The sequence below is a fragment of the Helianthus annuus genome, chromosome 6 (assembly GCF_002127325.2).
Source record: "Helianthus annuus cultivar XRQ/B chromosome 6, HanXRQr2.0-SUNRISE, whole genome shotgun sequence".
Lineage (NCBI taxonomy): Eukaryota > Viridiplantae > Streptophyta > Magnoliopsida > Asterales > Asteraceae > Helianthus > Helianthus annuus.
The window spans coordinates 17,688,339-17,760,427 of record NC_035438.2 but is presented as its reverse complement, the minus strand read 5'-3'; the positions used below and the strand labels follow the sequence as shown (position 1 = coordinate 17,760,427).

At 35.5% G+C, this 72,089-nt stretch overlaps 1 protein-coding gene and 1 long non-coding RNA gene across 10 annotated transcripts; both read left to right on the top strand.

Moving 5' to 3' along the window:
- The first annotated feature begins 38,968 nt into the window (after positions 1–38,968).
- LOC110864869 (transcription factor MYB58) lies at positions 38,969–40,067 on the top strand. Its single transcript, XM_022114026.2, has 3 exons — positions 38,969–39,135; positions 39,292–39,421; positions 39,504–40,067. The coding sequence occupies exons 1-3, from the start codon at positions 39,003–39,005 to the stop codon at positions 39,844–39,846; spliced, it is 606 nt and encodes a 201-aa protein (XP_021969718.1). The 5' UTR covers positions 38,969–39,002; the 3' UTR covers positions 39,847–40,067.
- Positions 40,068–60,760: 20,693 nt separating this feature from the next.
- LOC110864868 lies at positions 60,761–65,185 on the top strand. 9 transcript variants are annotated; one of them, XR_004860201.1, is made up of 10 exons: positions 60,761–61,243; positions 61,725–61,829; positions 62,076–62,198; positions 62,585–62,684; positions 62,913–63,010; positions 63,091–63,310; positions 63,885–64,030; positions 64,128–64,309; positions 64,722–64,814; positions 64,895–65,185. It is a non-coding gene; the product is annotated as an uncharacterized LOC110864868 (long non-coding RNA). The 9 variants fall into 9 exon arrangements; XR_004860198.1 differs by having other exon boundaries at positions 64,113–64,309; XR_004860200.1 differs by having other exon boundaries at positions 64,110–64,309.
- Positions 65,186–72,089: the final 6,904 nt, after the last annotated feature.

Here is a 72,089-nt window from a genome sequence, read left to right as displayed (position 1 = left end):
AGCGAAAACGTGAGGATGATACCTCACGAAAGTCTGGGAAAAAGCACCGTGGTAACGGTGAAGGCAAGAGAGGGTCGGAGGCAAAGAAGGAGGGGCAAGCTGATGGAAGACCTCACTGCAAGGTCTGCAAGAAACCACACTCCGGGAAGTGTAGGTTTGCGTCTGGTTCACAGTCGCAACAAAGGACTCCACCCTGTGGGCTATGCAAGTCCAAGGATCATAAGACAGTGGAGTGCAAAAAGATAAAGGACGCAACTTGCTATAATTGTAATGAAAAGGGGCACATAAAGAGTAATTGCCCGAAGTATGCCAAGAAGGCGGAGGAGACTAAGAAATCAAATGCGAGAATTTTTCGCTTGGATGCAAAGGAAGCGGTTAAGGACGACACTGTGCTTACAGGTACTTTTCTCGTAAATAATATATTTGCAAGAGTACTGTTCGATTCTGGCGCTGATAAATCCTTTGTAGACCAGAAATTTTGCCAACTACTAAATATGCCAATCAAAACCCTTGACGTGAAATACGAAGTAGAGTTAGCAGACGGCACGATAGAAACCGTCTCTACTGTTCTAGAAGGATGTGAAATATCCATTAGGAACCATTCTTTTCCTTTATCTCTACTCCCTTTCAAACTTGCGGGTTTTGACATCGTGCTAGGCATGGACTGGTTATCCCATAACCAGGCCCAAATCATTTGTGGCAAAAGGCAGATAGTTTTAAAGACTCCGAGTGGTGAATCTCTTACCATTCGAGGGGATACGCATTACGGATTGCCCGAAGACGTATCTATGCTGAAAGCTTCAAGGTGTTTGAACAGAGGCTGTGTAATTTACATGGCTCAGGTGATAATAGAAGAACCAAAGCCGAAGATCGAGGATCTTCCCGTCATTTCTGAATACCCCGAGGTTTTTCCTGAAGAACTACCTGGGTTGCCACCAGACAGACAAGTGGAGTTCAGAATTGACATCATTCCGGGAGCAGCTCCGATAGCAAGAGCACCTTACAGACTAGCGCCAACGGAAATGAAAGAACTGAGGACCCAGTTGGATGAACTGCTGGCGAAAGGTTTTATCAGACCTAGTTCATCTCCCTGGGGAGCTCCTGTCCTATTTGTAAAGAAGAAGGACGGATCGATGCGGTTGTGCATCGATTATAGAGAGCTGAATAAAGTTACCATAAAGAATAGATATCCTTTACCAAGGATCGATGATCTATTCGATCAGCTGCAAGGAGCAAGCTACTTCTCCAAGATCGACTTAAGGTCGGGTTATCATCAACTAAGAGTCAGAGATGAAGATGTACACAAGACTGCATTTAGGACTCGCTATGGTCATTACGAGTTCCTAGTGATGCCTTTTGGGCTCACAAATGCACCGGCTGCGTTCATGGATCTCATGAATCGCGTTTGCAAGCCATACTTGGACAAGTTCGTCATAGTCTTCATCGACGATATCCTTATCTATTCCAAGAATCAAGCTGACCACGAGAAGCACCTCCGTTGCATTCTCGAATTACTACAACGTGAGAAACTCTACGCCAAATTCTCGAAATGTGAATTTTGGCTACGAGAAGTTCAGTTTTTAGGACACGTTGTGAGTGAGCGTGGTATCCAAGTGGATCCCGCTAAGGTAGAGGCAGTTATGAACTGGCAAGAGCCAAAGACACCTACCGAGATTCGTAGTTTCCTGGGGTTAGCAGGATACTACCGAAGATTTATTGAAAATTTTTCAAGGATTGCTGCGCCCTTGACTTCTTTGACCAAGAAGAAAGAAAAGTACATTTGGGGCCCGAAGCAGCAAGAGTCCTTTGAAATACTGAAGCAGAAGCTAAGTAACGCACCTGTGTTGACCTTACCTGAGGGTACAGATGAATTCGTAGTTTACTGCGATGCATCGCACACGGGCATGGGGTGTGTGCTTATGCAGAAGGGCAAGGTGATTGCCTATGCTTCAAGGCAATTAAAGGTGCATGAAAAGAATTACACCACCCATGATTTGGAGTTGGGTGCCGTTGTATTTGCACTTAAGTTATGGAGGCACTACCTTTATGGCATTAAATTTGTGATTTATTCTGATCACAAAAGCCTCCAGCACCTGTTCAACCAGAAAGAGTTGAACATGAGACAACGCCGTTGGATGGAAACCCTGAATGATTATGACTGCGAAATCAGGTACCATCCCGGCAAGGCGAATGTAGTCGCCGATGCCTTGAGCAGAAAGGAAAGGGTAAAACCCATTCGAATCAATGCCAAGAGCATTGAAGTTAAAAATAATTTGATGGAAAGGATATTAGCTGCGCAGCGTGAGGCTGTGTTGGAAGCTAATTATCCTAATGAAAAGCTGGGAGTAACTGAGGAGCAGTTGACTCTTAGCAAGGATGGAATCCTAAGACTGAATGGACGTATATGGGTTCCAGTTTACGGAGGACTACGTGATGTTGTTCTCCAGGAAGCCCATAGTTCCAAATACTCAGTCCATCCTGGTGCTGATAAGATGTACCAAGACTTAAAGGCAAATTATTGGTGGATAGGCTTGAAAAAGTCTGTAGCCACCCATGTAGCAAAGTGCTTGACTTGTGCTCAAGTCAAAGCCGAGCACCAAAAGCCGCCTGGCTTGCTACAACAGCCTGAACTTCCCGAGTGGAAGTGGGAATGCGTAACTATGGACTTCATAACCAAGTTACCCAAAACCAAGAAAGGAAACGATACAATATGGGTCATAGTCGATAGGCTGACTAAATCAGCTCACTTTCTACCCATCAAGGAGACGTATAGCTCCGATATGTTAGCCCAACTTTATGTTGATAAGATTGTAGCCTTACACGGCATACCTGTGTCTATTATCTCCGACAGGGATACTAGATACACATCTCACTTCTGGAAAAGTTTCCAGCAATCTTTGGGCACGCGTTTAAACTTTAGTACGGCTTACCATCCACAGACGGACGGTCAAAGTGAGCGTACTATCCAAACGCTAGAAGACATGCTTCGTGCATGTGCGATCGATCTAGGTGGTAACTGGGATAAGAACCTACCCCTGATCGAATTCTCCTACAATAATAGCTACCACACCAGCATAAAGGCTGCGCCTTTTGAGGCATTATATGGTAGGAAATGTAGATCGCCTGTTTGTTGGGCGGAAGTAGGAGAGGTCCAATTATCGGGACCAGAGATTGTTTTCCAGACAACGGACAAGATTGTCCAAATACGGGAACGTCTCAAGGCTGCCCGCGATAGGCAGAAGAGCTACGCTGATCCAAAGCGTAAGGATTTTCACTTCGAAGTGGGTGAAAAGGTATTACTTAAGGTATCGCCCTGGAAGGGGGTGATGCGTTTCGGCAAGAAGGGCAAGCTGAGTCCGAGATACATAGGGCCTTTTGAGGTCATTGAACGAGTCGGATCAGTTGCCTATAAACTGAACTTGCCTGAAGAGCTCAATGGAATTCACAATGTGTTCCACATCTGCAATCTCAAAAAGTGCTTCGCCGACGAGTCGTTGGTAATTCCACACACAGATGTGCATATAGATGAGAGCTTAAAGTTCATAGAAAAACCTTTGTCGATTGAAGATCGACAGGTGAAGAAGCTTCGCAGAAAGCACGTACCGATTGTAAAAGTCAAATGGGATGCTCGTAGAGGTCCTGAATATACGTGGGAAGTCGAAGCTACAATGAAAGAAAAATACCCCTATTTATTTGAGTAAATCTCGGGTCGAGATTTATTTTAAGGGGGTGAGGATGTAACACCTCGAATTTTTGTGTCCAATGATGTGTTAACACGTGTCATTTGTTTACACATGGCATCTATAATAAATAAAGGACTAATTTTGACAAACCTTGAAAGTATATAAATTCGAGGGTTATAAATGTCAACAAGGGTAAATATACTGTATAGTATCCCTAAATAATGCTTAAACCTTCAAACGAATGAATTATAGATCGTACAAAAATGAAACGCGGAAGAAAGTGAGAGATTACAAACTCCAGGGGTTAACTGTGTCAACATGTTTAATAATACCTCTGAGTGACCCTTTAACGTTCCAAAGACTTTGTAACGGTATTATACCCTCACTAAAATAATATATATGAACTTCGCGAAGTTTCGATATGAAACGAGAAAGTTACGATCGAATTCGTAGAAGAAGGGTTAAAAGCGTCAACAATGAAAGTTAAGGCTTTCCAATATAATTAATAAATAAACCGGGGACTTAATAATGCGGGTAAATAACACGAGGCCCCTATCGGTAAATAACCGAGGGCCAAACCGCAAAGTTACCCCTTCGAAACCGAAAGGTCAGGTAAATCATTACGAAAGATTTCGTTATTAATGGCCCGATTCTGTAATCATTATAAAAGATTTGAAAAATTCAGAAAATATAACCTCACGCGACCCGCGTAAGGTTTAGACATAAGTCGAGGCGGGCCGCGAGCCTCCTCACTAATTCGCCTGATTTCTTCACCTTTAGGCGACCCGCATTAAAAAGCATGGGAACTCCCATGCGGGCCGCGTAAAGTGCCCAGATGCAGAATTGTAGTAACTACTTGGCTTTTGGACCATTTGAACGATCAAACCTTAATCAAAGAGGCATGGGCACCCTACAATTGACCCATATCACTCAGGGGACATCTACCCATCATCATGATCAGTAGTAGCATGTTGTGTAATGATTTTAGGCCTTGTTCTTGGCTATAAATAGCACCATTGTGCTCATAACATTCACAACATCAAAACTCACTCATCTGATCATTCCAAGAGCTCTAAAGCTTTCCCCTGTGTTCTTAAGTCTTCTCTTAAGCTTCTGTAAGTAATTCAACCTTTGTGGTTCCACATTTGCTTAGTTTTTAGCTAAAAACCAAACCGTCGTAACTACGGTTTGACTTTACGATAAATCAGTAATGGTTCAGTCTTATGACGAATCAAAAGTGGTTATGAGTTGGTATTTATGTGGGTATTAAACCTCTAAAATGGTTCCCCCTGATCACCACTCTAACTATGTCAAATGTCGAGTCAAACGTGCGGTTAAAAAGTCAACAGAAAGCTATTTTGGCGATTTATGCATAATCTGTAATATATATGTTATGGAACCTGTTTTGATAATCATAAAACATGATAATAAGTATATAAACATGTTTGCGCTCGTTTGAATCGATCATTTACTATATAGAACCGGTTCGGAGCCGAATGTCGCAAAAGTTTGACTTTTGCTTTGACTTCAGTTCTGACCCGTTTTAGTGAGGTATAAATATACCTTAGGACTCTCTTAGGACCAGGTCACATGTTGGTATAAACCTCTGTGGTCGGTTCATGAGTTATTCGAGTCTTTTGCGCAATTCTGTCATTCGCCTAAAAGTTGACTGTAACGGCCTTTTAAAATTAAAACGAGTATTTCGGACACGTGAACGGACCAAAACCTTGCTTATTAAATTATAAGCATGTCCTTAAAGTTTCACGTCAATCCGAGGTCTAGAATGAGAGTTATGCTAAAAGGCGCACTTTTAAGAAAGTTTTGTAATTAACGGCGCAATTAGCATAACGCCCATCTAACCCAAGTTTTCGTCACCAAAACCTTTACCCACTGTGGTAAAATAATATTTTAGGAATTTTAAAGATTTTTAATAATTTTTACCTTGCTCATAACCTGCGGTTATGGCTACGGTTCGGTAAATACCGAATATGCCCTTTTTGGCCAAAACGGGAGTTCTACAAGGTCTTTTGACCCGATTCCAGTTGCCACTGGTTTTAAATAATAAATAAAGTATTTTTAGCTTTATAAGCTGCTCGGGAAACTCAGATTTCCTGTAGAACTCGAAAAACCTTTTTAAAGTCTTTAAAATGACCGAAAAGCCCCTACGGGGCATAATATAAACTTAAACTCGTTACGGGCATTACGGAAGGTATCCTACTGATACCAAAATACTTTTAAGGCATATTGACTTAGGAAATAAGCGTACGACTCTTATGGTTAACCGTTTCGCCTATTTGCGCACACGGTACGGCTCATGGAACTAGTTTTCGTGCAATAGCCGATACGGGTCAAATTATATTATTTGAGCCCCAAAATCCAGAGTATGAACTATAAACCCATATAAAACAAGTCACTGAACTTGTTGGGTCCAAATCATACTCCATTCTCGGTTTTCGCCTTTTCGTGCGAATTAACCAAATCTATATATCGGAATCAACCGGTTTAAGCTACGGCTAATACAAGGACCGTTAGGATTCTAAGAGGTTAATTAAAACCTTCGTTCCAGATTAGGAGCCCCAGTAAAAGCTATCGGTGACTTGATCTAAATTAAGGATAAATACTTGCAAAGGTAAATACTTTAACTTATTTCCCCTATATGGGCTTGGGTTACGGTATATTAATACCGCTTGATTGAGCATTATATAATTCCATCGCTTAGGTGGTTAATTGATTAAATATGATCGGCTCATTTAAACAGTTTTGTTGCTTATAAGCCTTTGGGGGGTTTAATGACCGTTGTCCCGGATATCCTCGGCATCATTTTACGAAATGGCCACGACCATCGACATCCCGGTGTAGGCGTACACCCGGTATAAAGTGTCGACATTAAAACTAAAAGACGTAGCCGTTGGTTTCTGTACTACGGTTTTACGCAAACGTGGTGTGTCTATAAATCTTTAACCCGGCACGACCCGGGCTACTGAACGCATAAAAGAACATGTAAAACGTTCACAAGATCATTATGAATTTTCCCAAGTTATAAAAGAGTTTGTGCCCTGTGCATTCAAATCAATTTTAATAAACATTTTCAAATGTGTCAGTTGAATGTATTTACCAGTGTAAACTGACGTATTTTCCCCAAAAAGATTAAGTGCAGGTACCTAAACGTAATTGGCTGGTATTAGCTCCCTAGCGTCGGGATAAGCCTCGCAAGCTTGATTGCAGTATCTAATGGAACAATACTTTACTTTTATTTACGATCCACTGTGGATATATCCAACCCCTGTAATACATTTTGATATTACAAGCAGAGGTTGAAATTTATATATTTATCTTATGCTTCCGCTGTGCATTATATAATTGTGTGGTTTGACTATATTGTTGCCAACATCGTCACGGTAATCCCCCACCGGGCCCACCGGTGAGACACGTGGAAATCGGGGTGTGACAGAAAGGCACTATAACCATGGCTATCCCTGAATTGGATGGAAACAAATATGTTACGGAGACTATCCGGGTGGAGTATGAATGGGAACCTCCGAGATGTGCTCACTGCTGTGTGTTTGGGCATGACTCTGAGGAATGCCCTAAATGTATTGGCTCAACATCCAAACCTCCTACTAACAGGCCAAAAGTAGACGAGGATGGTTTCACTGAAGTTCAGGTTAAGAAGAGTGCAAAGAAGAATGGCTTTCAAGTTAATAACCAAAAGCCTAAATTTGAGTACAGACCGGTGGATAGGAAGAAAAAGGCCGTTGCTACTCAGCAGGTTTCTACTTCCCATAAAATTCAGACTCATAATCCGTTTTCTGCTCTCGATTATGTTGGGGGACGTGGTGGTTCAACTCAAGGGAGAAATAAAGGGGGTAGACAGATTCATGTAGATTTAGATGAGGAAGGGGTTGAAGTTGTCTATGATGAAACCAATGAGTCTATGAATTCGGGTACATATCCTTCGTCTTCTAGAACAGGGGCAAGCACCTCTTCCACAAAGTTCTCCAATGGTTAGTTTGTCTTTGGTTTGTCTAAAGGGGCTGCCGTTTCGTGGCAACTTCATTTTTGATGATGGAGGTTGAAGATTTTGGTTATGTATTGTTTTTGTCTGCTAGATATCTTTGCATGATGTATAGTAGGCTAGGTTGATGTGATGTCATAGGTACTTTTATGTTTGTTGGCTTACATATATGGGGCATGTCCTGTATATGAACTAGTGTGGAATTCATCCTCACTACTTGTACTTATTTGCGGTTGTTATAATAGATTCACCGGGGTAACCCTTTACCCAAAAAATAACGTGTTGCCACTCGATAGCAACTTTGAACCTCGGTAGCTATTCTAAACTTCGGTACCAACAAAGCGGTTACTGATATAACTGCATGCGGTTATGCCCATAACTATATAACCACCACCAAGTAAAACGTTGTGATGGTTCAACTTCATATAAACAAATATCATTTGGTCTGGTTTGACTATCGAATTCATAGCTCAAATTCACACAGAGAACACTCGTTCTTGTGAACTTTTGTCTTATCTAATTAAAGATTTTGGAGTATCACCAAAATTACTTTAATTATGATTCAAAAGTCGTTCTTGTGAACTTTTGGCTTATCTGATTAAAGATTTTGGAGTGCCACCAAAATTACCTTAATCTGAAGTAATTCACGCAATTCAAAAGACTATCTAGGGAACCCGAAAGCCTCCATTATGATTGAGATGAAGTTACAAATAGGGAAAAAAACAAAATTGTACAGAAATCGAATTTTTCTGTTGGTAAAGAAATTGGAAGCATAACTAAAACTTAGGGGTGGGTTAGGCTGAACTAGGGTTATTCACGAGTGAGCGTGCTTTTGCTCGTGCTTAGCTTGTTTACTTTAATATTCTTCGTTGTTGTTTGGTAGAATCATTGTATTTGTTGTCGTTCGATAAATCATCATCCTGGTTAAGTTATTCACCGTTGTTGTTTTATGTTTATTCATCGATGGTGAGTTCTTCATCACTAAGTGGGATCGAAATTTCTTCCGCCACCTCATCCTAGTGTATTTTCGCTTCCACACTAATTTCACCTTCAAGCCATGAAACATCTTGTATCCGTTCCACCATGTCTAAGTTGACTTTCAACCAAATGCACATTTCTGACGATTTAAGAGGGAGCATTGTTCGTCTTAAAGAAATAATACTGCCAGTAACAGAAAAAGCGAAATTCAAAAGTTTAGACAGTAAGTAAATCACGGCCATAGCGGCTACAATCGGAAATTAGGATACCTTTCCTTTACTGCATAATAAGATATGAATACAACTTACCCTAAACCTAAGTGTCTAAAATTACCATTTCGTATTAAAAAGTTTAAAGTATAGAATACCGGGGAAAAATCTTTTCGGACCCCATGTTATGTGTAGAACTGTATAAAACACTTGTACATAATGCTTTGATTATTTAATAAGATAGTGAGGTAGACACTTTTACAACCACATCCAATATCACACTCAAAGCAAATGATATTATGCGGTTTTTACATTTCTCAACGTATTCTTGGTTCTACAATCAACCCCTCATACAGTACTCCATCTAACAACTTTATAAGGATGGATTAAGCCAATTTTGATTTGGGAGGTAATGGGAATAACGTTACAAGTTGTCATTGTTAAATTCATATGATCAAACTAATAGCTATTTTTTATAAGTAGCTTTTAATAAGGTAGTAATCTTATTTTAATCTTATTTTAATATTGTAATATATTTTACTTCTAATAATTATTATAGTATTTTTTTCATTCTAGCTAGTCACATGTGCATCTTTTATCTGTTACTTCAGTTTCTTTATAATAATTATAAACAATAATTACCAATATCAAAATACAACATTCTAGCTGTTTCAATTATAAAAAAACCTAAGAAGATTAATTAGGACTCTAGTTCAGTACTAAGTTGACTGTTTATGATAATTGTCTCATAACTTACAAAACGTAGTCAAAATATGATAGAAATGTAAAATATACATCCAATAAACAAATTATTTAAAAATTTTGTGCTTCTAAAGTGACAAAAAGGTAACGAGAGCTTGTTTGTAGTTGTTGTCAAGACGAAGCATTACTATACACATTTATTAGGTTATAACCCCGTGTATTATACGTGTTGAAAAAATGTAATTTTACATACTAAATAATAAAATAATATGTCTTTAAAAAACCTCATTTATTACATGGGTTGAATAAATATAATTTTATATATTAAATAATAAAAAATATTATATCTTTAAAAATCTCGTGTATTGTATAGATTGAATAAATGTAATTAAAAAAATTATGTCTTTAAAAATTATCTGTATTACACGAGTTGAATAAATGTAATTTTAGATTAATAGTATATTAAATAAATGTAGTTTTGGATTAAAAGTATATTAAATAAATATAATTTTGGATAAAGTCTTATATATATAAATTTTAAGTAATCGATATATTACTATATATGAGTAGGGATCCTGCGGAAAGTGTGTTTTTCCTAGAAAGTGTAGGAAGCGATCTGGGCCATTAGATGAGTGTGTTTAATGGCTTAGATCAAATGGATGGCATTTTCGTAATATCTGAGTTATATAATTAGAGACTTTTAATATAGTGAGGGTATTTTGGTAATTGGAAGTGTTTTAAATCAGTTAAGAAACTGCCATATCAATAACCAATCCCTAAATTCACGCGATTTCCCCTCTTTCTCTCTCTCTCTCTCTCTCTCTCTCTCCCTCTCTAAACCCACCTCGAAAAACCTCAAAACGGTGATGGCCGCAACACACAGTGGAGGAGGGATTTTGTGGGGTTAGGTGGCAGCGCAGGATGGCGCTGTGGTGGTGGTGCTCAGCGACCAGAAGGGGGTAGGCAGAGAGGAGCGGCTGGGGTGACGCCGCCGCCGACGATCAATTAAGGTTTCCGGCGAGCCCTTTTCGAATCCAGGTCAGTCTCATTTAACTATAGGTTACCCGATTCACTTTCGTATCTTCGTTGTATGATTTAAGGTTGATGTGTTTTACCACTTTAAGGTTGATGTGTTTTACCATTTTAAGGTTGATGATGACAGTGTGTTTTAAAATGACATCTGAATATGTTGATGATGATAGTGTGGTTTAAGGTTTATGTGTTTTACCATTTTAATGTTGATGATGACAGTGTGTTGAAGACGAAGACACTGGGTTGTGTTGAAGACGAAGACACTGACAGTGTGTCCAGCAATCTGCTTGCTGTTAAAACACAATGTCAAGAAATCTGCTTGCTGTTAAAACACAGCGTGAAGAAATCTGCTTGCTGTTAAAACACAATGTCCAACAATCTGCTTGTTGTTAAAACACAGCGTCAAGGAAATCTGCTTGCTGTTAAAACACAATGTCAAGAAATCTTTTGCTGTTAAAACACAATGTCAAGAATCCTCCAGCATTCTGCTTGCTGTTAAAACACAGCGTCAAGAAATCTGCTTGTTGTTAAAACACAATGTCCAACAATCTGCTTGTTGTTAAAACACAGCGTCAAGGAAATCTGCTTGCTGTTAAAACACAATGTCAAGAAATCTTTTGCTGTTAAAACACAATGTCAAGAATCCTCCAGCAATCTGCTTGCTGTTAAAACACAGCGTCAAGAAATCTGCTTGCTGTTAAAACACAGCATCAAGAAATCTGCTTGCTATTAAAACACAATGGCCAGCAATCTACTTGCTGTTAAAACACATCGTCAAGAAATCTGCTTGCTGTTAAAACACAATGTCAAGAAATCTGCTTGCTGTTAAAACATAATATCAAGAATCCTCCAGCAAATCTGCTTGTTGTTAAAACACAGCGTCAAGAAATATGCTTGCTGTTAAAACACAATGTCAAGAATCCTCCAGTAATGTTGTAAAATCTTTTTTTACGAATTCCTATGAATATGTTGTATGGATTGTATGATTTAAACTGAAACTGTCAATTTGAATTAAATGGGATATTTAGTTTCCATAATTTTCTGGTTAGTTAGTTATCCTAATAAAATAATCCATAATTAAAATAACATTCAAATTACACAATTGCCCTTTTAGTTAAAATCCTTCAATGCCACATGTCGCGTTCTTATTGCATCCTAGACTTTCTAGGAAAAACACACTTTTTACCCAACTCCTACTCTACTATATATTACTATATATTACTATATATTACTATATATTAATAAATAAATTGAAATGAATAGTGATTTTAATATTATAATAATATATATTTTTTAATGCTTTTATTATTTTAATATTTTAATAATATATATTTTTTTAACTTTTTATCATTTTTTTAATATCAGAGGTTGGGATAAGCTTGGTATCAACCGGTATCAAACCAGTACTGGTATCGAAAATACCGGGACGGTCCTGTTCGGAATCAGTACATGAAGGTAAAAACCGGCACTAATACAGAAAACGCCAAAAGTTGGTGCCGAATTGATATTGGAAATCTTTTGGTTCGGGAAACTCAGTGGTGCTACCCGATACCATTTGCTCATCCCTGATCATGGTTACCGTATGAACAACGGTATCGTACAACTTTTTTTGTTGATTTTCTTCAACTTTTAATTTTTTCTTTTTTTAGTTTTAGGGGTAGGGATGGGCTCGGTGCCAACCGATACAGAATCGGTACTGATACTGAAAATACCGATTACGGTACCGGTATATAAAGGTAAAAAACGGTAGTGAACCGGTACCAGGAACGCCAAAAGTCGGTACCGAATCGGTACTAAAGATCTTTCGGTTCGGCAAATTTGTTACCGGTACCCAGAACAATTTGCTCATCTCTGACCACGGGTTTCATACAAACAACATCGTTACCATACAACTTTTTTGGTTGATTTTCTTTCGGTTATCTTTTAGTGTTTTTTTCTACATTTTCTTTTTATGTTTGTCAGCAGTTCCGTTTGCAACACGCTCGTAGTTATTTCAAAAAATATGTAAACACATACTAAATAACAAAATAAATTCGCCGCAACGTGGCGAACTTTTTTAAACCTAGTTTAATAAATAATAAAAATACTAATAATATTAAAAAATCTAATTTATATACTAAATAATAAAACAATATATCTTTAAAAACCCATTCATTATACAGGTTGAATAAATGTAATTTTATATATTAAATAATAAAAAATATTATATCTTTCAGAACCCCGTATATTGTATGGGTTGAATAAATGTAATTTATATACCAAATAATAAAAAATTAAAAAACTCCATTTATTACACGAGTTGAATAAATGTAAGTTTGGATTAATAGTATATTAAATAAATATAATTTTAGATAAAGTCTTATATATAATAATTGTAATTTTGGATTAATAGTATATTAAATAAATATAATTTTGGATAAAGCCTTATATATAAAATTTTTAAGTAATCGATAATAAATAATAAAATAATAATAATAGTAAAAAAAATCTCGTAGATGTATATTAAGTAATCGATATAAATGTGATCCTATAATTTTATTTATTCAATTTAATATTATCTACTATTATTAGAAGATAAATGTGAAAGAAATGCGAGAAACCCCAAAAATAGGTGTCAATGTATGACACGTGTTATAAATTGGTTTACTTTATTATATAGTATAGAAGATATAGATATAGATAAGTACCCTATGAATTGTGGTTTACAATTCCAAATATAGTATTTATAAGTTATTATTATTATTATTACATATATAAAAAGACAACATGTTAACTACAGTAAAAACGTAACATTTTTTTATTTTTTTTGTTTGTAACTTGATATTTTTTTTTTGTTTTTTGATATTTTTGGTTTTTTTATGTTTGTAACTTGTTTTTGTGTTTTTTAAATCTTATCCCTCAACTTTCAGCATTGACACATATACCCTTTCAACTTTCTAAAAACATTGTAAAATGTTATTTTAACACCCTCGAGAATTTACGTCCTTATTTTTATGTACATGTTGGTATATACTCAAGTTGGTTTACGTTTCAACGTAATTTTTTTTCGGAAACGAGTGTCAAATATATTACGTTTTCGTGCTTTTTATGGACGTTTTCACTTGGTATACATTTGGACATAATTTTTTTTTCCCGAAAACGAGTCATGTCAAATATAATACGTTTTCGTGTTTTGTTTTATGAACGTTTTCAGTTGGTATACGTTTCGACGTAAACTTTGTTCGAAAAAGAATCAGGCCCAATATAATATGTTTTCATTTGAGGGTATAAATTCAGGTTACTTTATGTTTCATGAATAATGTCAAATATATTACATTTTCAGTTGGTCTACGTTTTGATCGATATGCGATTAAAAAAAACCATCACGCTCAATTCTAGTTCTATTCTATTCTATTCTAGTTATATACATTTCTGATTATCCTATGACTAGTGGTTTACAATTCTAAATGTAGTATGTAGGGGTGTGCAAAAAACCGACTTAACCGACCCATAACCGAAATAACCGAAAAAACTGAACCGAAAAAACCGAACCGAATGGAAAACCGATGGGTCGGTTTTTAAATTTTTGATAACCGACATTCATGGGTCGGTTATGGTTTTGTAAGTTTCAATAACCGCCATAACCGAACCGACCCGCTACTTAATAAGTCATTTATAACCGACCCGTTTAACCGACCCATATGATTACTACAGGAATAGTGGAATACCAACGGATCATTTTGATTTTTGAATTATTAAACCTAATATAATAAAATCCAATTCCAAATTCCAATGTTTCCAAAATCCAACGTGGGTGGTGCTGGTTACTTATGCGTATTATTATTAGGGTTGAAACCTAATCGTCCCTTCTAGTTCTCAATCGTCTCCACTGTCCAGTCTCTCCAGCAGTTCATAATCTATTCAGCGGCTCTCCAGCAGTTCAGAATCTATTCAGCGGCGCTCAACGTTGCCTACTCGATCAGTCGATCATAGTGAGTTCCTTTACATTCAGGATTTATCTGAAGTCTTAGTGAGTTATCTGATCGATCGAACCTTTATAACTACGCTACCCTAATCCACCCCCCGATCTATATATATTAAAAATATCATATTATTCTTGACGACATATTGACATAGGTCCTGAAGTCTTAGTATATATTAAAAAAATGTCATTTTTGGTTAAAACATTCGGTGATTAAAAGTATTAATATTTATGGATAATATTGTTTTGACCTAAATTTAGCTAGACCCAAGTTCATGGTTAACCGACCCATAACCAACCACCATAACCATCAAAACCGCCATAACCGAAACCGCCATAACCGAGCGGTTATGGTTATGACTTTTCCATAACCGACATCTCGGTTATGGTTATGGTTATGACCCAAAACCGACCCAAACCGACCCATACACACCCCTAGTAGTATGTATAAGTAAGCAGATCTCAGGGCTTGTTTTTTTATTATTAACTTTGAGCATTTTTTTTTGTTTTTCTTGTATAACTTGTAAAATACAATTTTTAATAAAATTTTGAATATGTAATTATGACATACATATTTTTATCTCAGGACGTGTTCGGTCAAATCCGTACCAAAATCTTTTTTAGTGTTACGCAAACATGTATTTCGACATCGCACCCGTAGAAATTCTGATATCAAACCCGTAGAAATATTTACACCGAACTCTTATAAACCTTTACACCGAACCTTAAAAAATTGACAACAAACCTAACCCATATTTCAATTAAAAATTAATTTCTTGCTAAGCCCACTTTCTATTAAAAAAGAGTTAAATGCCATATTAGTCACTGTGGTTTGGGCCATTTTGACGGTTTAGTCCAAATATTTCATTTTTAGCCTGTGGGTCCAAAAATGTTTCATCATTGCCATTTTAGTCCACTGGGTTAACTTCATCCATTTTTTCTGTTAACGAGAAGGACAACTCGGTCATTTTAGATATAATTTTGTTAGCTAGAAGAGCAATTCAGCCATATAAAATGAGCGAATTGCCCTTCTCGTTAACAGAAATAATGGATGAAGTTAACCCAGTGGACTAAAATGGCAACAGTAAAACCTTTTTGAACCCACATGCAAAAAATGAAACTTTTGGACTAAACTGACAAAATAAACCAAACCATACGGACTAAAATGTGATTTAACTCATTAAAAAAATAACCCATTAATTATTTAGCCCACATTCAATAATAAAAATAACTCATTAAGGCTTAAGCCCACAAACCATTTACTCAAAACCATGTTATGAATAATAATGTACAAGTGATCAATCACATACATACATGTAGAGATGGGCATATCGGGTTTTTTTTTTTTTTTTTATACCCGATACCAGTTCCTAACCGGACCCGGTTCTTGTATGAGTGTGGGTGGAACCGGGTTCAGGAACCGGTTCCAGTTCCTACCCGGTTTTAGATCATTAATACTGGAACCGATACTAACCGATTTCGGATAGGGTTGTAACCGGTTCCTCTGAAGAACCGGTTCCATCGGTAAGTCAATAAAACGCTGCAAAGTTACTGTAGGAATCGGTTCTTAAAAAATACCTTAAATTGATAAAAACTTAATATCGTAAAAATGACAATCCCACTAATACTTTGAATAAAAAATTACATAATAAAAAAATACAAACATATTGCATTGTAACGGTTTATTTATTTGTTGTGGATGCGGCCATTTGACTTGCGGCTCGCTTTGGTTGGGCCACTTCGGTAACAATGCATTAAATGGGTGGTTTGCAATGGCTAGGAATTGATTCCAACAGCTAGAAATCGATTCCAACGGTAACATAACCATTAAATGGTAGAATTTAATGCACCAGGTTGGATTTGGTTACGGAGGAACCGGTTCCGGGTATGAACCGGGTACGAACCAATTTTTTTATAAAATGTGGAACCGGGTAGGAACTGGAACCGGTTTCAGGTCGGGTCTACCGGGTCGGGTTTGGAACCGGTTATTATGTCCATCTCTACATACATGTCATCAAAGCTGTTGCATGGTTTAGTATTATCACTTAAGTCTCGTCATTAACCATTTTTATTATTTTAGTAATATAATATGTTGTTTTATAAAATTCCGAATATATCATTGCGATATGCTTATTTTTTTCTACGATTCAATAAAAGTTTTATTCAGGGTTTAAATAAATTATTTTTATGTTTTATATCGTGATGAACCGAAGTAAAACTGTCCGAACAACATCGGTGCCGGTACCAGTATTCGTTTTTATATAGGTTTCATGACAAACCAGACCGATTTTGACCGAATAACATTGATACTGGTATCGGTATTATCCGAACGGTACCGATTTTCGTTTTTATGGTTTTCGATTGATGCAAACGATATCGTCTTGGCATGTCTTTTTCGATTTCTATACCGAGTACAATATCATACCGGTATTATGACAAAAAACCGAACCTATACCAACCAAATACCCGCCGCAACATGCTAAGAATCTCAATTATAAGGTTACTTTATACATTACTAGCAAAAGAGAAAGATGGTTGTGGGGTATCTATTAAAGTAACTTGTAGAAGAATGAATACATGGTATAATTTCTAAGATTTCACAAGTATTATTAAAATAAATTGTAGAAGAATGAATACATGGTATAATTTCTAAGATTTCACAAGTATAATTTCACATTTATTGTTTTTTCTTTGTTTATTTAAGAGTAAACTTTATGGGTTTTATAGGGTAAATTAAAATTTCATATTAAATCTAACTTGTGAGAAAACCTATATGTTTCTAAGTGTTTACTCACTCGTCAACCTTTTGATCATTTTCACCAACATATATTAAAAAGTGCGTTAATTTCTTGTAAAATTGCCAATATATACATTCTATTGAAAATGTAATAAACCAAATCTGTAAATCCCTCTTCACGAAAGAAATAGACACGCCCATCATCTTTACCTCTCATGTTCGTGTTGGACATCAAGAACAATCATCTACGATTAAATCGTCCATCTAGACGAATAAAAATAATCAACAACCAGAAGTACCATCGAATATGTATATGAGTGTATATATAAGAATCTTGAACCATATATCCATGAATTACACTTTTGATAAATAGTTGAATAAAACAAAATGTGTAATACCATATTAATTATTCGGATTAGGTTGTAGCCTGTAGGTACAACAAAAAAAAAGAGTATATATCCGAGGCTGCGTTATGTGTTGGAAATGAATAACTAGAGTATTATATATACCAGGATTATAAAACTCATATGCTGTCATTAAAAAATAAAACATGTGGGATTAGAACCTTTTAATTATTGAGTACAATGATTTTTTGTATGTATTCGTATACATATGTTGAATAAGATACATTTTGGACATATAATATTGGTTCAATAGATTCTTTTTGATTTGATTTGTTAGATTGATATTTCATCCATTTAACCAAAATTAATATTTTTTTAACTTGTTAGTGGAGTAGGTAGTTGTATATTTCCCAAACTTCTTTCATTCTGGTGTTGCTTTTTGGTTAAATGGTTTATCAACCATCAATAACAAAAACAATTTATTTAATATTTAATAATATATATAATTGGAAATTAGAAAGCGAGTATAAATAGTATTTTGATTTCGATAATAATATATATCTTTTCTTTTTAATAAATAGTAATTTTATTTTATAATAATATATAATATAGATTTTTTTTATACTTTTATCATTTCAATATTACAATAGATTATTATTATATTTACTTTTAACCTTAAACATATTTCTTTAATTTTAACTTTTAATGATTTTCTTTTTTTATTATTGTTGAAATTGTCTGAGCAACATCGGTATTGGTACCATATAACATCGGTATAGTTTTTTATTATTAACGTCATCATCTTCTTATTATTATGTAAAATTCGATAAAAGTTCTACTCGAACGGGTCATATATAGTTGTTTTTTTTCTCATCACAACTGAACATATAACGACCAAACAACATTGGTATTCAAACTGGTCACATATAGTTGATTTTATTTATCATCACAAACCGAACATATAACGACCAAACAACATCGATATTCGAACGAGTCATATATTGTTGGTTTGTTTATCGTCACAAACTGAACATATACCGACCAAACAATAACGGTACCATATTTGTTATGGTTTTAGCATTGAAATAATAATACTCAATTTGGAAAGCAACATAAAACATGTACAATAAATAAAGTTCCATTTATTTAACGTGGGGAGGGAGTGATTTAAAAAAAAGGAAATCACGAATTTAGCCAATACATGGTCAAAATTTCAAAAATAGTCTGTTGACACCCCATAAAATGCCGTTTCACGAATTCCAACCTGGCTCAAGACATAAGCTAAGAACTTTTCTCAAACACCAGTCACCTTTTGCCACGTGTTAACTGCACTTGTCACCTTTTTCTGCAAGACTTCTATTGCACCCTACTACTCCCTGTCTTCACCACTCCCACAGTCCTCTTTCTCTCTCCCTCATCTCCCTATTTCTTCACCACTCCCACAGTCCCACCCTACTACTCCATATCTTCATCTTCTTCACCGAGCACCACCACCACCCTCACCTCCCACCACCACCCTACAACCTCCCACCACCCTTACCGAGCACCACCACCTTGCAACCAACCACCACCCTCACCGAGCACCACCACCCTCCACCCACCACAACCCTCACCTCCTTGAAGCATATGTGCAGATCGAAGTTCAAGTCTTTATCTTCGTTCAACAACTCAATCAACTCAACAAACTCATCATCAACCATCGGTTTCACAGAAACAACTTAACAAACTCCACCGCATCTATACTAATCCGGGTGTGGTTGTGGTGGGTGGAGGGTGGTGGTGCTCGGTGAGGGTGGTGGTTGGTTGCAGGGTGGTGGTGCTCGGTGAGGGTGGTGGTGGTTTACGGTGGTGCTCAAACCGAGCCGTTTCCGACAAGTGCTCAAGCCGTCACAGGCACTGTTCGAGACGTCTGAGGTGACCCAAGCCGGTTCATCTGATTGGAGCCGTTTCAATATATGTTTCGAGCCGGTTCATCTGATCGGAGCCGTTTCAGCAAGCCATTTCAGAAGTTTGTCGGACACGTGTCGTGTTCCAATTGGTTTGCATTGAAAGAACTCCTTAAGCCGTGTCAGTGAATGGTACCGGCTCGTGGAGAGGTGTCAGTTGGCAAGTAATGAAATAACGTCGTGGTCGTGGCTATTTTGGTGATTTTCCCTTTAAAAAAGATGTTAACTTGTCATGTCATCTTTAACACCAATGAAGTTGTAGTACATTCCAAAGCCTAATCACTCATATTTATTATAAAAACTGTTATTAAAATATTTTATTTTGAAGCATCTAAAAAGTAATGATAATAATTTAATAGTTTTAATATAATTCTTTCTTTCCTTAATTTTTCTCTAATTAAGTGATAACCAAAATTCAAATTTTTTTTATATAATTTAGTTGAAAAAAAAAACATTAACATAATTAGATTCAAAGTTCAAACTTATTTAAAATATGAAAAATGTGATGCTGACATTTGGCATTCTTTTTATTTATTATTATTATTATTATTATTATTATTATTATTATTATTATTATTATTATTATTATTATTATTATTATTATTATTATTATTATTATTATTATTATTATTATTATTATTATTAATATTATTATTATTAGCGGTAAGATCCGTGTGTAAACACGGGTGGTTTCTTAGAAAACTATGCATAACATATATTAATAGAACATATAGATACATGTATAGATATTGTATCAAAACGTGTTATTTATTATAGCTAAAAGACAACTATAAATATAGATCATCGGTTAGTATATTAGTTACATATGATTATTTCCCTTCTCTTATTTAAAAAAGAGAGTATCCACCCAATGACAATGTAAACTGTTATAAACATAAGTACATATAAAAGATGTCTAACAAGCTTATTAAAATTCGAATACAACTTAAGTTTTAACAAACATTAACTAAGAACATACGATCACCTGCCTAAACAACACACATTAAACCTCAGTCAAGAATTTGTTACGCAGTAACATGTCCTTTGCTACATGTTGTGATCTGGTTAAATATGCTACTGGAGACAATGTAACAGCTGCTGATCCAACAATCTCCCTATACAACAGATGATACGAAAACCCTTCTTTATTACTAATTTTTATTTCTCATCAACATCTCCCTGATTTGTCCTTTGAATTGTAGTTCAAAGTCTAGGGAGAACATGTCGTCTTCATCAACCCTTTCAAGTTGAAGGTCCAACAAATCTTAGAGATCGTATGCATTCAGAATATATGTGTAACGCCCTTAATATTTGAACGGAATATAATTAATAATTATATTAATTAAGGTACAAATCAAAGTTTACAAAAAAACTTTTTTTTCTTCTTTAAGGACCATACATACTTGTTGTAATACCAAAACATTGTACAATAGTGCATAACAAGTTAAAAGTTAACCCTTGCTAGTAAACTAACCACTAGTTTAAGGGATTTAAAACATGTTTAACAAAAGCATTTACAACATAATAAAGTTCTAGACATAGTTATATTTAGTGCGGAAGCTTCAAAACACGTGTTCGGTTCTTGACAACATGCTTGATCACCATCCGAGGGAACTCATCCATACCTAAGGTCAAACACTAAAATATTAGTTTTGACAATAATACATTACGTATAAACGAAATTTAACAACACAAGCATCAAACAAAACATAATTTTTTTTTTCCTGGGTTCCACCGTAACTTACGGTGTCACCGTAAGTTACGGTGAACCTGGAATGGCCCTTGTTCTACCGTAAATCAGGAGGTTCACACCGTAAGCTTTTGATGTCCATCGTAACTTACGATGTTAACTTACGGTGTCACCGTAAGTTACGGTGGGTTCTGCATTCTTGCCTCTTAACCATTTTTCAGCTTTAAAAGTTTATAACTTTTTACTCGTTAGTCCGATTTCGTCGATTCTTTCACCTACGAGTCTGTAATGAGATTACGGACCCAACCATATAAGTTATACATCACGAAAACCGAGATACCGACGTTCGGCTCATAATTTTTTTGTTTCAATATCTACAACCCATTAACAAGGTACATGATTCCATAATTCCATCCCTAGGACACATTAGACATAGTTACCCAACTTCCCGGGCTTGTGACCTTGGAGTATACGCGCCATACCATGGCTTCGCGTCTTCTCCGAACTAAACACTTGTTTTCTTGGAATTCAAGCATCCCGTTTCAAACGACACCTTCTATCAACTTCTATTGTTTTGACCCGTTATACCGGGTTCGTAGACTTAAAATGTCATGACCAATTTATTGATGCATTACCATCTATCACCTTGCAAAATATGAGACTTTTAAGTCTCTACTCATGTGATTCGTTTTCAAGCAACATTTTGACCCGTTTGGCTATCTAGTGAAAACCATCACTTTATTATCATACCAAACCAAATTTCTAATGTTTATTTTGACCCGTTTGATGATCTAGTGAACTTCGCCACTTTAACGATACATCAACGCATCAATTATAATCCGACATCATTTATACATTAAAACTAAACGTTATTACATAATGCAACGAGACTAAAGTCACGTACCTTTAAAGCACACCTTTTCCGCGGGTATCACTTCCGGCGTGTCCACTTGACGTCCCGGATTCCTTGCCTAAAGAGTTCAATTTATAACAAAAATTAGAACTCTTTCATAAGCTTTAACGCATTATTTCTTAACATATTCAAATCTGCGTTTTGCCCAACTTTTAACATTTTAACCCTCTTTTAGGCATTTTATCAAACACCTAACGGGTCAGATTTTTACATGATCTAAACCAAGTTCATGACTCGAGTTTATCACCCAAATTAACTTCAATTTGACTACATGTCTATATGTTAACATCAACAACTTAGAGTTTCCCTCACAATTCAGTTTACACTAGAACAAGAGTTTTAATCCTAGTGTTCATCAAGTTCTACTAACATACTAATCACCCACTATGGTGATTTTGATCTATACAATTATCATGCAAAAATTTGACAAGAAATCGTCTAGGGTTTGTCCCTAAACCTTACATTACTTCCAATTTCATGTTTACTACACATAATCAAGCTCTACATTCGATTTTTGATCACATACATGAACTTTGAATCGAATGAAAATGACCTAATTCAACATACCTTATGATCCCCTTGACGAGGTGATCACGATTCCATGTTCAGATTTCGATTATTGCTTGATTTAGGCCTTCAATTTACAGTTTTTCTTGTGAACTAGGGTTTGAAAAGTGTGGGTGTCGCCCTGGGGTGTTCTTGGTCGATCAGGCCTCTCTCAAATGAGGGGTTTGATTTGTTTTTACTGATTTAGTAAATAAAATTCAAGTTTTGACATTATTAGTCCCTCTACTTATCCAACATAACTTTTGTTGTTTTAACCACAATGTAAGTTAAATTTTAGACTTGTTAGTTAACTAAGTTACAAATTTCTAATTGATAAATTCTCATTTATTTAAACTTTATAATTCTAATATAAAGTTTTATATTTTCGGGGTGTTACAATATGCACTATCCATTTTAATCTCTTCAACACTACCATCTGATCTGATCAAAGTCAATTACTTGGGTTTTTGAGCATGACTTCCACTTTACTATTTTTGGATCAGTTGGTTTTCTTGGGAAAAGAATTATTGAAGATGAGTTTGGTGATTGTGGTCTGCTAACTAAATTTGCAATTGGTTCAGACGAATCAGATGATGAGAGAAGGTTTTTTGGAGTATCGATTTTTAGAGACAGAGCAGCAGTTGTAGGATAGACTGGGTTTTGAAGAACATTTGAATCTTCAGCTCTAAGTTCTGCCAGCTTTTTGTAGGTCTCAACTATCTTCAGTTTAGACCATCTGGCAATGGATCTAGCTGGACCACAACCAACAGCCACAAGCTCTGCTCTCATTCTTTTAAACTTCAATGCCTTATCTGAATCCACTGTTTTGACTTTCTTCCAATTAGGTGGAGTTGGCTTTACCAGAGGATCATTGCGCATTTTTGTGATTCTATCGATCTCTTCTCTAAGAGCATCTGCTGACCAGTTTTTGAATTGATCTTCAGTTGCCTTATATGGTTTGTACTTCATAATGTGTGCAACATAATCATCCCTTAGTTTCATCTGAAGTTCAGGAATTACTGGCCTTTCAGACATGGATTTACTCAGGTCCCTAGCATAGTCTTCAAGTTTTATGACTTTGCTAAGCTGAAATGATAAAAACCTCTGGTATTCCCTGTCATCCATCCCTATGCTATTCTCTCTTGCTATAACTTCAGCATGTGATACTTTTAATTTCAGATACTCATCTAAGTTTTGAGGCTTCTTATAGCCATAAAGAGATGGGAAGGATCTTTTAGATGGACCCTCTATTGTGAAGAATGATTCAATTTCACCTTCAGCAATGACTAACTCCAGCGGATATTGAGCTTCCAAAGGAATGACTGGTGGTAGTGTAGCAATTGGAAGAGATGAAGTAGGTTCCCTGGGTGGAAATGATGAGCATGGACTGTTTTGAATGGAGGCAGATGATACAGGGATTGCTGATTTAATCTCCTCATCATCTTCTAACACAATATGAGTTTTTCTCTTACGTGTGGAGATGATTTCTGGTGAAGGAGAATGTTTGGGTAGTGAAGATGAATGTATGGGAAATCTTTGTGACGTTGGAGGTGGTTGGATTGTGGTTGGTGTAGTGAAAATGATCATGGCAGATGTTTGACAAATTTCTGCTGAAACAACTGGTGTCTTAGTAGCTGTTTGGCTAACATCTGCTGATACTTTTGTTATATCAGCATCTAATGACAGAATGGGTGATGATGGTGTTGAAGCTATTTTCTCCTTCTTTTGTGGTGGTTTTTTGGAGAAGGTTTGGATTTAGGTTGAGCAGGGGATACAATTTCTGTAGGATTAGCTTTTGAATCTGGTGGCAACTTTCTCAGTGAATCTTTCTCCCCCTTTTTGGCATCATTATCATCATCATCATCTTTCTCAAAGATTGATGTAGGGGTGGAGCGAGTAAGTTTCAACAGATGCTCCTTAATGTTCATAATGTCTGCTTGTGTGTCTTTATACCTGGCATCAACCAAATTTCTGATAAATTCCAAACTGAAATTGCGGTTACTTTCAGCCAAATTCCTCTGAGTTTGAAGGATGGGTTGCACAGAATTCCAAAGCTCATTGGCAATTTCCTGTGTGGTAGGTTGACTTTTAAAAGCTCTATCATCTGCTTAATCAGTTCTTTCATTTCAGCAACATCTGTTTTAATGGTAGACACTTTAACCGTCAAATCCTTATAACTTAATTCATCACCTACTTTAATAGGATCATTTGAATTCCCACCTGTAGTGGTTGTATTTGTTTTGATAATAGGAGAAATCTCCATATCATCAGAAACAGATGCCCCTTTTCTTGGTTCTGGGGACTTCCCACTTAAGCAGAGATTACAGTTGTAACCTCATCAGTGGTTGCCTTCAAGGGAGTCTTAATGATGTAACCATTGTCCAACTGATCACCAATGGTTTCAACAATTGTAGTGGCTGCTCCACTTGAACTACCACCAAGAGTTTCGTAATACTCAACAGGGATAACCTCCTCAACTGTTTGTAGGATAGCAGATTGAATTGGTTCAGACAAAGTCATTTGTTGCGCTCTACTCTCAGTAATGTGTGCATTAGAGGAACTATTTTGTTTCTGAAATTCAATTGCTTTAAACAGAGGTAATATTGTTGATGGAACTTCAGAATAGGGTTGTGGTGTAGAAAGCGAGATTACCCTGGGAGAGGGACTTTTAAACATACTTTCATATGAAAGGTCTACTTCATGTTGTGGTGTCCCTGTGCTTACAACATGATCCTTTTGTGAGGATACGTGAGGAGTTTGGATGGGTTGAGATCTTTCCAACAACTGTGAGGAAGTAGCAGCAGTGGTTTCAAGTGACATTTGTGTTGTCACTAGATTAACCTCTGGGATCTCATCTTCCAGAGGAACCTTTTTATTTTGTTTGGTTTTGGTGGGCTTTTTGGATGTCACAGGTTTCTTTTTGCCTTTTCCTGGTGTGTGTTTCATAACACCGGTTGTGGTGTCATGATCACTAGGAGCAGTTGGCTCAACAACAGAGTTTTGAGCAACAGATGTGGACGCATCTAAAACAGGCTCATCCCCCTTTGTTTCTATTTTTGAAACTTTTGACTCTTTATCCATAATTCTAGTAAAAGTTTTACTTGTAAGACTATTTATTTGAAAAGCTACACCTTGTTCAAAATATGTTTGTGACACTTGTTTTCGTAGATAGTAGCTTAGAAGTCTTCGATACAACAGAAAAGCATTACTACAAACACCTTTTTTCAATTTTTTCACATTTTCACATTATTCAACAAATCAAAAAACAGTGCTTGTGATAAATTGTAATCAGATTTTGTTAAAATAGCATGACCCAAATAATGAATGTTTAAAGGGATCTCATTAAACGCGATGGTCTTGGCTGAGGGACAAGTTAAAAGAGTATGAAACAAAAATTTCATTGGCGCATAACCCAAATAAGTTCGATGCTTTTGGCATTAATCCTTATAGGTTTGATTCTTTCCTTTCGGCTTAGAGCATCAGCGACTACATTCGCCTTGCCAGGATGGTAGCGAATTTCACAATCATAGTCATTTAGAGTCTCCATCCAACGACGTTGTCTCATATTAAGATCCTTTTGATTGAATAAGTGTTGGAGACTTTTGTGATCCGAATATATCACACATTTTGTTCCATATAAGTAATGTCTCCATAACTTTAGTGCAAATACAACTACACCCAACTCCAAATCGTGGGTGGTGTTATTCTTTTCATGCACCTTTACTTGTCGTGATGCATAGGCAATCACCTTGCCTCTTTGCATAAGTACACAACCCATACCGGTGTGTGAAGCATCACAATACACGACAAACACTTCTATTCCTTCGGGCAATGTCATCACCAGATCATTGCTCAATTTCTGTTTAAGAATCTCAAAAGACTCTTGTTGTTTTGTACCCCAATCAAACTTCACATTCTTGCGGGTCAGAGTAGTCAATGGTGCAGCTATCCTCAAGAAGTTCTCAATGAATCTTCTATAATAACCAGCTAATCCCAGAAAGCTGCGAATTTCTGTTGGTGTCTTTGGTGCCTCCCAGTTCATGATGGCTTCTATTTTAGCGGGATCGACTTGGATACCACGCTCGCTCACAACATGTCCAAGGAATTGGACTTCGCGAAGCCAGAACTCACACTTAGATAATTTAGCATACAGCTTCTCCTGCCGTAGCAACCCTAAGATACATCGAAGATGTTTCTCGTGGTCGACTTGACTACAAGAATAGATAAGTATGTCGTCTATAAAGACAATGACAAACTTGTCTAAGTATGGCTTGCAGACTCTATTCAGGAGATCTATAAATGCTGCAGGTGCATTAGTGAGCCCGAAAGGCATCACTAAAAACTCATAGTGGCCATACCTCGTTCTGAACGCTGTCTTAGGTACATCTTCAGTTCGGAACTTGAGTTGATGATACCCAGATCTTAAATCGATCTTCGAGAAGAAGCTTGCCCCTTGGAGTTGGTTGAATAAGTCTTCGATCCTGGGTAATGGATAACGATTCTTGATCGTTACCTTGTTTAGCTCACGGTAATTAATGCAAAAGCGCATTGATCCATTATTCTTCTTCACAAACAATATAGGAGCTCCCCAAGGCGAAGAGCTGGGTTGTATGAAACCCTTTTCTAGTAACTCATCCAATTGAGTCCTGAGCTCTTTCATTTCAGTAGGTGCTAGACGGTAAGGAGCTCGTGCAATTGGTGCAGATCCTCGCAGAATGTCTATCCTGAATTCAACTTGCCTCTCAGGAGGTAATCCAGGTAATTCATCAAGAAAGACATCAGGGTATTCCGAAATAATTGGAATATCTTCAATCTTCGGTTTTGGTTCATCAATTGTCACTTGTGCCATGTAGATGACACATCCGTTGGGCAAACCATATTGTGTATCTCCCTAAATAGTGACGGATTCACCAGAAGGGGTTTTGATGTTAACTAGCTTCTTATCGCAGGCAATTTGGGCTTGGTTATGCGATAACCAATCCATGCCTAAAACTACATCAAACCCAGCCAATTTCATTGGCAAGAGGGATAGCGGGATAGAATGATTCTTAATGGATATAAAGCATCCATCAAGAAGAGTCGAAGCTGTTTCTAAGGTACCATCTGCGAGTTCTACCTCATATTTTATGTCTAGAGTTTTAATAGGCAAATTCAGTAACTTACTAAACTTATGGTCTACAAACGACTTATCAGCACCTGAATCAAATAAAACTCTAGCATAACTATCATTAATGAGGAAAGTACCTGTTATAATGTTCTCGTCATTCACCGCTTCCCTGGAGTTCATTTGAAAGACCCTTGCATTGGTTTTCTTTGCCTCATCAGCCTTCTTAGCATTTTTAGGGCAGTTAGTATTGATGTGCCCCTTTTCGTTGCAACCGTAGCAGGTCGCATCCTTGGTGTTTCGGCACTCCACAGTCTTGTGCCCTTTCTTCTTGCAGATCCCACAAGGTTTAGCTTGTGGGTCCTGATTGCACTTTCCAAAGTGCCTCTTGTTACATGTTTTACATCTGGGCTTGTCATCCGACTGCCCCTTTTTGAAACCAGAGTTTCCTTTCTTCTTTTTGTTTGAGTGATGGGACTGGTCATCCCCCCTCTTTCTTTTCCCCTCCTCGGTGGCTTTCTTTGCCTTACTCCTTACAACATCGAGAGTAAGTAACAAAGATAGATCTACATCAGATCTATAAGTAGCAGGTTTAGAAGCCTTGACATTTCCTTTAACCTCTGGGGCTAATCCACCTATAAAACGCGCAATGAGTTTAGGTTCAAGGGTGACCAGATATGGGACGAGTCTACACATCGAGTTAAAACTGGTCACATAAGACCTGTAATATAAATCTTTCATCACCAGAGTGAGGAAGTCAGTCTCCACCCTTTCGACTTCATGCTGCGGACAATAAGTGTCCTTCACAAGTTCAACAAATTTATCCCATGAAGGTTGTACAAAGGAACCTTTCCAATGGATTGCACCAAGGCTTTCCACCAAGTTATGGCGTCGCCCTTGAAGGACTGAGATACAAACTTAACTATGTCCTCCTTAGCACACCCACTGATATCAATCACCGTTTCCATTTCATCTAACCACTTCATACAGTCAATTGCTCCTTTTTCTCCCGTGAAATCTCTTGGTTTACAAGAGACGAAATATTTATAGGTACAACCCTTGTTGTACCTGGGAGTCTGATCGAGGACAATCTGCCTCTTTGGTTCACTTTTCTGATTAGATGAGTGTTGAGACTCATCCTTCTTCAGTGTATGGTGAAAGGGACTTCGTATGACTTTTGGACCGAACATTACTCGGCTCCTTGAACATATTATCCACAGCTTGAGCAACTGCAGTGTTTATCATTGCTTGTAATTCAACACTAGTAACATTTATTCTGGTATTATTGTTTCCTTCCACAGGATGATTGTTTGCTTCATCAGAGCCAACCATGATTTGAGTACTAAATCAAACAATAATGATGTATTTAGATTATATAATGAATCATCGCATTGATGATTAGATGGTCATGGTATTAATAAACCATATAGACCATTTTAGATAACAAGTAAGAATCTATTTGATCATGATTTGCCTAGGCTACAAATGAACCATTATTGGCAATCAATAGGATATAATCCTTTATATTTATCAGACAGGGAACATAAGTCACAACTGTCAATGTCTTAAAGAGATTTTCATATGGATGTTTTGATGTATCCATTTGGGATGTATGCCTCTAGGCGAAGGTGTATTCTTGTTTTGATGGATGTTTTGATGTATGTTTTGATGTATACACCATATTTGATGTTTAATAGCCATGATTCATATTGATCATATTGGCCATAAGGGTGAACTCCAAGTACTTTTGGAAGCTAGTGTGGTCTCTCAAATCACACAGCCAGGAATGTTAACATGTTTCAGATGTTAACAAGGAATCACTTTCTTAAAAAGGTTGTACCATCATAGGCATTAATATTAGCTAGGTTATACCTTTAAGAATATCTTTTGGAATTTCCTGGGAAGATCAGTTTAAAATTGAAATGATATTGGCAAGATGATGAAAGAAAATACATATACAAAAATTTCCAAAAGAAATTTCATTAAATACTAAGTGATTACAAGATATGCCATAAACGGGTCTTTAAATAACAAACTGTCCACGCAGGGACTACAGAAAAGAAAATAAGTCCACGCAGGGACTAAGTACAGAAAATGAAATGTCCACGTAGGGACTTGATTGATATTACAATACAAAAGAAAATAAAACAAACTTCTACTTCTTTTTTCCGTTTACGAGGTTCGCAAGGCCTTTTAGAAATTTTGTTATGCTTTTTATTTGTTTCGTCCGCTTTTTGCTCAACCTGGTCCAACCTCTGCAGGATTTGTTGAGTTTGAATTTTTTGAGGAGGAGGAGGTTGTTGTTGATAAGGTGGATATTGATACCCATGCACAGGATTCCCAGTTGGGTATACTGGAGGAAATGGTGAAGGATAAAGTGCATGAAATTGAGCTGCCTCAAGATATGGATCTTGGGCAGGGGCTTGATATCCATAATCCATAGGAGTTGGATATTCAAATGGGTTATACCCAGATGAAGCTGGGTATGTTGGTATTGGGTTTTCAAAACCCATTGGCGGTGGCGGTGGTGCAAAAGTAACTGGCGGGGGATCATCTTCCGGCACCGTGTGTGAAGGTCCACCCATTTGTGGATTTTCAGGGATAGGAGGGTATGTGCTTGAAGCTTGAGGGGAACTAAATCTCGGTCCCCCTCTCATGGACATCCGTGCATTCCTCCTTCGCCTAGGTGGCTCAGGAGGTGGTTGTGGTGGTTGTTGAGGTGGTTCCTCAACGGGTAAAGGCGGTGGAGTAACCGCTTGAAGATACGATTCCTCCAATGGAGGTTGAGGAGGGGAGTTATGAAAAGAAGGGGTATATTCCCATTCGTACTTGTTCCACCTTTCGGCCCATGAGTCGGGGCCTTGATATGGCGATCCTTGGCAAGGAGAACCGCTGGAGATACGGATGGGGTGAGTTGGTGTCCCAGTTGGCGGCTCTGGATCAGGATCGTCATTCATCTCCATATCTTGGGAGAAATGGTCCTCGGGTCCTAAAGGATTATAACCCAGTGGTTCGTTAATATAATCGTTTGGGTTAAATTGGGCTGGGGAATAAGTTGAGTCAGAATGGTGAAAAGAATGAGAATGTAAAGAGTGGTATAAATGATGTTAATGATGTGAATGTTGGGAATGGTGAGAATGTTGGGGCTCGTCTTGAATAGGCAGCCCAAAAGAAGGGTGAAACGATGATGAAGAACTTAACGAGACTGAGTGTCTCGCGGGCTCAAACGAATGTCCCCAATTGTCTCGCGAATCGGAGCTAGTAAAAGACGCCGATGGAGTGCGCCTGTGTGAGGGTCCAGCATTGCTAGATGGTCCTCCCCTCATAGGACCTTCTCCTTTTCCTGGAATGCACGGCGGCATTTTTAATTAGCAAACCTGTCAAAACTAGTAAAGCAAAACATAAACGACAAAAGGAAAATTAAGAATAATCCTAGGTCATTTGCCTAGACTCGGAAGTCTAAGGAATGTGCTTTTTGTGTAATTGAGATTAAACACAAAAGGCTAGTGTTTAATTCACTCAATGTTGGCTCTGATACCAACCTGTCACACCCCGATATTTCCACATATTACCGGTGCGCCCGATGGGGAGTATCGTGACGTAGTTGATATCATCATAGTCAATATACACAATATAATAGCACAGCGGAAGGCTTGGTAATTAAATACTGTTACAAACCATAGTGTCCGAGTGTCCAAATAAAAGAATATACTGACTTGGTTGTAATAGAGATCCACAAGCGGATCATAAAACAAAATACAAGAAACTGAAATAACAGACTCCAGGCATCTAAGGATTTGCAATATCCTCTTATTAGACACCAAGTAGCTCCAGCCTAATTTCGTGAGGTACCTGTCACTTAGTCTTTGGAAAATACGTCAGTTTACACTGGTAAATACAATTAACCGACTCATTTGAAAAGAGTTTATGAAAATTGATTTAAGTGCACAATGCACAAACCCATTTATAACTTGGGACAATTATTTAAGATAATATTGTATATAGTTTTATATGTTTGTCATACATATGGGGCCGGTTTGGAAGCCGGTCATCATTAACCGACTCACCACTTTAAAACCCACAAAAGGAGTTATCCCCAACATGTGGGTTATTTAGCATTTGCATCTGTCAGGTGTTTGCCTACACCCCGTGCATAGGTCGTGGCCATTTTCAAATGAAATGAGCCGAGGATATCTAGGACACGGTTGTATTAACCCCCAATGTTTATGTTATCAAACAAAATAAATTAAAACGGGTTATGTAAATTTATAAATCACAATCCGATTAAATGATTTCATACCCGACCAAGCGGTATTATTATAATACCGTATCCCAAGCCCGTATAAGGGAAAATAAGTTAAAAGTATTTACGTGAGCTAGATGCATAAAGATGTAACTCAGCCGTATATTCCTAAAGCCTTATGAAAATACCTTCTACCAAAGCTACTCAAAAAAGGGTCCTCGCAATCTTTTCTACAAGAAAAAGCTCCCTTTTTTATTAGGAACCACCAGATGAGAGAGAAGAGATGATTCAAGTGAAGTGTGCAAATGACAAGTTCAACTTGAAGGTCCTTTTATAGGTGAATGCCATGCATCAAGATCATAGCAGGTGTTTTGGAGGTGTTTAGGATCACCCGAAGTGTACTAGTGGTATTACAAAACGACAACAAGCTCCTGGTATCAATTTGGAAGTGTTTAAGTCGGTTATGTGCAGAAACCTGCAGCTGGCAACATAAAACTGAGCTGGGCAGTTTGTCGTGGGCCGTGTAGGATTTAAAGGGGGTCTACACGCCCCGCGACAACCTTGTGTTCAGGTTAAAAATGTTTCTTGTTTGGCAGATTTAGTCCCTGGTCCTTTGTAACTTTATTTAACATCATTTTTGGCACTTTTAACCTTTGTAGTCAGTTTGTAAAGGATTATGGGAGTATAACCAAACTCCGTTAGGCCCGGTTTCGATAAATGATCATTGTTATCATAAGTTTCTTAACATTAACGCTTTTAACCCAAAATCTTGAAAACTTGTATAACGTCGAAACCACGTGAAACTGATATCACTTATTCTTGAGAGTATATTTGAACATTACAAAGCCCCGGGATCGTTAAAAGGTCACTCAGAGGTAAGAATTAACATGTTGACACGTTTAACCCCTGTAGTTTATAATCTTCCGATTATTTTCATAACGGCTCCTTATATCCAAATAATTACTCGTTTAAGAATATATTCTTCGTGTATGGTTATTCAGAGGCACAAGTTTGGCATGTTGACACTTTTAGCCCCTTTGGTTTCATATTTTCATCGTTTGTCAACTTTAGTCCTTCAAACTCAATGTTTCACATGATTAGGGTTTACGACACGTGTCTTCACATAATTGGACAGGTTTTTACGTGGTGTTACAACAGCAACATAGGTCGTCGACCAAAACCCACCAGCATCGGCGACGCTCCTCTGTAGCGGCGTCGGCGACGCTCCTCTTAACATTAGACAATAAGAGTTAAGTTCGGGAATCACTTACCTTAAGCGTCCTTGTTCGTGCTTGCTTCCTTGCATCGTTTTGACTTGTTAGCCTTCCGCACTTGAATCTATTTTGACACGATTCATATCCTTACATGTCATCACATTCAAATACTTGTTAGCATACGTGGTCATACATCTTATCAATCACATTCAACTCATATCTTACACTTGACTTTCATTAGTCAAGTTCTAACAACACAAGGCATAGCTAACAATCATATCATTCCGAACACACATAATTCAACATGTCAACACATAAAAACACACATTGATATAACATGTACCACATGATTTCCCAAATCTTACATTCATGTTATAAAGCCTACCATATCATTCTCACATTCGTTGACTTTTCAGAAGTCAACTATTAAACATACAAGCTTTCACCCTTAGAAACATACATTCGTATTGAGATTAGTTAACCATACTAATGGCATCATATACATTTCATTCTCATGTTTTAAGACATATACTACCACATGATTACCTAGATTACACGCACTTACATAAACAACTTCCATTCATACTAGTATTTTTCATAATCCTACATGTAGCACTATAACCCATGATTAACCCAACTCATCATTCAAACATTACTACTTCTTAATACATTCACATTTTTTGCAATTACTTTATAATCACATTTAAAGGAATCAATCAAACACATAGTGTACATTGCATCATTCAAGCATAAGGTATCACTCCTAAAGCATATTTCTACAACATCGTACTAACAAATCAAACTTCTACATGAAATATATCTAAAACACACTTCTCATGTAGGTTTACTATCAAATACATCATTATCACTCTACACCCATATTAACCCATTACTTGCATACAGTTTCACATTTTAATGTCATTTAGATATTTCATCAAACACTTGGTGTGCGTACTACTTTCTAAGCTTAATGTACAAGTATTTCATGCTTTTCTTCCTACTTATCACTTTCATTCATCAACATAACTAAAATCACATTACTTTCATACCATACACAATCTAACTAACTAGAATCAATCACATATATCATAACACATCAAAATTGAGTAAGAATTGGACATGGGTCATAAACCTATGCCACCACGTTCACCATCACAAATGGGTTTCACTTCAAAACATTAAGTTTCAAGTTAATTCATACTCCTCATAACACCATTTCAACATAATCAATCACCATACTTTCATGCTATTTAGCTAATATCAACCATTTATCCTCAGAGTTCCAATTTCAAATAATGTCCAAAACCCACTTAATACAACATTAGAGATTTTACCTAAAAACTTATTCATACACTAATTCCACACATGATTTAGTTCACAAAATACTTTCAAACAAGAATTATACGTCAATTTTCATTATAGCATCTAAACCCATTCAAGTTTAGCCATCTTCATACTTGTTCTTCCTACAATTTTCACCAAATAGAAAATTGTAACTTACCTTATGGTTGTCACGCCTAGATGATTAAGAAATCGGCTTCACGCATATAGGATTAGTCCTCAATCTAGTCTCAATTTGCTGAATTTTGTGAATTGGTGAACAAGAGAGGATTTTCTCTCTCCTTGAACATGACACACCCACACATACATATCCATAATTTCTAATTTCTGCATTTTATCATCTCATCTTTCCACAATGCACATATTCAACCTCTAAAGTTCTTATTAGTTGTTTGTTTGGCCTTACTAACTTATTTCTTTCTCAAAGACATGAATATTTAACCAAGTTGATGCTTTCTAGTTATCATGCTCCATACTAAATAATTAAATATACATAATAGCAAAAGTCATGATTTTGGGGCGTTACATTGAGTGCCGATATCAAACTAGTACTATAATGAATTAAACTAGTACAAACCAAAAATCATTTGTCGCGAACGTTTTAAGTTTTTTCCTTAACATTTCATCGAAACACGAAAGTTTATTCAAAAGAAAGTATTTTTTTGGTATCAAAACCCATACGAGTGACGATGCCATATACCGATACCGTGACAAATCAAACCAATTCTGAGCGAATATCGGTAGCGGAGTTAGTATTAGCGGAACTGATATCGACATTCATATTTTGGGTTTTCTCCATCAGTTGCTATAGCAAGTGTGGGTATGATAACGAACCAAATCGAAACCGACCAAGTTCTCGCCATGTAGCGAGGCTGGGCCGATCACAGACGAACAATGTTGAAAACGGAGTTATATTCAAAATGATATTTTTTATATGGTAGGCTATAGCGAGTATTGGCAAGGTAACTTGTGCCATGACGAATTAAACTAATTTTGACCGAACAACATCGGTACTGGGTGAAACCATCATTCTTTTGATTTCCGACCGCTGTAAAACACATGTCGATATCCTTTTAGGTATATTACAACTATAAATTTTTGGTTTTTTCTTTCGGTTGATATACCCAGTATAGGTATCGTACCAATACCTTAAAAACGAAATCGATACCGATATAGCTTCCACCGCAACTAGTGAAAAAATAAATTAGTAATTTAATATATATATATATATATATATATATATTATAATGATCTGGATTATAATAATGAGTGACGATGCCATATACCGATACCGTGACAAATCAAACCAATTCTGAGCGAACATCGGTAGCGGAGTTAGTATTAGCGGAACTGATATCGACATTCATATTTTGGGTTTTCTCCATCAATTGCTATAGCAAGTGTGGGTATGATAACGAACCAAATCGAAACCGACCAAGTTCTCGCCATGTAGCGAGGCCGGGCCGATCACAGACGAACAATGTTGAAAACGGAGTTATATTCAAAATGATATTTTTTATATGGTAGGCTATAGCGAGTATTGGCAAGAAAACTTGTGCCATGACGAATTAAACTAATTTTGACCGAACAACATCGGTACTGGGTGAAACCATCATTCTTTTGATTTCCGACCGCTGTAAAACACATGTCGATATCCTTTTAGGTATATTACAACTATAAATTTTTGGTTTTTTCTTTCGGTTGATATACCCAGTATAGGTATCGTACCAATACCTTAAAAACGAAATCGATACCGATATAGCTTCCACCGCAACTAGTGAAAAAATAAATTAGTAATTTAATATATATATATATATATATATATATTATAATGATCTGGATTATAATAATAAACAAATTTAGCTAGGTTTTTCTTCATACATATAATGACCTTCAAGTTTTATTTATTATTCATATGGGTATATTCCTATGTAGTTAAACTTGCATAATACCATGTTTAAACAAAAAAAAAATCATTATATTATTCAAAATATGTAAAACTATAAATTTATTTATTTCATCAAATTCAGTTTATAATATTACCATTATATCTCTCTTTTTCTCTTAACACTCCAAATACATATACATTTTTTTAAGCTTGTGTACGCTTTGCTAAAAAAGTTCCTACTTTAAATTTTAAATACATACCTGTAGTTAGAAAGACCTTCAAGTCTAGGAGAACAAACAAAGCTCACTGACGTACCACATGACATGTGAATTATAATATCATTTTTTAGCCATCGGGATTGGTGGTTTAGTGGCAACCTTTTAATACACTCAAATATGAGATTTTGGGTTTAAGTCTTACAATATACAAGAAATTCGCCGTTCAAAAAGATTTATAATATCTTTTCTATCACTGTAGTGGATTTTCTTTCCAAATTAATGGGCTCTCTTAGAACTTTCGAGGACGAGCTCCAAGGGCACAATAACTGAATCTGATGTGATTCATTTAGTGATGTAATTTAAATAGGTTTAGTCATAAATAAAAATAGGTTTAGTCATAAATAATGTAGGATGAACTTATATTCAAAAGTATGCGACGTAGAAAAATCCCACCTGATTTGCAAGAGAAATTCGCCTAACCGAGGTGCAATCAATCCAGAATGTCGCTTCGTTCCCTATGGTTAATGAGCGTTTTAACATGTGCACTCGATGGCGAGATTAAGCTACTTATATAAAGTAAAAATACAAAAGAAAAATGGTATCTTTCGATCGGTAGTCTGTCTAATCGTTGATCTAGTTCCATCTTAGAGACAAGGTAACACAATACTTTATCTACATAACTAACATCTCCTTGTAAATAATTATTCAGTAATAGTTCATTAATAACCATTAGTTTATTATCACATGAATATAAATATAGTAGGATAAAGAAAATGAATAATAATTGAGAAATAAGACTCAAAAGTTTCTCAAAACAGGAGCCATCCAACACGTTAATTACCAGGAGAAATGCGGGCATGCATTCTTCAAATTTACGTTAACACATGTGGATGTTCAGAAGGTAATTTGACTGTCAAGGCCAACACATGTGGATATTCAGAAGGTAATAAAAATAATCAAGACATAGAGAAAAAATATGTATTTTAGTTGAATCATGGAGATAAAGATCGATATAAATGCTCTCATGTGATCTCAAGAAAGATAAATATATGGAAAATAAAAAGAAAAATTGATACTAATAAGTCCTCAAAATATGACTTTCATTTATGCGTACACGTGGAAAATGAACTTCTGAGAGACATGGAGAATGAAAATTACTAAATACACGAGTTAGATATTAAAAGTTAGAAGAATAAATATACACATCAAGTCATTAGAAAAATAAACATGTCTAAAAAAGTCAATTAGGAGATGTCAAACAAGATCTGTTGGCTAAAACGACTAGGGCTTAGCCTGGGTTAAATTAGCAAGAGGCTAAAATTAGCCTCCCTTTTAGTCGCTGGCTAATTTCGCGGCCAATTTTCTTATCCGCCGACTTATTAGTTTGTACATTTTTATATGCCGACTGAATTTAGCTTGCGCTTTATACATATCTTTTTATTAGTTTTTTTTATTAGCACTATTATAAATAGGAAAGGACATGTTCATTAGTTTTTTATTAGCACTATTATAAACAGGTTTAGTGTGGTCATGTTCGCGTTCTTCATGTTCCTTCTCGTCACCAGATTGCGGACATTTTCACCAAAGGGCTACCTAGAGTTTTATTTGATGACTTCAGATCCAGTCTCAGCATTCGGCCACCATACGCTTCGACTGCAGGGGTGTATTAGCACTATTATAAATAGGAAAGGATGTTGTATATCTGCTGTGGATATATCTCCGAAAATAGGAGATTGAGTTGGGGCCCTTTTTATATTCAGATTGTATTATTGTGAATAGCAATGAAAAATAGATTCCTTTATTTTCGCAGACCCTATTACTTTTTCAAGATATTTTTTGCCTGCTAAATGTTAGCCGTCTTAGCTGGTGGATCCCGTTTTGTGTCATGTCTATTCCTTTAAGTTGAACTTATTTATTAGTTTTCCCATAATATATTGTCATCCCTTGAACACATTGAACACCAAGAATTGAAAAATTAAGGAAGCAACATAAAGCGTACTGGGTGGCGCCTCCTTCCATAGTTTTATACTTCTATCAATTAAATTATTTTATGTACACTAAGCCATCGAATATTTCCACTTTATTACGACTACATGGCCTTAACATATATTTTATTCTTATACACAGAATTATTTTATTCCACTAAACACAGCAACCTCTAGTAGTATATATAAGAGCGTACTTCGGTATATAAACATGTTCCTTACTTGACATTGCTATTGAGTTAGAGGTGAAAAGATGGTGAAGACACCAAGTTTTGACAAAAATGGATTGAAGAAAGGTGCATGGAGTGAAGATGAAGACAACAAGCTGAGAGGCTATATCCAAAGATACGGCCACTGGAACTGGCGTTTACTTCCTAAGTTTGCTGGTATATATGGACCAATTTCTAATGTTTTATAAAGTTTTCCAATAGATTTTGATTATTTTTTGGCAAATAACTCACCACATGCAACTCTAATGATGTTTGAAATTAAAGATTGTGGGATTTTTAATTTCTTATTGTTCTATAATTTCTCCTTTCAAGGCTTGTCTAGAAGTGGAAAGAGTTGCAGGCTGCGATGGGTAAATTATCTTCGGCCGGACATAAAACATGGGAATTTTACCAAAGAAGAAGACGATCTCATTATTGAGATACATAAGAAGATTGGTAACAAGTAAGTTATCTTATTCTTTTTTTCATTTGAGTTAAATTACAACTTTGGTGTTGCATGCTTAACTTTAATCTTGTATATGCAGATGGTCAGAAATGGCTGCATATTTGCCAGGGAGAAGTGACAATGAAATAAAAAATCGTTGGCACACGCATTTGAAAAAACGAGAAAACAATGATCTAAATGTGTTAGAAAATGAGCATGTTCAAACGGTCGAACCTGATCAAGCTAACACCGAAGAAAACCTAGTCCAAGACTTGGATTTCGAATTTCAACAAGACGTTGAAGCTTTATTAGCCGAATCGCCATTGTCTTCTTCAAGCACCAACTTTACACCATATAATTGGTTCAGTGACTTTGATTCAGTAGGTTCAAGTTATGATATGCCACAACTGCCTGAACTGTTCATGAACACATTATTTCCTTAACTAACGAACATGCAAAAGGCCTTGTTCGTGTTTATTCGGTTCGTTTACAGCCCTAGATCTAATGGGCGGTTTTTTGGTGTTTTAGAAGAATAAATGTCTTGTTTGATGTGGTGGCTGAATAGGTATGTTTTTTTTTTTGTGTTTTGGGGTTTCTTATTGTGGATGGTCTAGGTGTTCTTAAACGGTCATTTGAAAATGGTATGGGATTAGATTGTCAATGACGTGAAAAATAGTGCCCCTAATCATTTTATATTAGTAAAAAAAATTCAAGCAATTTATAGACACAAGGTTGAATATTATAAAACACCTACACCCGACAGTTTGTCAAATCAGAATGGAGGGACATATATGAACATGTATACCCTCAATCACAGACTAAAAAAATATATATTATACATAATAACATTTAGGGTACGTTCTTCTGAACAGTAGAGGAATTGGACAGTTTTTGGCTTTTATTTACGAAATTGCCACAAGCCTATGTTTACCCTACTACGGCACCACTTGCTTATCTCCGTGAATTGGAGAGTTTTTGGATCTTCAACTACCTTTATTCAAACTAAATGAATAGAGAGATTGAAAACGTAAGGAATAAAAAGAGATCGTTCGCGAGAGAAAGAGTTAGAGATGAGAGAGAGTGAAAAGGGAAGGGCCGCCCACGGCGGTTCCGTTGCGGCGCCACGGCGGCAACACCACCGTCCAGGCGCGTGGCTCAGTTATGTTCCATATCTGAAAGAGGGGAAAATTTTGAAGGCGTGGAAGAAACTGGTGGTTGTAGTCTGTACACCAACCGGCGGTGACGATGTTAGACGGTGTAATAGACCAGTGGTCACCTTCAAAACAGTACCGAAGTTGACAGAGGGTGTTTCTGCCTCCGACGATGGCGGCTACGGTTCGGACAATGTTTACGTCAATCTCCGGCGAGTCGTTTTCGCCCTGCAGGTTCAGATAGGTGACATCCAAGCACCTATAAGATATCTGATTTATACATTTAGACAACCGATACTAATGAGCGTGAAGAAATTATAATTTCTAAAAAGCTTCCTTATATAAAGCTTCTATAAATTGTTGTATTGGTGTAAAGATAAGCACTTGTACCACTACCATGTCACTATGTGTGTACATATCATTTTTGGGAAGAAGAGGATGGGTACAATTTGAAGTTTTGAACTATTCACATTATGGGTGGCTAACAAATATTTCAGGTTTGATTGTCAGTGAACTGAGAAAGAAGTGGAGGTACGTGTTTGACTGTAGATTCGAGAAACAGTCAAAAAGAAAAACATACTTATAAATCCTTAAATCGTATTTTACTAGACTTTGTTTAACCAGTTTACTATATAAATCCTTAAATCGTATTTTTAATCCACCACTTGTGTCATAGTGGTAAGGTGACTTTGGTTCTCCAATAAAGATTCAAGTTCAATCCGCGCTTGTATCACTTTTGTGGATAAGACAATATTAGATAAAGTCTAGCCTCCTTGTAGAGGTGTCAGGCTCTATCCTGAGCCCACTCGGGTTTTCGTCCCACCGTGTGTTACGCCAGAGAGTTCTGCTCTTGTGGTGACACAACGACTGTTAAGTGGCAACCGGTGGTTTGGTTTCCTGGGGGAACGCTCAAGCCAAACTCTGAAGCTAGCATGGGCCCGGTTAAGACAACATAGTCTGCCCGGAGTGGGGCAACGAGACTCTCCAATTTGGGGAGTGTGATAGCCTAATACGAGAAAGTCAACGTTCCAAAAAAAAAATTTGGTGCGTTTCGGTTCGCATAACTCAATTGTGATTATTGGTTAAAAAGATAAAACACTTATTACTTTGGGTGGGTTTAAGCTGGTTCGGTTCGGCTAATTGGTTTTATCTCATCCTTAGGTAACAATGTAAAAAAACCCCGATTTGTAAAACATATAAGACTCTACTAAAAGAATGCCACAACACGTACGGTAACCCACAAGTATATAACATTTAGAGTAGGATGTTATTAACATGTTTAGCATGATTTTACTACCCCCGCCCCGCAACGCGGGGGGTCAAACACTAGTTATTAATGTATTAAAATTAGACCAGTGAACAGATGAATTGATGATGTACAATACTTAGCCTAATATTAATTTGAACATGTTTATTGGTAACTTCCTCTTGTTACTAGAAACAAAACCAGAGGCGAAGGTTAGTTGTTACCTGGGGGTGCATCCGCCCACCCCAATGTTTCGATTAGAAGTGTACATTTTTTGATTTTTTGTCCGGAAATTTTAAAAATTATATAGGATCGCATCCCCCAATTATTTTTCCTAAATATTTATAAAATATATAAATTAAAGTAAAGTTTTTTACCGTATATCCTAAATATTTATACAATTTAATTAAAGTAAAGTTTGTTACCACTTTGTATATGGGTAGTTTTGTAAATATATTTTAGCTCTTATTTGTTTAACCCTAGATTACCCACCACTAGGGCTGTAAACGAACCGAACGTTCAGCGAACAGTTCGTGAACCGTTCGGCGGGAAGTTCGTTTATGTTCGTTCGTTTAATAAACGAACAAACATGAACAAGAAATTTCGTTCGATTAGTTAAATGAACGAACATGAACAGAGGTCTCGTTCGTTCGATTGTGTTCGTGAATGTTCGGTAAGGTGTTCGTGAACGTGTTCGTGAACATTCGTTGATTTGCGTTCGTTTATATTCGTATGTTTGTGTTTTAATTGAAGATCTTTGTACTTTCTTATATTTTATTTATACTTTTTATATTATTAAACTTTTATTTATTTTATTACCCTAACAATGAAACTAGGAAACCCACTTTCACCTTATTTATGCATCATTTCTCTTTCATTTCTCATTATTTACATCGGCGAATACGATCGACCTTCGTTCCACAATAAGGGATTCAAGTTCGAGTGCTACTCTCTGGGCCATCTATCTTTATCCTTCGCCGCATTTTCCAAATTTATTTGTGTTCGTTTGTGTTCGTGAACCGTTCGCGAACACGCTCATTTCCTTAATGAATGAACACGAACATAAAATCTCGTTCGGTAAGTGTTCATGAACCGTTCGTGAACACATTTATTTCCTTAACGAACGAACATGAACAAGGGCTTGTTCGTGTTCGTTCGGTTTGTTTACAGCCCTACCCACCACAAAATAAACTTCGTCACAAGTTTTTATGTGTAAGGACGAGTCCTTTGAATAAATGAATTTTTTTAGTTTTATTTAGAACTATTATTATTTAACCTGACCCGAATTAATAGCCGACCCGACCCGAAACATAACGATAGGAAAAAAAATTTGGGTCTCATCATTTACGCCCCCTCGAAATTTTTTGTCAAGCTCCGCCACTGAACAAAACAACTACCTTATCTGTATTAGTAGACAATGTTATCGTCCAATCTGAAAGAAAAGATACTCTTGAAAATACATGTAAATGATAACCCAATTGGTATTAACAAATACTGCTTTTGTACGTAGAGATATAAAAATACAGATGTGAAGACAAGATTTTTTATAAGGTATTCGATCAATAATTATTGTTAATTAATAATGTTTTGCGTTATTGTTAATTCCACATGGAATAATATTATATTATACAAGATATAAAGCATTCCAAATTCAACAAAAACCGTCAACTTTCTGACATCACATAGTATATTATCATTATCATTATCATCAACAACTACAAACCACCGTGGCGGCGGGAATAGCACTGCCCCTTTATTGGACTAATTGGGTGGCAAAGGAATAGTGCCAGACAGCTGCCTGACACTCATCTATTGGCCTAACAAATTTACGATTTTATTCCGCTTTAAAATTATGATTTTGCCACCAATACACAATTATGTTTTTGCCCCCACTTAAAAATAAATTTACGCTTTCGCTCTCAGCTAAATATTTCAGTTTTGCCCCCAGTTAAAAATTACGATTTTGCCCCGTTTTAATTTACAGTTTTGCCATTAGTTTTTTTCCCTTATAATTACGATTTTCCCATCAGTTCAAAATTATGTTTTTACCCCCACTTAAAAATAAATTTACGCTTTTGCTCCCAACTAAAAATTCCAATTTTACCCTCAGCTCAAAATTACGATTTTGCCCCGTATAAATTTATAATTTTGCCATTAGTTTTTTTTTTTCACAGCCAAGTTACGATTTTGCCCTCAACTTAAATTTACATTTTGCCCATCATTTTTGTTTGTTTTCCTTGTGAAATTACAATTTTGCTCACAGTGTAAAATTACAGTCGTGTCGGCATCTTCCTGGCACTCCCCGTTGGTCCATTTAATTTACGATTTATCTCCGAATTAAAATTATGATTTCGCCCTCAGTTAAAAATTACGTTTTCCCCATCGTTTTAGTTTTTTTAGCAAAACTATAAAGGTTTTTTGTTTTAATTGGTTTACTCGATTTAATTTTTTTTCGTGTCAAGGAGCCACCTAACACCGGCTCATTAGTCCTGAAAAATTACAGTTTTGCCCCAAGCCCAAAATTACGGTCTTATCATCGTTTTTATTTTTTTTTTCCTAGCAAAATTATAGTAGTCTTTTTTTAATTGATTGAGAATTATTTGGCCATCGCCCCGTAACACGGGCGGAGTATCAACTAGTTAACAACAAATATATACTGCATTGCATAGATTATCTATTCTATATAACCAATATATTACTTCAACTTCCAATATAGTTCGATAGTATCATTATGTTTAACTAGGAATTAGAGTCGCGAGTACATTGAAAACATCGAACGGATTAGTCCAAGCGTTATATGATGCATACACCATATGAAACGCGCGTTTTGACTTATCCGATTTAACTCAATAGAATTGATTCATTGGGGTTGGATCAAAATGTAAATTAATGAATTTATATTGTACAACCATAACGTATTTATATGCGACCCAACTCATAAATAAAAAATGTACAAAAAACATAAAACATGTATAAAGGAAAAAATGACTTGTGTAATCAAAAGACATATTCACATTAATGGTTGAAATTTTATCCCTAGTGCATTGCAGCGCAGCTAGGGGTGTGTACTGTAAGAATATGAATTCTCTCTTAATTTTTGAGAGATTTGTATATCAATATATATAATGGGATTATACACCAATAAAAGGAAATACAATAAATTACATAAATCAACAATATAAACAAATGGCTTGATTTACGTGATTGCCTTAGCTCAATCATTTGCTTGATTTGTGGAATTGTCTTTGATTCTATCATGTACGGTTCGGTTTTTGGGTAAAATCAAAATCGTAACGGAAAGTTCGGTTTTCAGTGTTTTTAAAACCGTTTGGTTTTAGCAACAGTTCGGTTCGGATTTTCGGTTTTTGGAACAAATTACATAAGATTAAAAAATAAAAATTATAATCCAAAGTTTAAGATTTTTTCTTAAATATTTACGTTTAAGTTATTGTATTTAGCCTTTTTAATTAATACTAGTGCTATTAAATCCACGCGTTGCGTCGTAAATTCTCGTGTTGCGCGGTGGGTGGGTATCAATTCGTTTAACTACGCACTAACACTTGTTATAGTAACCAATAGAGAAAAAAATCATGATATGACCAAAAATAGACCAACACATTGGGAATTTTGTCGGCATCGGTTTGTTTTCTTACACCACCTACACTCGTTACATCAACCCATAGAGAAAAAATATCTTGATGTGACCAAAAAATACCGACACGTTATTTACATCGATAAAAAACCAACGCAAATCATATAAGATATATAAAAAAAACCACATAAGATTAAAAAATAAAAATTATAATCCAAAGTTTAAGATTTTTTCTTAAATATTTACGTTTAAGTTATTGTATTTAGCCTTTTTAATTAATACTAGTGCTATTAAATCCACGCGTTGCGTCGTAAATTCTCGTGTTGCGCGGTGGGTGGGTATCAATTCGTTTAACTACGCACTAACACTTGTTATAGTAACCAATAGAGAAAAAAATCATGATATGACCAAAAATAGACCAACACATTGGGAATTTTGTCGGCATCGGTTTGTTTTCTTACACCACCTACACTCGTTACATCAACCCATAGAGAAAAAATATCTTGATGTGACCAAAAAATACCGACACGTTATTTACATCGATAAAAAACCAACGCAAATCATATAAGATATATAAAAAAAACCACATAACACATATATAAAACCACTAAATAACAATAAAAAAATCTTTAAAACAACTACAATTACTATTCATTTACTTTCTCTATTAATAGTATACAATTAATATTGTTCACATAAACCTAATCTTGTAATCTATTTTTTATGTTTCTCCAAAGTTTTTATTAAGAATATCATTTGATTTTTACATTAATTTTTATTATTTTTTATTGACAATAGATAAATCATTTCAATTATAAATAAACATGTTACTGTTTTTATTATAAATTCAAGAATAAAATTAATAATTCCTTCTAAGATGGGTTAAACGCTTGAACTTATTCGTGAAAATATATGGACTAGGCCTACCATTGTAACTTATCGATTCGGTTCGGTTTTTTCGGTTATTGAAAATGGTTATCCGAAAACTAAACCATCAGTTTTTTGTTTCGGTTAGGTTTTTTCGGTTATTTTGATTTCCTGCTCATCCCTATGAGCAGCCAAAATGTAGAGTACCTCGAATTTATACCGTTGAATGAGAACGTATTATATTTGACCTCATTCAGTTTAGAACTAAATTTACGGTAAAACGTAGTCTAACTGAAAACGTACATAAAATAAGCACGAGAACGTATTATATTTGACTTGACTTGCTTTCAGAAAAGAACTTAAGTCGAAATATAGACTAACTCGGATTTATACCGACACATAAATAAAAATACGTATGTAAAAATAGTTTTATAGGTAAAGGAACGAAAAAGGTAAAGTTGAAACTTAATAAACTCGAGTCGGTAAAAATGATAGTTCTTAAACACAATGACAAATTAGTTTTTGAGTTAATTGCCAAAATCGTCCCTGAGGTTTGGGCAGGTTTGCCATTTTCGTCCAAAATGATACTTTTGTACCAAATTGCCCCCGACGTTTGTAACTTTTTGCTATTTTCATCCAAACCACTAACTTAGTTTATTTTTTCTGTTAAGTTGAGAATATTTGGATAAAACTGGCAAATATAAAACCACAGGGACGATTTTGGCAATTTATTCAAACCCTTTTTAATTTTTTATTTAATTATTTTTGTTACATATATAACAAGAAAGAATATACATGGAGTTTTTAGGAAATAATTAATAGTTTTGTCACATAATTTTTATAAATTTTCATCCAAATCACTAACTCAGTTTATTTTTTCTGTTAAGGTGAAGGATGTTTTAAATTTTATAAATCAAGACAAAAATTAATTTACAGCTTCTTTATATAAATCAGTTTTATAAAGAGAAAACGTAATTGGTGTACAACACATAATAATCGATTACAACTTATAGTATTTATCAGTTGTAGAGATAGAAAAAAATTGTAAAACATTACATATTTTTTAAATGTGTTGAGCACCTAGAAAATATGTTGGTAGAAATAAAATATTTATTTAATTAAGATTATGAGGAAAACTAACTAATATTTATTCTGAGTGGCTTGAGTAAAGAAACTTTTGGTTCATAGCATTATAATTACAATTTGGTGGGTAATTTTAAGATTTGGTAACGATACGTTGTTTGATAGGGGGGGAGGGGACACTGGCTTCTGTTTTTCCTTAGGAGTGAATTTAAAAGAGTAGAAGATGAATTACAAACTTGGTACATATGATAAGATTTTTTTATATGACCTTTTTCAATAAGTTCATCAGCATTTTCGTTTTATAAAATTTAGAGGTTTAAGTAGATTTTATTTTTATAAAACTGATCTATATAAAAAATTAGAAATTAATCTCTGTCTTAGTTTATAAACATCCTTCGCCTTAATAGAAAAATTAACTTAGTTAGTGGTTGGATGAAAATTTATAAAAATTATGTGACAAAGCTATTATTTTTTTCATATAAAAATAGCATGTATATTCTTTTTTATTATATATGTAACAAAATTAATTAAATAAAATAAATTTAAAAGAGTTTGAGTAAATTTCCAAAATCGTCTCTGTGGTTTTATATTTGCCAGTTTTATCAAAATATCCTCAACTTAACAGAAAAAATAAACTAATTTAGTGGTTTGGATGAAAATGACAAAAAATTACAAACGTTAGGGGCAATTTGGTACATAAATGTCATTTTGGACGAAAATGACAAACCTGCCTAAACCTCAGGGACGATTTTGGCAATTAACTTTTAGTTTTTTAAGGAAAAAAGAAAAATAGTGAGAGACTAGTTTGGGTTATATAAAAGTTGCAATTTGCGAAAGTTAAGTAATAGTGTAAGGTGTTAAAATTATAATTTTTAAAAGTTAAGGGGTTGTATGGTGGTTGGAAAAAAGTGGGACCATTTTTGTAAATGTCATGGAGTTTTGAAGGTTACAAAATAGATTAATAAAATTGCAATTTTTAAAGGTCGTATGATGGATGAAAAAAGGTAAAGGACTAAAGTTGTAATTTGATGAAATCTTTTGGTTGTAGGTGGAAAAACCACTGACTTTGAAGTTTAATAAATAAATTATAAATTATAAATAATAATATCATTAAGTGTTAATATTAACTAGGAGTAAGCACCTTCGCGTTGCGGCAGGGGCCTAAAGTAAGCCAAATAACATCAATGCCACATCGCTGGTAGCGACCACTAATACTGAAGTTGTGGCGTGTTAATGCGAAGAAATAAGACTGAAACATATAACATATAAAAAATAACTATGTCGATTTAGGACCCACGCGTTGCAACAAACTTATTAAATGAAAAAAATAGTCGTAAAAACGATGAATCACACACGCACGTTGCGCCGTGTTAACTCGCAAAATAATGTAGAAAAGAATAACTAAGTTGATGTAGGATCCGCCCGTTGCGGCGAACTTGTCAAAGGGGGAAAATAGACACGTTGCGACATACCTGTCAAATGTGAAAAAAATAAACCAAAATCGTTAAACCACACACGTACGTTGCGACGTATTAACTCGCAAATTTTAGAACGAAACGTAAAATGAAAAACTTGCGAAAGATAAAAAAGTATGAAGGGACCAAAGTTGTAAATAAAAAAGTTTTAGATTAAATTACAAAAGATGAAAAGTAAACAAATTAAAAGGGTTAAAATACAAAAGATGAAAACATTTGGGTTAAAAGTGAAAAATCACAATTTTTTTTTTAAAAAAAAAACATCCTATGCTTTAGGTACAACAACACCATGCAACAATACTAATTTATATTATGGAAATTGGATATGGGTTCTCATCCTTTTATGTAGAGTTACTATTAATATCTATCCCAAAGAGGAATCGTTCACGCATAAATAAATAAAACACTTTTATTAATAATTTTAATACATCATCCTTTTATGTAGATTTACTATTAATATCTATCCCAAAGACTAATATATAAACTATAGGTAGGAACCATTTACGCATAAATAAATAAAATACTTTTATTAATAATTTTAATACAAAAAAGTAAAGGAAAGCAGTAAATTACATGTATGATTACAACTCAAATGAGTAAATTACGAGACAAAAAAAAAAAAAAAAACAAAACAGAAAAATTGAATGGCTGAGGATCGTATTGAACACGAGTCCTTTAAAATAAATTTCGAGTCTCATTGAAGAACTTGTTTATTTCCTAAGGTACAACAACCTAAGCAGTTGCCACTATCAGCGAAGACTCTAAAACCTGAATATATACCTTGAGGAAGAAGTTTAGAAAAAGATGTAAAGAGAGTTAGAGGGATTTGTGTATTCTGTGTATTGCAAGTGTGTCTTCAACAAAGCACTCACTTTAGTTTTATACTGAAAATATTAGTTAAACTATTAGTCGAAATTGTTTTGATCAAGTTAAAGATGAAAAAAATTTGCACTGGATGTCTCTAATGCTCTTTGTTAAAGACGAGAAAAACTGATCTGTTGCTGTACACCGGAGTCTACTGAGAATTTGTGCGCACGGGCCAGAACTGGTCTGCCAGTCCACGCCCCACGCAGTGGTTAAAACCACTAGTTCGCACCATCCGCGACACAGACGCGCCACAAGTTGCGTCCACATGTGCTCCCTAAGGAGGCTTCTTCGTACGCCATGTGCGCGCGCCCCTCATGCACTAGTTGGAACCCGCCACTTGGTTCTCACCACCTTTGTACTGGACCGCATACACACGGTCAAAAATATAAAGGTGGTTCTCACGCGGATCGCAATAATACGAGTGTGTGAAGTGAACCCTCAAAGTGCCATCGCACGTGCACATGCGTTCAAGCGAGTGCGAGTTAGGGTGCTCCACAACCTTCGCGAATCCATTGGTGTGAGATGCTAGGGAATAATAAGAAAATGATGTTTCCATATATAAGTCACTCCATTTTCTTTTCCTCCTATGTGGGACAAGTTCTCACTTTTCTCACTCCTTTTCTATTTCCTTTTTCTCAGCTTTCCTTAGTTTAGTACCCAACTTTGAGCATCGATATTTATATGGCTGATTGTATTATTAGGTTAGAGGGAAACACACACAGACACACCCCCATATATATATAGGTTGAGGTTCGGCTACATAGTTCAAGTTTCCTAAAAAGTGTAAAAAGTCATAAAAACATCTAAAACCCACAAATAACATAATGAAGACTACTAAAACACCATATTCAAACCATAATAGTCCATAAAAACTTCAAACACACAATCGTAGAACTATGAATATAAAACACAACATGCTAATCAACATAAAATACAATAATGTTTGTCATTCGATAATCAGAACCTTATCATGCAAAACATAAAACACAACCCACATATATGATGTTTTAGTAATCTTAATTCGTTTATTTGTGGGTTTTTGGTGTGTTTTATGGTTGACATTTTGGTGTTTAATGACATTTTTACACTTTTTAAGAAATTTGGACTTTGTAGCTAACTCCAAGCGCACACACGCACAAACACACACATATATATGGTGGGCCATTGTAAAAAGGGGGTTTTTTGTGATAAATATAAGAAGTATTTTAAACCCTTAGATATTGTAGTGAATGGTTGAGATAAAAAGGGCTTAAAATGTAAATTATGTTTTTTTTTACTAATTTGGCTAGATTAGGGGTAATAGTGTCTTTTTGGTTAAATAAAGAAACTACCATCAACCTCCATGCACATGCAACTTCCCTCCGTTTTTTTTAAATGTCAATAACTTTTTATACATACCTTTTAAAAAATTACACCATAATAACAAGAAACCTCTTAGATGCATCCTTGAGCTTTTACAGCAGGAGAAGCTTTATGCTAAGTTCTCCAAATGTGAGTTCTAGCTTCGCGAAGTCCAATTTCTTGGTCATGTGGTTAGTGAGCGTGGTATCCAGGTGAATCCCGCTAAGATCAAAGCTATTATGAACTGGGAAGCACCTAAGACACCCTCTGAGATCCGTAGTTTCTAAGGTTTGGCTGGTTATTATAGGAGGTTTATTGAGAACTTTTCGAGGATAGCCACTCCTTTAACTTCATTGACCCATAAAAATGTTAAGTTCAACTGGGGTCCGAAACAACAAGAATCCTTTGAGATTCTTAAGCACAAATTGAGCAACGCTCCAGTACTAACTCTGCCTGAGGGCATTGAGGAATTCGTGACAACTGAAAGTGATTGCATACACATCACAACAACTAAAAGTGCATGAAAGGAATTACACCACCCACAACTTGGAATTGGGTGCCGTTGTATTTGCACTAAAATTATGGAGACATTATCTTTATGGAACGAAGTGTATTATATACACTGATCACAAGTGTCTCCAGCATCTGTTTAACCAGAAGGATCTGAATATGAGACAACACCGTTGGATGGAAACATTAAATGATTATGATTGCGAGATTCGCTATCACCCCGGCAAAGCAAATGTAGTCACTGATGCGCTTAGTCGCAAAGAAAGGGTTAAACCTATAAGGATTAACGCCAAGAGCATTGAGCTCAAGAACAACTTGAATGAGAAGCTGTTGGATGCGCAAAAGCAAGCCCTGGTGGAGGCTAACCTTCCCAGTGAAGGATTAGGTGGAACTGTTGATCAGTTGTCACCTGGAAAGGATGGAATCTTTAGATTCAGTGGTCGAATCTGGGTTCGTATCTTTGGAGGACTTAGAGATCTAATCCTCCAGGAAGCGCACAATTCCAAATACTCAGTTCACCCTGGAGGTGACAAGATGTATCAAGATCTAAAAAGGAACTATTGGTGTATGGGTATGAAGAAATCCATAGCCACCTATGTAGCTAAATGTCTGATGTGTTCGCAAGTGAAAGCCGAACATCAAAAGCCGTCATGACTGCTACAACAGCTTGAAATTCCCACATGGAAGTGGGAGATGGTAACTATGGATTTGATTACCAAGTTACCTAAAACCAAGCGTGGTAATGACACAATATGGGTCATTGTTGATAGGCTGACTAAGCCAGCACATTTCTTGCCCATAAAGGAGACGTATAACTCCGATAAGTTGGCTAAATTGTATGTGGACGAGATTGTGTCCCTACATGGTGTGCCGGTATCTATTGTAACCGATAGAGATACAAGATACACTTCTCATTTCTGGAAAAGTTTCTAGCAATCCTTGGGCACTAGACTGAACTATAGTATGGCTTACCATCCTCAGACTGATGGACAAAGTGAGCGTACGATCTAGACTTTGGAAGACATGCTGAGAGCATGTGTGATCGACTTGGGTGGTTGCTGGGATGACCATTTCCCCTAATTGAATTCTCCTATAACAACAGTTATCATACGAGCATCAAGGCTGCTCCTTTTGAGGCCTTGTATGGGAGAAAATGTCGAACGGCCATTTATTGGGCAGAAGTTGGGGAGGCCCAACTATCAGGACCTGAGATTGTCCTGGAGACGATGGATAAGAATAAGATCATACAAATCAGTGATCGTCTCAAGGCTGCCAGAGATCGGTAGAAGAGCTACGCTGACAAGAGGCGGAAACCTCTTAAGTTCCATGCGGGGGACAAAGTTCTATTGAAAGTATCACATTGGAAAGGTGTGATGCGTTTCGGTAAGAAGGGCAAGTTGAGCCCTAGATATATTGGGCCATTCGGCGAATGTGTCGGGTCCGTAGCTTACAAGCTAAACTTACATGAGGAGCTCAGTGGAATTCATAATGTGTTCCACATATGCAATTTAAAGAAATGTCTAGCCGATGAGTCGCTAGCAATGTCACATAAAGATGTGCAGATCGATGAAAACCTGCGGTTCGTTGAGAAACTGGTTTCGATCGACGATCGACAGGTTAAGAAGCTCCGACGGAAGTACATACCTATTGTGACGGTAAAGTGGGATGCCCGTAGAGGCCCCGAGTATACATGGGAGGTCGAGTCCACTATGCGACAGAAGTACCCCCATCTTTTCGAGTAAATCTCGAGGTCGAGATTTCTTTTAAGGGGGTGAGGATGTAACACCACGTAAAATCGTGTCAAATAATGCATTGACACGTGTCCTTATTCCTAAATATGCCTAATCTTGGCTAGGAGGGACTTTTTTTTGCCAAATGTGAAAAATATGAATGTGGAGGAACTAAAAGTGTCAACATGCTGAAACTATGCCTCTGAGTGACCTTATACGGTGTCCGTATTCTCAATTGAGCCACTTGTTGGACGAGAGGAACCGTTTGTTAAATCATATGAAAGTTTGAGATGTGGAGGGTTAAAAGCGTCAACATGTTAATTTATACCTCTGAGTGACATTTTAACGAATCAGGAACTTTATGATGTTGGGTCATACTCCCGGGTGTGCCTAGTATTGGCCATGAAGGGCTTTTATGCCATTTATTGATATTACATGCAAGTATGGAAGTTAAGGGGACAAACATGTCAATGTGCGAAAGTTTGTTTGCTGACCAGGCAGCCTTACGGACTGCATACACTGGACCATACGGTCTGTATGCAGGTCTGCAGCTGCGAAAATTTGCTTGTTCCCCACTCCAAGTTGCCATACACCTCATAAACAATACCATGGGCTAAATGCTTGTTTTAGACACTTATGTTTGTAATAATATTTTTACTCCAAGACTTCCGTTGTGCTGTCTGTGACTATTTGACTATGACGATACCAATCTTACGTCACGATACTCCCCATCGGGCCCACCGGGTTGTGGTTGAAATATCGGGGTGTGACATTTTCATACTCGAGGCGCAAGCTAATTATATATATTTTTCTATATATCCCATAGGTTTTTAGATTTCGTTACCCAAAATATAACTACAAATAAGATTTTTGTATGATTTTAGTTGCATGTACAAGCCAAAAAGCCCAAATTCCAACAGAATTAGATATATGAATGTAAAACTAAATTAGACTTGCATCCCAAATTCCTCTTATTCCAACCATTTATTATTTATTTTCTTTCCTGGCTCTTGTTAGTTGCTAGAGTACTTTGTTAAAATCTAATGTCGTATAAAAATGATCCTAGGAATTGATGGTAAAGAGACTCACATAAACCATAAAAGAGATGTTTAATGTCATGTGTATAATCAGATCAAATAATTAGAGGTGATTGTATTAAATTATATATGTTCACATGTGTAACATAACAATGCAGAAATAAGCTGATTAGTAACAAAGCTAACTTGTGATACTCTTACTATACAATATAAATAATAAAAAGGTAAATCAATAATTTGGCCATGAGTAAACAATTTCAGCATTACCCTACATCTATATAATTAAATAACCATATATGAAAAGTTAAAAGGTCGTTCTAAATAAGCCAACCCTAGAAGACTTAATTTAATACAGAATAATATAAAGGTTCCTATTCATAACAGTATTAAGTTTTGTTTATGGTGCACAAGTTCTTTTTAGGAACATGAGTCGGCATGTTGGCTTGATGTGTGGTAATTTTATTGCTTTAGAAATAACAATATATATTTTATGTTTTTTTGTTCACTGATCAATTTTTAAAGATCTATTATAACATGCTGCTTTTTTTGTTCACTGATCAATATTTAAAGATCTATTATAACATGCACAAGCATTTAATTTGTGTTATAATATACAAAGAGGAATTGAGGATTACTATATCCAAGAGTCAGTATTTTATACTATGTGTGACGTATGCCTCTCATTTTTAGAAGTCAATTCTATTGGAATCACTACAGGGATCGGGGTTTTATTGGAGACAATAGTTGCCGCTAATACGTTCAAGAATATATAGCTGTTAAAAGCAATGGCGGCGACATGGCAACGCTATTGCGTCCTCGTTAAAGATTGGTCGCTGAGGGTCAAAAAGGCGCCGCTAATGCTCATGTCGCCGTGAATGGAACCCGCGTCCGGATTGATGACCTTTAGCGTCGACACATAGGATTTGTCGCCCCTATTGCAGGGTATTCTTGTAGTGATTGTATATCACATAGGGGTTTTTCAGCATTGAGCCTAGAGGCTCATCAGGGTTTCTATCCTAATAAACCCCACGTTCTCCTCCTAACTCGATACTAAAAACATCAATTAGATATATACATTCCAATAATCTGCGTCTTCTCGTACTAGATAAAAACAAATCAAGTAACCCAACAGAATAGTGGAAATCATACAAACGTTCTTAAAATTGAGATCTTATACATGTTTTCATAACACAAGGCTAGAATAACAAAATCGAAGTGTATTCTACCTAATATTTTTTTTTTTTCAATTACCTAAGCATCTTTTGAGTTGTGATTTCCAGAGGGTGAGGGTATTGGTACATCCCTCAAAAGTAGTTACAACCCCCCCCCCCCCCTCAAAGCAGCCCGTATAAGGCAATGAGGGTTGTATAGGGGTTGAGTGCATTAATTATGTCAGAAAAAGTAAAGCTATACGCCCCTCATTGCCCTATGAGCGGTGTATTAGAAAGGTGGTAGTTGGAGCATTAAACCCTATACGCCTCTCATTGCTTTATACGCTGCTCATTGGTACTATAATCTCTGAATTTAAGGTATATTGCTGACAAGACAGCTGAGTTCAGACTGAAAAGGCTGAAAAGGTGATCCGCATATACGCGCTCATGGCCCTATACGTTGCGTATAGTTTCGAATTTTTCCCTTTACCCCAAGCTTACGGGATTCATGTAATACAAATGTTCAAAAATCCCAAAAAGTGATGAAAATGATAAAAATTTTCAAATAAACGGTCTGGTTAAATTAGATTCGAATCACGATGTCAAATTGGGACTTTGGATATTTTTTTGGTGAAAGTTCGAATGAGTCATACGTCTCCGAAAGCATTTGGTTACCCGGCGTTGATCGAGGTGAGGAGGAGGTGGTTTCCGTGCGTCGTTGTGATGAAGGGAGTGTGCGGCCCGTGATGCCTTATTTGAACCAGGTAAAAAATTCCTATTGGCGTTATGGTTATTAAAGTCTGACCATTAAGTTGTTTCAGGTCATAGAGGAGGCGGGACCATCTTACGTGGCTCAAAGCTATCCACAACACGCCGGAACTTACCATTCGCATCAGGAAGGGAGTGTGCGGCCCGTGATGCCTGATCGATTTGAACTAGGTAAAAAATTCATATTGTCGTTTTGGTTATTTTAGTCTAACCATTAAGTTGTTTCAGGTCGTAGAGGAGGCAGGACCATCTTACGTGGCTCAAAGCTATCCACAACACGCATACGGGACTTACCATTCCCATCAGGAAAAACAGCACAAGAAAAAGTCTGAGGAAGGTGCTTTTGACTTCGAGGAAGACGATAACGAAATCGAGAAAGGTGTTACACACTTCGAGGAAAGTGATCAAGACGGGGACGATGGTGGTGGCGGGGACGATGGTGGTGGCGGGGACGATGGTGGTGGCAGTGACGATGGTGCTAATGACCCGAAAAAACAAGGAAAGGTATAACATAACCGTCACTTACGTGTTATTCATTATGTATAATATTTATTAAATTTTAGACAATTTTGATTTTGTATACGTGTTATTCGTTATGTATAGGTTTATTAGAAGGGTGCCTATTAGAATTTAGACAAAGTTGATTTTGTTTACGTGTTATTCGTTATGTATAATTTTTTTTATTAGATTTTAGACAATGTTGATTTTGTATACATGTTGATTTTGTATATGTGTTATTCGTTATGTATAAGGTTTATTAGATTTTAAACAAATATAGTTTTAAATAAATATAGTTTTAAATTACCGTTGTTTCAGGTATTTGCGACACTTCACGAGTTAAAGAATTGGGCTTACAAAACAGAAATTGCGAAAGGTTACGTCATTGTGACCCAACGAACGGTAACAAAAGGCGAAGATTCGTCAGCAAGGACAGTGAAGATATGGTTGCAATGCGACCGTGGAGGCACATGCAAAAGTCAAGCAACAGTTCGGCGTTCTGGTAGCAAAAAGATTGGGTGTCCTTTTAAAATGATAGGGAAACTAGACGCAAGTAGTGCCAATTGGAGCTTAGTGGTGAAGCAAAAGGATCATAACCATGAGCCTGCGGTATTTCTCGAGGGTCACGCGTTTGCGAGAAGGTTGACCCCAGACGAAGAATCATTGGTAGAGAGACTTTATATTCAAAACATGGAGCCTACGAACATACATTTAACCATAAGAAAACAAAACCCACAGAGCGTGTGCATTCTACGAGACATACAAAACGTGATAAAAAAGATTAAAGTCAAAATGTATGGTGATCGGACTCCAATGCAGATATTGGAGCAAATGTTGCATGAAGGAAGGTATGTTTACCACACCCGGGTGAATCCCGAAACAAATGTAGTCGAGGAGATTTTTTTTGTTCATCAGTACTAGTACATAATGTGGCGTGCTTTCCCACATGTGTTGATGATTGATACCACTTAAAAAACGAATGAGTATAGACTTCCGTTTGTTCAAATTGTGGGTGTGAGATCGACACACAAGTCGTTTTGTGTCGCTCATGCTTTTATCTCTAAAGAAAAACAGGATAACTTCTTGTGGGTCCTACAGAAGCTCAAAGGATTGTTGGTAGAGGGTATGGAACCGCGCGTGATAGTAACAGACTGCGATAAAGCTTTGATGAATGCGTGCGATAAAGTATTCCCAAAAGCATCCAAATTGCTATGTAGGTGGCACAACTCACAAAATATTCTAAAACACACCAAGGCAAAATTTGCAACGGCTGAAGAATGGAAAATATTCAAGCTTTCTTGGTCTCGATTGTGTAATTCTCCCAGTGAGACGCTATACAATTATAACTTTGAGCGGCTATATACCCGACTGACTAACGACCATAGATCAGGTACATATTATATTCGTTCTCATTCATTCATGTATACACACATACTATAGGGGCCTATTTTGACATTTTGTGAAACTACAAGTTGAGGGACTTGTTTGTCATTGTTTGAAACTTGCTTTAAAAATGGTTAAAACCAAGTCCAGGGACTAAACTGTCATTTTTTGAAAGTTATAGTCTTGGGGTTATTTTGACATTATTTAAAAGTACAAAGTATTGGGCATAAAATGTAATTATTGAAATCTAAAGTATAAGGGTTGAAATTGCCTTGTTTGAAACTTATTTTAACTCTAAAATCTTAACCGAGTTAAATGTTGAATAAGAAATCCTTTAAAAAATTAACTTAGTTAACTATGTTAATTAAAATAACAAAAAAGGGGGGTTTCTTGTATAACCCACCCCTTAGCAAAGATCGAACCCAGACTACTCGTGTAAAAGCACCCCTTCCTTACCAGTTTATCCTCCATTAGGAGCTGATTGATACCCTAACATTAATTGTTTTATACACTTCTTAAAATCCAACCGAGCACACACCTTTTATTTTATTTTTACGTTTTTTATCACTTTTATAAAAACTAACATTTTTATAAACTCATATACATCAAACCTGATTTACTAAAAATATAAACTATAATTATTTCCGGTTTTATCTAATTATTATGAATTAAGTTAGTTTTAATGTTATTAAATTCATTAAAAATAGTAAACTAATTTTATAAAACCTGAAAATTTTTATATAATTATTTTAACATCAGAATGATGTTCGAAAATATAAAATTGATATTTTTCCCAAAATTCGATTTTTAACAAATTTAATCCAATAATTACATAGTTTTATTTGTTTAATTAATTATTTAAAAATAGTTAATTTATCAGAAAAAGTTTGTTTCAGCCTTTGGTCGGGGTGTTACAATACAAACATTACAAATCGTTATATTATGTTTTTTTCAGGAGTTTTGGACTTTCTGTATACTGTCTGGCTACTACCCTATAAAGAAAAGTTTGTTTCAGCCTGGACTAACACAAGCCCTAACTTTGGTCAACATACAACCAACAGAGTTGAAAGCCAACATGCTAAGTTTAAGAGATACCTTAGGGGGCCAAACAGCTCGCTCCATAGACTTGTGTGGCTTGTTGACAAAGTTGTAGAGTCACAATGCATACAAATAAACCTCACTTTTCAGGATAGCCGGTCCTTGAAAATGGATGACCACATGATATCATTCTTTGATAACCTACGTGGTAATGTTTCCCTGAAAGCATTAGATTTGTTGCTTGTGGAGAAGAAAAAGATACGTACGTTGCTCGCAGCAGGGGGACTTGTGGTCACCAGCTTTTTACGAGTTGTGGGTTGCCAAGTGCTTGTCAGATAGAGTGGTGGGAAAATACAAGTAATAAAAACAGGCTTCAACCGCTGTTGTACGAAGAAACTGTTCGATTTCATGGTTTGTTTGAGAACCTGATTCAGATACACAACAGGTTCGTGTGAATCTAAGTAATAATATGTAATAGTTAGCGATTTAGTGTGTAGGGTTTAGGGTTTAGGGTTTCGGCTATGTATTGTATTACATTTTGTATGAAAGTGTTGTGTTTTGTGTTATTTTAACAAACAATGTTCACTAACATTTGCGTTATGTATTATAGAGAATTTGACGTTTTATAATAACACTTGATAAAAAAATGTAGAAGTTTTATAATACTAATTAAAAAAAAATGTTGACGTTTTATACTAACACTTGATAAAAAATGTAGAAGTTTTATAATACTAATTAAAAAAAATGTTAACGTTTTATAATAATAATTAATAAATAAAAATGTTGCCATTTTTCTAAATATATTAAATAAAAAAATGACATTTATATACCTTCCTTTTATAACAATAAATAATAATAAATATAAATGTTTATATTTTTTTTATTTTAACAACAATTTAAAAAAAAATATATATAAAGTTTTTTTTAAATAATATTTCACCCACTTGAAAACCCTCCATACCCTTCAAATTTATTCCACACAAAAGAGCCAATGATTGGGCCACCATTGGCTGACACCCAATCATTGACAATTAATAGGATGTGTGAAAAAGTAACCAAAAAGTAAACGTATAGGGCAATGAGGGGCTTATCAGGTGGGTCCATTTTCAGGCGTATGGGGCAATGAGGGGTGTATAGGGTTAGGGGATGTGTGGATAAATTGAGGGGGATGTGTGGATAACCAAAGCCTTTCCACATGAGAAATATTATACAAGATATAAAGTACCCCAAATGTTTAAACATTGATACTCACTTTCAAACATCACAAAACGAATATCTGTTATTCATAACGTACAAAATTCAGTTATTTTCCATAAAAATTGATATAACTGTTGTAAAACAACTAAACCTATTAGCAATATAAAGAGAAGAATAAGAGAATGAGGGAATGTAAATCTTATTATTGATTTCTATACACCATATACAAATGCCACTATCTATACTATCTATTAAAGGAGGTTAGATGATGACATAGAAATGCCTACGTGTCAACTTCTCAGCTATGCCACGTAGTCCTCGCTGATGTCATAATCTTTATTAAACATTTCAATTAAATCAGTTTTAAAATCAATTTAAAATCTTTTAAAATACAAACTCATTATGCAGAGGTTTTGGGCGGCCAGATATTTCATTGAAAATTTGAATCCCACCCATCCCATACACCTCAAACACGCACCCAAGAATCAAAGTAATCCAACATTTCAAAATTCAAACACCCCACTTCTCTTCCTTCTCTCTCTCAAATCCCCTATGGATTAGATCTGGATCTGCTCCCTCTCTCTCTCTATTCATCCATAAATCAACCAACAAGAAAAACATCAATTCACTTGCTGATGCCTATTCACATGTATGATTTTCTAGGGGTTTTGATTTCCATCTTAATTCACCCTGTTCACTGGATCTGCCAAACTCTCCCCCTTCTCAAACCCTAATCCCAATTGCACCGCGTCACTTTCATGGCTCCTCAAAACACATCTTCCATATTCGTTTCATTTAAGGTGCTTGAGGGTTTGGATTTGCTGAGTCGACTCAGAAGTGTAGAAAGATGGAGCCGAATGGGCTTATGGTTACTCGCCAAGAGTCCAATCGTTGGTCTTATGCAAGGTATTTTGATGTATAATCCTGATTTATCATTTTAGATTCTTCATCTAATCTTTGCATAGGAGGGTTTTCTAGGGGTCTGGTGTTGTGGGGGTGGTGTAGGTAAGGAAGCTGTAGATGGTTGTTGTTCGATAGATCTAGGGTCGTAAAGCATTTGAGATCCTAGACAAGGATAAGAATAAATTCAAGGATAGGATAGGAATAAATGCAGTCTCAGTTTCATGTTTGTATAAATAAATGATCTAATTACTTGGTCCACCAAAAGGCTACTTTAAATATAAGAAAAAAAAAGAAAGTAGAATTCATTATGAACTTTAGAGTGTAAGATCTGAAATTTGAATATTTTATTTCCAATTGAAGAGAGATGTAACTCAAACCGACATTATAATAAATCCATTGAAAGGGGAAACTTAACTGATTAGGTTATTGTTACGTGTTTACTGCATCATATTTTGACAGTTATACAGCTTTTCCTTGTGTACAGATGCCACCAAATCGGCAAGAATTCTGTAGCTGCCAAATGCAACGCCTGCCATAGGGTATCTACTCTGGCAACACGCCTTGATTGTAAAATATCATTCTGTGATAGGTAAGCAACTTCTGTCATATCTCCTATATATACAATTATACATATATAAAAGCCAAATAGTATAAGCATTTCAGTAACAATGTTCAGTAACAGGTGTACGGAATTGGGTTGTTCGATTAACAAACCCAGACTGGTCGGGTCTGGTTTGTTTTGTTTGCGTTGATTCGAGTATATACACTCGGTGTTTTGTCATCCAGGTACGTAGATATGTCTTAATTAATTTATGGTGTTGCATTATATGTACAGAGTGTTGAAGGACCAGGGTTTAAAAGGGCAAATGGTTCGGCCACTGATCTCTATGTGTCTTATCGTTGACCGTAAAGATTAGTTTTCAAGATAGGGTATTAAGGCAGTTTTGAGGAAAAAAAGGTAAATATTATGTGTTGTAGAACATAATCTCTTTGAATGTGGTTTGGTTTAAGACTCTAAAGTATAAAGATTTCTCCTTTTACATGGTTAATTTTATTAAATATGTCTTCAGACGTTTACATGGAGTTTCAGGACACTTCGGTGTTGTTTTTCAATTATCTTTCTTAAATAATCTCCTTTTGGTGGTTTGATTTTTTTTGGTATTACGTATAGGTACGGTTCGGTAATGCGTTAGTCTTAGGAATTTTTTTTGGTCAGAATAAAGGTTGTCCAATACAGAAAATAATAAATTATGGGAATAAAAGTTTTGGTAAAAAATAATGCATTTAAGTTACAAACATTCAATCTTATAGATGACGTTTAGTGAATTGGGTTGTTTTGTGTAGGTGAAGGTGGACAGGAGAGTGTTTATCAGTGATCCGAGGGATGTGATTTGCGATGTGGTGGAGAAGATGGGTGTTGATATGGTGGTGTTGGGTAGTCATGGTACGGTTTGATCAAGAGGCGAGTTTCATACTTTTGTGCCAGATTAGTTTATATTCGTTTATGATGGTAAATCGGGAATTTTAGGGTATGCATGGGTGGGTTTTTGGCTCAAAAAATAAATTACACCCAAAAGGGGTTACATCAAGCTTAAATGTATTGGCTGTCATAGAAGTTCAGGTTCGTTATGATTTGCCATTGATATTAGTTTTATTCTTTTGTTTATCTCAGGTTACCAGATTATCCTTTACGTTGGTAAAAGATATTACTCGGACATTAGATGAAGCTATAGTGCTCTTTGTCAACCGGCTTGCACAGTGGGATGCCAGGTTAGCTGATATATTCTTTTTAAATATAGCTGGTATGCTTTGGGATGACAAGTTAGCTGATATATTCTTTTTAAATATAGTTGGTATTCTTTTTTGTTTGAATCACTTTCAGGAATATTAGTAGCATACAAAACACATAGATTATCTGCGACATCCATATTCCTCTAAATGTTATAGAAGGATTACAAAAATGTGTTGGGCTGCATTTGGAGACTGACCAATATTCCTCTAATGAGATAGATGAGTTGGATGCTATACAAATCTCATACGGAGCAGTGCACCTGATCATTTGTTGTTAGAGTGAGTTTTCTTATCTTTGAATTTCCAATGATAAGGTTTTACTTTATTCTTTGTTTTTTTAAGTTATAAATTTCTTTATTTCACATTTTATGTGATCTTTTTTGATTTAAGGTTCATATACAAAAGTGGCAATATGTACTTTAGAGTTCATTTCCCTTTCTAAACGATGATGACTAGGTGGTAAGATGAGTGGGTTGGGTAATGGGTCGAACCATGTAAAGCGCATTTGAATTGGTAAACACCTGAGTAATTTGAGAGTAAACAGAGAGGGTTTACTGGTCTGCAGAATCGTTAAAGTTTCTGCGAGCCTCGAGTCCTCTATCAGTTTTGGTGTAAAATCTGTATACATTGTATTAAAGTTATCATCATGGGTGTTGTTTGTTGCTGCTTGCATTATGACTATTAAGATTATGTTAATCATAACAGTAATCTATATAGAAACTGCATTTGCCTTTGATGTTTTCTTCAAAATTTCTTATATTTGGTATGTAATAAGTTTTTTGTCCAAAGTTCTCTTATTTTTTATGAGATAAGTACGACTTATTGTAACAGTATGCGTCATTATTTCAAATAGGGGAAGAACATGTGAGGCTTCAGATTCCTTCGTCTCTTCAAGGGACATCGTCTTTTAATTCATCAGCATCGCTTGATAACTCATTATCCGTTCTTGGAGCGGGTACCCGTCTTTTCGCTCTCACAAAGCGCAGGGCAAAACCTGCGGTACGCATTATCTTTATTTTATAAAGTTTGACTAAGATACATTGTTTTATTTAAATTGAATGATTTATAATGAATGTAGTAGATTGATGTATGGTAGTTATTTGGGTGCTAATTGGAGGGGCCTATAGGCTGATTGATGTCCCCATGAGCAACTGTATCAACAGTGGGATCAATAAAGTCTACATTTTGATTCAGTTTAATTCGGCATCACTCAACAAACACTTGGCCCGCGCTTATAATTTTGGTAATGGTGTTACCTTTGGAGACGGTTTCGTTGAAGTACTCTTGATTTTTGTTAGAAGTTGGGAAATGGGCAGTTGGGCAAGCTGCATAATGGGTCAAACGGGTAACTTTTTCGTTGTTATATAAACAATGAGTTTAGCGAATACGATTAGAAAGTGGATTAAGGTTTTAAGCATTAAAAGTACAGTTTTGTTGCTTTCAACCCAACTGACATGAATCTTTTTAGCTATTTTTCTTTTAATTTGCCCGTTTGATCTGTTAGCAACAAATACAATCCGATTTTTTTTTTTACCAAAGTTGACATATATTTCATTCCAATCATCCGAAATAAAGGAAATCCGTTTGACTCGTAGAATTAAGGAAATCCGTTTAGTCTGAAATAAAGGTTCCAAATGTTGAGAGCCCATGTCACAAATTCTAATTATTATTGGTAATCATGTGATACCAGGCACTCTCCGCAACTCAAACTCCAGGTGAGGAAGGTAAGAGGTGATTCTAGGGTACTGCAGATGCGGTTCGACAGTTTCATTGGCTGTTTGAGGTACCCGAAACGAAATACTTATTTGGACAAACTAACGTATTATTAAGAACACATAATATAACTAACTTTTGAGTCTGTAGGATGCAAGAAGCAAGGATATTGAGGATGTTCTCATTCTATCTGTAGATCACTTGTATAGTATGGATTATATGGGAAAGGTAGAGAAATCAGGACATATCGATCCATGAGGGCATCATGGAGGATCATATCTTCTATTGAGCAGAAGAAAGAGAGCCGTGGGAATGAAGATCATGTCAAGCTAATTAAGGACTATAGGGCGAGAAACGAGACCGAAGTAAGCAAAATTTATGACGGATCATATGTTTAACATTGTTTTATAAAGATATGTAACTAAACGCAAAGAATTTAAATAATATATTATAATATGTTTTTTAGTATTTGATTCCGATCGTTATTAGAACAAACCCGTGTATTCACACGGGTGTACACCTAGTATATATATATATATATAGGCACATACATTAATACAAAAGAAATCAAAGAGATAGGAGTTATAGGAGTTATGCATGTGGAGAGTCACCATATAAATGATTCATTCATAACACTCCCCCTTGACTACCCGCATACCTTTAATAAGCTTGGTGATGCTGCCTCGTTAAAAACCTTGCTAGGAAAACCCAATGGGACAAAACCTCAGCTAAGGGAAAAAGAGTACAACGCGTATTTTCTCCTACTGATACTTTTGGATCAGGTATGTTGCCTCATTAAAAACCTTACTAAGAAAACCCAATGGGACAAAACTTAGTCAAGGGAAAAAGAGTGCAACTTGAATAAGTCTCCCCCTCATTTTAACATGTATCCTTTATGTGACGTGTGTCTATCTTCCTTGAAAGTCGAAAAAGCTTTTGTAGCAAATGATTTGTCACTTGATCCCTTAATGTGCAATCCTGTATGTTGAGCAATGTTGTATAATATTTTAACGAGACTTTAGGTGCCTCCTTCCAAAAATTATCATTTGTCCACGACTGTGTTTTGTTACATTTCTGCATCTACAAGACTAACCAAACTTGTTTTGATGGGTTAGTAAAATATAATCAAATATCGTTTATACCTGAAATCCTTCTTTGAACTCATTCCAATGTCTCTTTGCTTGACACAGGTTATATCATGACAATAAGCTCAAGTGAAAGATATTATAACCATACATAGCTAGCAAAACATATTAATGCACTTATGCATTTAATGATGGTACTTCTTGAATGAGAATCTCTACTTTGGTAGAAGATAATAATAGACATTTCTTATAACAAATGACTTAACAACCTTTAACATACTTTAGAGGGATTAGTAAAATATAATTACATATATACTCGAACTGCAGTTCGAGTAATAATTAGACCGTGCCAAGGTCATTCAAAAATTCTCCCTCTAAAAGCTCGACAATTTCTCCCAATGATGCCTAGACATCATTACTGTAAATTGCTATTACATTGAACTTTTAAAAGTAGAATGTTCATAGAACATGGCTAATTTAATCAAACTTATATCCCTCTTTACGCGAATATCTCGAGTTGTACAACACTCGTTTCGACTATTTAGTCCATACATATTTTGTCAACTTCATATAATACATTCTTGAGGTTTTGACATCACTAATGCTTCTAGCATTATCAATCCATGAGGGAATTCTTTCCATCTTATCCAAATATGCAGGTGTTTTCACTCTTAGAAGTTTTGCTATATAAACTTGCCCTTTAACACATAGATATCTATATCATATGCAAAAATATCAAGAACCCTTGCTTTTATCTCCAAAATTCATATTATACCATGTTTGTACACTCTGTACATTGAGATGCCATAATAACCAGGTACATATTTTCTATGTATGTTTATTAGAGTATTGGTGCACTATAATTACATCCATAAGGTGTTTCAATTAACCTCTTAAGCACTCAAATGCTTTAGGATACTCATGGGGAGTTCCAATTTTATTCAATTCAATAACATATACAACATGTATATGTATTCAGATCTGAATTTGTATAATAATCATAATATTCTTGAGAACTTATTTTATATGACTTAGTATCAAGTGATACATAACTTTCCTAAGACACATGTCAATTCTCTTTTATATATTACCAGACTAATAAGATATTGGAGAGTCAATGCATCAACCACTGGAGAATACGTTTTCTCATAATCAATCATAGGTCTTTGTGAAAATTCTTGTGCCACTAATTTTGACTTATATCACTTAATTTGATTTTCACATGATTCGCGTAAAAGACACTTTTGTATCCATTTTACAACTTCAGTTGTATGGACTGTTGGTCCAGAAACTTTCCATTTCATTAGAGAACTAAACTCTGCCTTATTTGCGTCTTTCTATTTTGGCCAATCATTTCTTAATATTCATTCATAGGCAGATCTTAAATCTTGATCCTTATCATTTAATCATATTAAGCGCTACATTATATACAAAGGTATAACGATGTCGATTTTTATTTTGATTCCATACATATCTTAGACATGATACAACTTATCGATATATCTTTATTTTCAGGTACCTGGGGTTCTTCTTGAACCATCATGTCTATTATCTCTTCAGGAGATCTTATTACTATAACCTCGACTTGACCATCTTAATTACTTGCTCCAATTTTCGAGGAATTTTATTATTGGAATCAACTAGTCTACCACGCTTTAGGCGTGCAATAGACTCATTACAAAAACATGTGGTTGTCCTCTTGGGACACAAATATAACTGGAGCATAAGCAGTTGATTGTGTGACTTATTTAGTCACTCTATTTAGATCAGTGAACTTGTCTGATAATTTGTTCTTTAATATTGGTAAATGAATTATACTTTAAACTTCTAGTTCATAGTTTATAGTCTGAGGATCAAGATGACATGATAATTCATTTCACTTTTCACTTTTCAACTGCTTGTTATCTCCCACTAATGTTAGGAACACTCATTCATTAAAGTGAAAACCAATGAGCCATAAACGAATTTCTTACTAATGGCTTTAAGTATTTAATCATAGAAGATTATTTATACCCAACATATTCTCAAACTTTTTAGAAGTCCCATCTTTGTGCGGTGTGGTGGCTGAGTTTCAATATATGTCGCACAACCAAAATCTTTGATGAGACATCTTTGGTTCCTGACCAAAAACCAACTGTATGAGGAGAATTATAACTTATTGGCTTGATGTGAATTGATGGTACTATATATAAAATTACATGTACCTAAATGAACTTTTGCTCCTCTCATGATCATTGGGTTTGTAACCAATAGTAGACGTTTAGTGATCATCTCAAAAATAATACTTATTCTAATGATCGTTAATAACTTGGGAATCAAATTCACTATTATCAAATAAATATACTAATCTGGATTAATATGCTTGCTATCACATTAGCTAAGCCACAATCACACAAAGCTTCAGGTTCTGGATTTGATAACCATTTAGACGATGCATTGATTTAAATCACTAAATGGTATCATGTTGGGATATGCATATCCTTTAATCGCTTCTAATAATATTTAGGTATACACACCCTCGTTTATTTTGCAAATATATATTTCCCTTGAGAGCAAACATTACATGCTAATTATTATCTTAAAGAATCTTCCAGCTCTTCAATATGTTTCACATCATCAATGACTCAGGATGGTCTGACTGGTCATGCCATTGAATTAAGTAATCACGATCCACAAATTTCTGGTTTATGATCGTATATGTTTTAGTTGCAATCGTGTTTGTTCAATACACGATAGGAAGTATGAGAGAATAATGTAATATTATTTCAACATTCTTGGTATAACATGTTTCCAATGTTTTATGTTCGTATAATCACTCCGTAGGTATGCCACTTTTTGAGGTCGATTTCAATATTAAAATGGTTGTCAACATGAGGATTATTACAATTTCCTTAGTTACCATGATCATGACCTTTATAACGATCATTGTATAGTCATTACACTATTAACATGGTTGATCTTATTACATGATCATCATAACAATTTCCTCAATTACCATCATCACAAACTTTACACCAATTATTATATCATCACATTCTATTCAAGGAATAGATTATACCTTTCATGGTCGCATCATTACAATTTCCTCACTATGTACATAATCACGACCATTATACTAATCAGTATATCATCACATTCACTTCAAGGAATGGAATAGAGTCACACAACTTATATGGTGACTGTTTCAAACCTTATATATATCAAGAGCGCATTTGAGGTTTGATAAGTGGAAATTGTTTTATTCAATCTTCTTATATATCTCATTAGAAGATGTAATTCAAGAAGTAGTTATATGACCGAGACAACAAAATTTATCGATCGAAAATCTTGCGAGCTTCCATAAATTTATAATGAGCTTATGTGAGACCCACACTTCATATGTCATGTCTTTACTTCAATTTATTTCAAATAAGCGGGTCTTTTGAGCATGCTTGTAAACTTTCATGGGAATGACAATAATACACAACTTTGGTCTTTATTAGCCTTAATCAATAATTTCTATATAAATGATAATCTCCAAATGAAAATCATTAGACATCATTAGGCAGTGTCATATATGTTTTTCAATATAATGTTGTTACCATAAAGGAGATAATTGATATAAAATGAAAGGTATTATGAAATAAATAATGAATCATAAATTGCAATTATATATGCATGCATATAGGTTTCATACTGAAATCTTATTTAATTCCTTTTATGCATATCAAACTACCAAATCTTTAATTAATAACCATAGAAAGCAAACATTATAACTCCAACGTACAATTCTTTAGGTCTGATGGTTCTAATTCTTTTCATAATTATATATTCTATAATATCATAAGAAAAGAATATGGTGAAACCTTGATGACTAAATGTTCCATATGAAAGGTGATATTTTTCTAAAATTACATATTTTATCTAAACATATGATAGAAAATAATATATGTATGATGTAACGTGTCACACCCTGTCTTTTGCGGAAGCGTATGATGTGTGACTGGTTTAATATCATTGCCTTCAATCGTAATAAACAACTACATGATCAAAACGATGTTCATCCATTCATAAAATTTGAGTATTACAAACACTTGTTATTTAAGTTTTCAAAACATAACCTTCGACAAGGTTACAAATCAACAAAAATGGATGACATCTAAACTTGAAGTCTACTTCTAGTTATGACACCTGCGCCCAAGATCCATCCTGTCACCTGAAATACATGTAATTTTGGAAAACATCAACAAAAAGTTGAGCGAGTTCATGCGTCTAGTTTGTGTACTGTAATTCTTGTAAATCTTTGAGAGACTCTTTTGTAAACAGGTATGAAAAACGTGTATGAACATGAATGTTTTACAAGAACTTTAAGGCATGTGAGGACATGGGGAGTACTTGTTATGACTCCTTGTCGGAATACTCGTTCTGATTCCTTGTCGGAATACTCGTTCTGATTCCTTGTCGGAATACTCGTTCTGATTCCTTGTTGGAATACTCGTTCTAATTCCTTGTCGGAATACTCGTTTTGATTCCTTGTCGGAGTACTTGTTCTGACTCCTTGACAGAGTACTCGTTCTGACTCCTTGGGACACCGAAGCACTACTAGGTACTAGTTCTGACCATGAGTGGGGTTCGGCCGTACCCGTTAGATCTAACCCTCGTCCCTACTTATGTATTTACAACTTGGTACTAGTTTTCACCAAGAATTTATGGCATTTCAATATTACGTCTAAGCTCACATGATCTAGTATTTATAGGCGTTTAATACCGTTTAAGCATTTGTAACATGTATTTCACCCCCGAGAGTTATAAACCAAAAACAGTTAAAGAAAAGGGGGAGCATGAACTCACAACTTTGCGTTCCTGCGTCGTAAACTTCACCGGATTTGCGTGTCTAGCGTCGTGACCTAAACGTGTTTATTAATGTTAGTCACTAGACTTGTATCGCACAAGTACAAGTCACTATATTTTGTATATGTGTTCTTGTGTGAAAAATAATTTATATTTTTAACTATATATTTTACTTATATTATTTTCTCAAAAATAAATATAAGTATCTTGTATTTTGCACCCGAATTATGTATTTTGTCCAAGTAATATATTTTCATAATATATCTTCTTGTATGTGTCTAAGCATGTTGTATGTGTATTTTTGTATTCTTACTCTTATGAGTATTTAGTGTATTTTCAAGTCCTAATACACTATTCATGTATAATACTTACTACATACACTTAGCACAAAATTTAGTGATCAATGAATACATATATTTTTCCCCAAAAATATACATAATTAATATCAATTTTAAGTTTGAAAAAAAATCATCGTTTCTTATCTTGAAGTTTTCATAAAAATTGGGAAACCTTGGTAAATATTTTTAGGTACATTTTTAGGGAATAAGTTTCACAAAAACTTATTTTTTTATAAGTGTCAAAATTTATAGAAATTTTGACAGAGTTTCCCCTAAAAACGGAGCTTTCCCCATGTTTTCAAAACATGTGTTTATTTTCTTTTAAATCATCATCAAGCATCAACAACTCATTCGCGTCTTACTACAAGCCAAAATCATGTAAATCACACTATATCATGAACTTGAAGTTCTTTTAAAATCTTGTAGTAACTTACCATGTTATTTAGTGGGTTTAGTTACCCTTAAAAACATGGTTGTTTGTTTGTAAATCACGTTATTACAAGATTCGGTCCTTTACAACTTGTAATCACATTTTCCAAAAATGTTTATTTGCAACATCTTCTTGTTTCTTTAGTATTTTTACACTTTTTTTACCACCAAAAATAGTGTAAGTTTGAGTAAAAATTATGATCTTCTAAAAATCATATTTTAAACTTGGTTTTCTTGGAAAATCATTCATAAATCTTGGATTTATAAGTGTACTAGTTCACTTTGTATATTACTTTTCAAGAAATCATTTTTACTTATCAAGTTCATGTCCTTATAAGAAGATGATTATTTCATGTTGTTACATAATCATCTCCTAACTTGCTAGATCATGTGTTTAATCACAATCTAGCAAGCTTCACGTAATTCTCATCATCAATATCTCAAATAAACAACAACAAATATCACACATATGCAAAACATCATCATTTCATCAAGATTCATCATATATATAAGTTTTATGTTCAAGTTTCATGAATATGTCTTTTAGTGTTCTAGCAATTTTTAACATATCATATCTTTTAACCACTAAAAATGGAAGTAATTGAGAGTGTTCAAGATGCTTACAACTAGCTTAAAGCTAGGGAAGAAACAATGAAGAAATCG

Excerpts from the sequence above, each read along its gene's own strand:
- LOC110864869 (XM_022114026.2), top strand. The coding sequence starts at position 39,003 with ATGGTGAAGACACCAAGTTTTGACAAAAATGGATTGAAGAAAGGTGCA. Across the intron at positions 39,136-39,291 it reads TTTACTTCCTAAGTTTGCTG|GCTTGTCTAGAAGTGGAAAG; the intron begins GTATATATGGAC and ends TCTCCTTTCAAG. Across the intron at positions 39,422-39,503 it reads CATAAGAAGATTGGTAACAA|ATGGTCAGAAATGGCTGCAT; the intron begins GTAAGTTATCTT and ends TTGTATATGCAG.